The following is a 51,980-nucleotide window of genomic DNA, read 5'->3' on the forward strand; positions in this document are numbered from 1 at the left end:
GCCCTCGGGTCACAGTCCGGGTCAAGTCGCACAGATGGCAACGCTTATAAAAAAATCTAGCAAAAGACCCAGCAAAATAACTAACTCTTGCTATGCAACTTCATTACAATGGTGAAAAAATAATCGCTCCAGTCGACTCTAGCTAAAAAGGTGATATGTTATTCTACTTACAAGGCTTAGTTTACGTTCACGGGCGATTGTCACTGGTGCTCACACTTACCTTGAACCAAACAGGCGAAGCCAGTATCGACGAGAACACGATGGGGAAGCAGCTGCCGCCTAGTTTCGGAAGAGCTCCGACCGTGTAGAATGACTTCACGCATACTGACCGACGATTGGCGTCTTGGTGTCATCCCAGCAGCGATGCTCACTGCTGTGCCCGTCACCTAACTCGAATCTCCATGAGAGCACTGGCCGCTTCCCGCGTCGCCGACACATATCTCATATAAGGCGCCAAGTGGTCCTCATGTTGTCGGAAAATAGATTTACTGGCAATCTAGCTGTGGATGGGCACTCGCTGGCGAGATCAAACAGTGAACCAGCGAGTTTGATATGATTAATTTTCAGTCGTAGAGGCACAAGCCTGTTCATGGTCAGATGAAGTCAGTGGGCGGGGCGGACCGTGCCGAGCATGGGGGCATGTTAAACTTTCGCTGCCGAATTCAGCCGTGGTCGCTACCGAATTCAGCCGTGGAACTGGAGTTTCACGATCGGATTAGGGGAGGGGGGGGGGGGGAGGTGGATCTCGAACGCAAATCATCGCTTAACGTGAGCGCTGATCCCAGAAATCCCTCCAACCAAAATGTTCGGCCTTTTTTAATGATCCCGCCCGGTGACCAACACTTCTGAGTGTGTCGCTAAGAGCCCGCGATTTTCATTTTCGAAGGAAACTAAATCAAAACAAATTCATCCACCTAAAACGATATGCCCCGCATATCTGTCACCGATGGGAAACGATCCCGCCCACTCTGGCTTTCATCCTTGGTTTTTGCCGATTTGTCAATGACACTGCCTTGGGGCAGCGCCAGCACGCCGAGGCGCTTCCGCCATTTTATTCGCTGAGCGACAAGTGTCACGCATATGCCTGGCAGCACGCCGCGGATTAGGGTGTCACCTGAATCTTGTGCTACGCAAATAGCACAGGCTGACTGATGCGTTACAGAGATGCACAAGCGCGCTTGTGGTTCGTGTCGCACATTTCGTCCGACATTGCATTTGTGATAATTCCAATTGTCGTTCGTTCGCTGGTAGCAGCCGACCTGCTTGCAAAAAGCTTGGTATATACGCACACACACACACACACACATATATATATATATATATATATATATATATATATATATATATATATATCATGTATGTATGTATGCGAAGGAAGCGGCATGATTATACCATTGAAGCGTTTAGGAATCAATATATAGTTATGGAGTAAACCATGTGAGCAAAACTAATTAAAATCCAACATCAGACGACCTTCCCATTAAACCAAACCGCCGCGAGTTGAGCAACAGGTGTCGGCCAGCTCTTCTTTTGTCCATCCATTCGCTTTTCCTTGCTCGCTTGCTCGTTCACACAGAGCACGTTGTCCTGGTCGCTATCCGGATCGGACCGCCACACGCTTTGACGATCGCCTAAATCTGTCCTCGCTGCTGCCTCCTTGCAGGAGAACTTCCAAAGCCGGGTCAACTCTTCGGTATATATAATCCCACACATGTACACAATGGCCCCGACGGAGCCAATCACATTGTATCCTCCACATGCAGCTACTGATCATAGTTGCATCATCATCATCATCATCATCATCATCATCATAAAAGTGGCGGCGTATAAATAGACTAGCACTATCTCTGGGGATGACGAGGTAATATTTACGCGCGCGTGCGCTTCACAGAGACTGGCCTTGGCCAGCGGTTAGGGGACGCGTTAGACGAGACGAACACAGGACTGCTAGACGAGCAGTAACGTACGGCCTACAGCAGCCGCGCGCGCACGGACGGCTAAAGCTTGGCTGTTGGACCTCCGCCCTGGACAGGGTCGCGGTCTTCCGACCCGCCAGCCACAGCCACGGGACGAGGGTACGTGGCTCCAGGCATGTGATTTTGTTCAGGGCGGCTGTATGCGCAGCTTAGAACGAACAGTGGAAGGAAAATGAAACATAGGAGGGCGGAGACAGGTATGATCATAACGTGGCGTGAACGTATCTCTCCACGGGTATACACGAGACTGTCGCTCAAGCCTATGCGATGATGCGATGACAAGCAATTTTGTCCGTCGATTACCCTGGCCAATTACGCAAAAGCCGCCACAACTTCATCCCTTGACTGCTGTTGGATAGGACAAGTTCAGCCCTCAGCTGACCCATGCAAGAGCGGGGCCAAACCGTCCAGGGGTAGCAGCCAACTTAACACTTATAGAACGGACAAGGGGTGAAACTAAACTCAAAACGACAGCGACGCCCACAACAAATCCAAGACTAACGTCTACGAGACCCTCGGTCCGGGACGGCCGGAAGAAACGGCCGGAGATGACGGGGGGGGGGGGGGGGGGGGGCTATATCAGAGGGCATGGCTTACATGGCGTCCATGCAACGAAAGTTGGCGGTCGTTTGAATTAAATTTGCATTCTCGAAGGTCGCGAACACGAACAGGCCAACTCGAAAGGTGTCGCGGCTTTACAATAAAAAGAACGATATTCCTCGGCCACTTTGCCATCCGAAAAACTGCCCAAGAACCGGAGGCCTAAGCTAAGTTTGATGGTAAATGTATGACGCGACAGCCACCGGACAAAGCGGCCGCTGCTACCATTCGAAAAAAGTGTTTCGCGTATTCAGGACACGATTAGTGGTTTTCGGAGAAAAAAACTTTCGAGGATCAGGGAAGGAGAGCAAGGACGTTCGTGCATCTATTTTTAGCAAGCCCCGACAAAGCGACACGAAAGGCTGACAGGTAACGCGAGCTCGGCTCTGGTCAGAAAAACCCGCCCCCGCATGCTCGTCACCTCTCTCAGCCGTCCCGGCGACAAAAAGCAAACACGCTGAATGGCCGACCAAGACAAAACTCAATAAACATGACTACGTAATGTACAGACACGGCAACGAAACAACGCGCGACGTCACAGACGCGATCAGCGAAGGTGTGGCCAGAGCCAGTCAGGGCGGTGCCGCGTATCCGGGCGCGGGTCCGTGTGGACGGTCACTGGCTTCTGCTCTCCTGCCCGGAGACATCGACAGGCGGGCACGGGACACGGACGGCGGGCATTCGAGGTCACACAAGGTCACACACGCCACCTAGCCAATCTAGGGAAGAAGAGAGGAACGGTGTTAATGACACATGAGACGGAGCTGAACCAAAGGGCGGTCGCTGAGCACCAAGCCGTGGCAACAGTTAATGACGGTGAAACGAAAACGCCGACCCAGGTTAAGTGCAGTGACTGCGGCTAAGACGGATAACAATAGGCGAGCAAGCAAACAATGACACCGTTTCCCATTGAGTGACGTTGACGACAAACACATAAAGCAAACTGAGCCCTTCAAGGCCAAACCAAAGAACAAAACGTACGTCTACGACAGGGTCAGGGAAGTTGTCAATGCTTTTATACAGGGGACTGAATCTTGGGTTAATGCACAAATGCGTCCTAAAAACGGCTCCTGATTAAACAGAGGCGTGACAACAATGGCTTCGACCAGTCTTTCGAACGAGCGGGCCGGGTTATTTGAAAGTCCGCGGCTTTCTTTCAAACCAAATGTTTTTGTAATGAAATTTTTGGCACAAACACGGAGTGCAAACTTTCACCGGACAAAATACAGCATTCCACTTGACCACTGTATTGTTGTGAAAAGCGATACACAGTACAAATGACGTTATCTATGAACACTATGAACACGCACTGGCATACAACAGCACAAGACCCTCAGGCCAAGATCATTGCACCATTTCCATCATGCTCTGTGTGTATTTGGCATGAACATTTACTGCGCTCTCATTTGTCCTTACCAACTCAAACAGTACGCATCTAATCGTGAAATGAAACAGCTGCTCAGACTCGGTTTTTGTACCAATACGTCAGCCGCCGGGCTAGCGCCTAGCGTCAGATACCGTCAGATCTGCAGACCCGTCCACGCGACTCTACAGAGACACTCCCACTGTGGTACAGACTGCGTGCGCGTCCAGGACCCGCCGGCCCTGCCAGCTGGCGCCGAGGCCGGACCACAGAGGGGCGTCCGTCTCTGGCTGCCGCGGGCGGGACGGAGCGGAGCGCCCCGGCCCCGGCCCCTGAGGCGGTCGGCCGTGCCTGGAGCGCGGAGAGCGTGCGCCGGCACCCGCCCGGTGCACAGGCGCAGTATCACAGTGGTGCCGCGGGCGTCACTTACTTGAACTACGCCGCGGGCGGCCGGCTAGTACGGCTTGGCGGCGTCTTTGGAGCGCTTCAGCTGCACCTTGAGCCGCTTGGTGCCGATCTGGAAGCCGTTCATGGCCTGGATGGCGGCCTGCGAGCTGCTCGGGTTGTCGTACGACACGAACCCTGCAACGGCGCGACGCGTGACGAGGACATGCCGCGAGGGACAAGTGGAGGGACCCCATCATAGCCCAGCAGGGACACGTGGCGGAGCTCTGTTGTAACCCAGTATGGACACACGACGGGACCCGTCGTGCCTCAGCAGAGAAACGTGACTGGAACCTGTCGTACGCCGGCAGGGACAAGTGACCGGGACCTGTCGTACGCCAGAAGGGACAAGTGACCGGTACATGTCGTGCACCAGCAGGGACAAGTGACCGGGACCTGTCGTGAGCCAGCAGGGACAAGTGACCGGGACCTGTCGTACGCCAGCAGGGACAAGTGATCGGGACCTGTCGTACGCCAGCAGGGACAAGTGACCGGGACCTGTCGTACCCCAACAGGGACACACTTCGGGGGATCTATCGTGCCCACGCAGGGACACGCGCTGGGATCTGTCGTGCCCCAGCACGTGTAAGGGCTTCTCAGACGGTAGCTAGAATACCCGCTCAGTCCACATCGTCCGGGCCGCTTCAAAACGTCACTGATGCGAAACCGATTGCGTGAAGGTACCAGCGTAACAGTGCAACTTGGCCAGACATTCATACCAAAATCACAAACACACACACACACACACACAAACATCAACATGTCATCTCTTGTAAATGAAGCACGCCACTACATGCTGTGAGCCTTGCCATTGCAGATCATTGCCATTGCAGATCAGTCGGCCGTCTCAAAAGTTCAGTGAAGAAGTGTCGGTGAGGTCACTCGCTGAGGGCGTGACGTCACGCACGGCAGGCGACCCGCTCACCGGAACGCTTGGAGAAGTTGGTCTGCTCACCGGAACGCTTAGAGAGGTTGATCTGCTCAACGGAACACTTGGAGGCGTACCGCCCACCGCAACATTCGGAGAGTTGATCTGCTCACCGGAACACTTAAAGAGGTTGGTCTGCTCACCAAAACACTTGGAGAGGTTGGTCTGCTTGTCGATGAAGACCTTGGCGGAGATGACGTTGCCGAAGGGCAGGAAGGTTTGCGCCAGGTCGGAGTCGGTGAACTCCTGTGGCAGGTGGTAGATGAAGAGGTTGCAGCCATCCGGGCCCTCCATCTGACGTCCTGCCGGGTTGCTGGCCGCCGCCAGCGCCGGCTGCGTGTAGGCCGGGTACCCTGGCCAGACCAACAGCTAGGCTTAGACGAAAGTGCCACACAGCTGGTGATCTGTTACCTCAACACCCGACGCTCGAAGCTGTCCGCAGAGAGAAGTACAATGACGAACAGATACGATTCTTGCGACGCCTGGAACATGATAACGAAAGCTGACACAAGGATACGTTTAATCTTTAACTATGGCCTTTCTGGTAGTTTTCCGGGGGAGAGAGGTGAGGCCATAGAAATTCGTTAGAACGAACACGAACCACAACATAGCATTCATGCAGCACAATCACACATTGATACCATACAAGTGGAGCACAAGAGAGAGAGAGAGAGAGAGAGAGGAGGAGGAGAGGAGAGAGAGAGGAGAGAGAGAGAGAGAGAGAGAGAGAGAGAGAGAGAGAGAGAGAGAGAGAGAGAGAGAGAGAGAGAGAGAGAGAGAGAGAGAGAGAGGAGAGAGAGAGAGAGAGAGAGAGGAGGAGAGAGAGAGAGAGAGAGAGAGAGGAGGAGAGAGAGAGAGGAGAGAGAGAGAGAGAGAGAGAGAGAGAGGAAGAGAGAGGAGAGAGGGAGAGAGAGAGAGGAGAGAGAGAGAGAGGAGAGAGAGAGGAGAGAGAGAGGAGAGAAGAGAGAGAGAGAGCGGAGGAGAGAAGAGAGGAGAGAGAGAGAGGAGAGAGAGAGGAGAGAGAGAGAGAGAGAGATGGAGAGGAGGAGAGAGAGGAGAGAGAGAGAGAGAGAGAGGAGAGGAGAGAGAGAGAGAGAGGAGAGAGAGAGAGAGGTGAGAGAGAGAGAGAGAGAGGGAGAGAGAGAGAGAGAGAGAGAGGAGAGAGAGAGAGAGAGAGAGAGAGAGAGAGGAGAGAGAGAGAGAGAGAGAGAGAATCCCTTCCTTACTCTCTATGCATTTTTATACTATATCCACATGTTTGTGCATGGTTGCACACATGCGTGAGCGTTGGGTGTATCTATATCCCAAACACATCAGAATACCTCGCTCTGTCTGCTTCTGCTGACTTGGACGATCGCAAGCCTTACCTGTGTACTGCTGAAGCGCTGAGTACGAGCCGAGTGAGTCCAGCCCCGATCCGGCGCCGAGGCCGTTCAGTGACGTTACTGATCCGGCCCCGAGTCCCAGTGACGTCACCGGCAGAGAGGAGACCGGACTGGACTGTCCCAACGTGCCTGAAGTGTCAGGCACAGGCTAGCTCAGGCGGGAGCAGCGCAGGGTCCCCCCATCACGGCGTGGGTGATGACGTCAGGCGAGCAAGGGGTCCGGGAGGAGGCAGGCACTTGAGTGTTGATTACGTTCGGAGTTAGGGCATCCCGCTAACATGTCACCGACTAAACTTCAGCAATAGTGAGAGGCATACTTTTCTAAACACATGCAGCTTTTGTTAAAGCAAGTTACTAACCTTCGGGTTAGAGCAGCATGCATTTAGCTGTGTCAATTCCTCATTTTTTTTTTAGGGGCACGGGAACCGCTTTCCAGCTGCGTACTATGTGAAGCTTTTGAGCGGGTCCAAGTGCACAAGGCATTCCCGCAGTATTATAGTATTTCAAGGAATTAACACGATTTCCGTTTTTTTAGTGGCATTCATTGGTGAAATACAAATTTGCAGCAATAGAAATCGAACCGAAACTGTTACCGGAGCTCTAGTTGAACACAAGTGTAGACAAGTCTGACACAAATGGAATTACCACTAAAACTATTGTCCACGTGCATGGCGTTGCTTATCGATCACAGGCCTTCTGTTACATTGTACATCTTGATTGATATTACACGGTACGCTATTGACTACAGCATCAAATCAAAACAATACAATAGGTCGTAGATTTTGCCATATTTTCGCAAACACGCCCTTTTTTAAATGAGTATAGTTGTCGAAATTTGCATAGTTTGGAGTTCTTATGGCAAAATACTAATCAGTAAGCTTTAGCTCACCTAAAAAGTTCTGCCGAAACATGGATACTTTTATGGCTTGTCGTATACGATTCGAACTTGAGACTGAAATGGGCGGCGCAACGGCTAATGGTGTTACTGTTTGCACAATGCTTCCTCGCTAGTCCTCCTCAGCTGTCAATAGTCCTTCTTGGCTGTTAACAGTCCTCCTCTACACAGTCAACAATTCTCGGTGGTCCAGTGGTTCGATCGTCAGCTTCTAGCCAAGAGATTGCGGCTTAGAAGGTTGAAGCTACCAGGAGTTTTCGAGGCTGATATTGGTTTATGCCAAGTGTCCTCAGGTCGGCCTTCCAGACCAGATACCAACGGTCATGACCGGGGAGGTCGGCCCTCCAGACCAGATACCAGCGACCATGGCCGGAGAGGCCGGCCTTCAAGACCAGATACCAGCGACCATGGCCGGAGGGGTCGGCTTTCCAGACCAGATACCAGCGACCATGGCCGCAGAACCACGCTGCTGAAGCACTGTGTAAACAAGAACGTCCTTGACAGGGGCAATAGTACAAAAAATTCGATCTCTCCAGAACGTGTTAATCCAGATCTTATGGCGTTTCAAACATTGCGCGTAGTAAACTCCAATAAAAATAAGTAGGGACAACCAGACGCCTCGTAATTACCAACTCAACGCGGAGAACAGTCGCATGAACCGCATACTTCTACGAAGCGAGGCAACCACGTCGGCGTTTCGAAATGTCATGGTTGTTTTCAGCCCCTCCCACTGATGCACTAGACAGCAAAGCTCAGCGATGTCCCATACCAAGCGGCGTCACCACACAAAGCAATGGCAGGCCTCCTCGTTCTACCTACCACAGGACAGGCCGTGGATGCCTAAACTGTTAGAGTTCATAGCAGCCAGAGAAGCCAGGTTGACCGTAGTCAAATCTACAAACGAAGAACACGTGAGGTCAGGCGACAGAGCACCAGAGGTCACGCACATACACGCGCACGCAAACACACACGCACACAAAGGTCGGTGCATTGACGGGGTCAAAGGCCGGGTAACACGAGTTACGAAACGAGTTGTTCCAGCATGCACCAGAAAGCGTCCTCAAAATGAGCATATGCCAGTCAATGGACACGAAAACATTGCTGATGATTTACAAAAGGTCATGCCAAACAGGTATACGAAGATATTGCTCAACAGGAGGCACGTGAAGCAGCTGACCGACAAACACAACACCGCTCAGAGTGTGACTGGTGGTATTATAAAGATTTACGATGCGACGATTAACACAAACGACAAGTCAGGTGGACAGGTCGTTAACTCCAGAGTGTCAAATTGTCGTATAAATGGAATGTGCAGTAGTAATAGCTGCTAAATATTAATTTAGAAAAGAAATTAACTGACACAACCGCACCATAATGATAACCAAACGTCAGTCTCCACCGCGAGGTCCAAATCGCGCGAGTACTGACCAAAGGGAGACCAACCACAGCACACACACACACGGCGCAGGAAGCACTGCATCCACTTGCAAAACAAAACACGCCAGTCCAGGACAGACAAGCCTGGACGGTCCTGCCCGGAGCCAGGGATCGTGCAGCCCAAGCGGGGGGCGGGAGGGGCGGGAGGAGGGGCGGCGGGCACTCACTGGGCGCCGTGCCCTGCAGGCTGCTGATCAGTGACTGCAGACCTGAGCTGGACAGGTCGGGTGTCGAGCCGCCGTTGGCATGACCTAGGGTCACGCCCGAGCCCGTGTGGTGCAACCCGGTCAGCCCCTGAAGACCTGCAGCGAACGACGAAGGTTGGAAAGCTTCAGCGCAACACACAGTTAATCACAAACAGAGGATCTCCGTAGATCATTAGGGGGCGGGAGAAGGGGGGGGGGGCGGACAGACAGTGAACGCCATCGCGACATCCGCCTGGCCCACCGCCGCTATAAAAATTCAAACACAAACAGTTTTGGCAGGTGATATTTAGAACGACTACATACTTCGTCCGCGGTGTATTTGGAGGTGTGTTTGTGCAAACAAGCGCACTTGCCTCGTAAACGACAACAATCAACATGCAGATGGGTTCTTTCCAACGAGCATGCCCCCGATAACGGCGCATTTTATGCTGGCATGGTGACAGCGACCCTGTCGTGAGAAGGTGATCACTGGCGCCGGAGGGCGGCCGGGCTTCGTAAAATCAACACCAGGTGGCCCACAAACTAGCACGACCGCGCACCGGGCCGCCGCCGCCCGAACGGCCGGAGCCGCCGCCCCGCCCGCCAGAGCCACCCTCTCGACTGCAGGCACCGGCCCAGCAGCCCACCACTGTCCTGGACTGACGCTGCCGTTGCACACGTCGTTCGTACTGAATTGGTCGCCGCGCTCGCTGCCAAGTGGCTGCTCTGGGGAGGGATGAAGGCGGCCTCGGTCGGCGGCACCTGCCGGGCGAGAGCCAGAGCCGTCCGTCCTCAGGGGACGCCACGAGTGCCCGCCGACAGCCGTGCCGCGTGACACGTGTAGCACGTGGCAGCGGCGGCGGCGGCCTCGTTTGTCTTGGCTCTATTGACGGCGCTGTCTCGGCGGCAGCACAGGTGCTGTTGTTACCACAGTAAATGGCCCGCGGGGACCGCGGGAACGCCGGCGGACACGCCACACCCGTCCAAACGGGCGACATCACAAGAGGAGGGTGTCAAGCTGAGAGCGGACACGACAGCGCCGACGCACCGACGCACCCGGCACGGAGCGACGGCGAAGCGGTTGCGCGACGTCGGCCGACGAATTGCAACAGGTGGTGAGTTGTTTACGAGCGAGGCCACCTGTCCAGAGCGCAGTGCCGATGTGTTCACCGGGAGGTGAAATGGAACCTTCCGAAGGCGCCAGGCGCATCAGTCAGTTCGTGTTTAAGTAGCAGTCGCCCAAAAGGCGTCAACGGCAGCCATTCAGATAGCTTATTCAGCCACTACGCCTCAGTCAGATGGTGTGTCAGCCGACCGAGTGGCGCCCGTAGCTCACGGTGACACGCGATGGCACTGACAGCCCGCGGCGGCGTCACTGTCAGGACGGCGATGGTGTAATCCAGCTGATCCGGCACACAATACTCTGGCCTGTCCATTGTACGCTCCAAACGGCACTATCGGCGCGTCCGGCCCCGTTTAACATTCCGGGCGGCATTTTCTGGGCCGGTCCGCCCGGCGCCAGCTGTTGAATGAGAGGGCGGGCAGTGAGTCCCGAGAGGGCCATGGAACGGAAGCACAGGGAACGTAGCTGGGTGCAGGATGCTGGGGGTGCTAGGCAAGGTGTGTTTGCCATGGCCCCAAACATGAGCCAGGGGGGACATGCCGTTAGAAACGCGAGACGGAATAGGTGATGGACGGAGCATTGTCAGGTGGGAGAGAGAGGCTTTATGAAGCAGGAACTGTGGTTTTAACAAACATAAACCATCACATGATGGCAGTTGTTGTCCGGAACCATGCATCATTTGGCCCTTTCCGATATCCTGGCAGCTTGAGAGTTATTTGTTTTGGAGATAATTCCGGCACTGGATGATTACAGGGGGAGTGGCGCAAAAGTGAACGTTGACGGAAATGATGAAATAGACCATCGAGCACAAACTGCTGATATCCTCAGTTCAACTCTTGCCGACTGCGTGCCTCTACAATCATCCAATTCTGGGACTCTAACGAGAATCTGCGATGTTAATCACAAGTAGCCAACAACTGAAACTAGCCAAATGTGCCCGCCGCGCGGCCCGCCCCGTCCCCGCCCATCACGTGCCAGCCTGTGCCGTGACGTACCGTGGCCGTTCTGGAGGCCGGAGGAGAGCAGAGGTGATGAGGACAGGCCGCCCAGACCGCCCATCGGCGGCAGCGTCAGGCTGCTGCCCGCATTCAGCTGCTGCAGGAGCTGGAACGGTCGGCGGTCACCTGTCAGAGGACGGTGGGGCGCGCCACCGGCGGGACATTTGGCCAGCACCGGGGCCAGCACACACGCCCCCGCCAACTGCCGCTCGTTAATAAGCCCGCCCGGCAGCCGCGGGCCGGCACGTAAATCGCACCCCGGGCGGCGGCGGAGGCGCGGGCGCGACAAGGGCCCGCTATTTATACCGATCGCATGAAGTGCGCGTGTTGGCGCAGCCCCGCCCCGCCGGCCGCGCCCCCTGCAGTCCCCAACAGAGGCCCCGCCCTGCCGGCCACGCCCCCTGCCCTCAGCAGGAGCCCCGCCCGCCGGCCACGCCCCCAGCCCCCAGCAGGGTTACCGAGGGCTTCTCTTGAAACAGCGGCGGTGGTGGCGGCCGGCGGGAGGGCGGCTCCTATACCCGACGGTGGGTGCGGGTGGGATTAGGCAGGGAACACGGAAGAATGCTGGGCGCGGTGGAGCGATGTGTTCGTGCAATTGGATTCCTAAGCCTACGAAATGGAGAGCGCGGTGCCCAGCAGGCGTTCATGAGGAGACGGTGTCTATCTGTTAGGCCGACAGCTGGGCCATTCCCCATTAACCCGGCTTAGCCGAGCAGCGCCACCACCTGGTGCACTTAACAAAACAGCACAGCTGCGCTGACGGTGAGGGGCCACTCGGTCCGCGAAATGGAGACAAATGGCATGGCCGGCACGGCACAGGGCTGATCCCCGCCGCGGGTCAATGGGTCATTAGTGCTGTTCTTGGCCGATGGTCGCGCCTCAGAAATTTGGGAGGATTTGATTGGGTTGCAAAGAGAAAAGTATCGAGCTTGATTTCAAGAGCCCTTGTCTTCTTTGCGTTAAAACTAAGTCCATCCTCCGTCGTTCATCACACAATTCGCAGAACACATTCGGGACGTGCATCCGTCTTTTTCACATCAGCATTCCAGCGCATCGCAAGACAATCCTCCACTTGGCGTTCTTGGATGGGTGGTAACTCGCTCGCTCCACACTAGTTCTTTAGCATGGGACGCGGCACGGCGTTCCTCATGACAGCATTGCTGTCGTGGTGACTGTAAAAGGGTGAACATTTCATCGCTGACGCCCGCGACCGTCAACCAGTGACCGCTCACGGTCACCGTGTCTCGTGGTAACCGTCAGCCAGTGACGGCCGCGGTCACCGTGTCTCGCGGTAACCGTCAGCCAGTGACCGCCCGCGGCCACCATGTCTCGCGGTGACCGTGGGACCGCCCGCGGTCACCGTGTCTGGCGGAGGCGGACTGCGAGGCGCTGCGCCAGCCCAAACACCGGCTCGCCAATCATAAGTTGGCCGCATTGTCTGCCGTTCATCAGTCGGGCAAATAAACTGCTCTCACGCCTCCGGGCCGGATGTAAACAGAGCGCAGGTGGGACGGCTCGCGACCGGCGGCCCCCGGCTGCGTCGCCCCGGGCCGTGTTTACGCCCCACCCGGCAATATGCAGCCTGTTTATTTTCGGGACACGATTATCACGTCGCATGAAATCGGACGGTGCCGGAGGGCGCAGCCGGCGAGAGTGGGCGGGAGAGAGGTCATGACAATTCACCTGTTAACCACGTGCCGGTCGCGCATAACGGAGGAGGCGCCGACGTCTCATTAGGGGGCTCACATGAATGATGGGCACTTTGTCGGCGCGTGCACCCCCTGCCGGCCGACAGGTGCGCCGGCCGCGCAGCGTGTCCAGAGCTGACAGCGTGGCCCCGTGCCGGGCAGGCGCCTATTTTCGGCGCCCGGGGGCGGCCCGCGACCGCGGCGCGTCGGCGACAATGATGGCGCGGCTCGGCGCCGAGGCCCGACAGGTGATTAAGAGGCGGGACGAACACGAGACGCCTGGCGCGCCCACCATTTCGGGACATGGTGGCCGGAGATGAGACGTGGGGGTGCTGTTCGGCCTCGCAGGCAGGGGAGTGAGATTTCAGTGGTGTCCGGCGCCGAGATGGGAAGACAATTTACTGTTCCGCGCGGTAAGCTTGGTCTCAGACCTGCCATGTTTTACTGTTCGTCTGCGCGTGGGGCTACATATGAATGATTGATGACTCCGCAGCGTGCATACGGTACGGGCCCACGCGACACATTGTTGCATATGGTCCTTGACCTTGCAGCTTGCCTTACGTTCACGCCCATCATTCGCAGCGCTTCTGAGAGATCACGAGAAGCTCCCTCCTGAGCCGCGTTTCATCCCGGCGGGCTCCGTACCTCCGTCCGTGTCACAAACTGCGGCACACGGTTGATTCATACATTCCTTTGCGCATGCCGCGACCCATCCGGCCGTGCTGCACGCGTGTCTGTCGAAATCGGACTGCACCATGCAGCGATGATCTTACTTTGCTGTCATCCCTCACAGTCTGTTCTTCTGCGTGCCACGTGCAGTAGGCTGGATCCCGTGTTCGGTGCTCTCTTGTTTATCCCTTCTATGCCGTGCATGTGTCTCGGGATTCCAACAGTCCATCCCGGAACATCCCTCGCGAGTTTTGCCCCCTCTTTGCCATGCGTGTCTCCGGGATTCCAACAGTCCATCCCGGCGCGTCCCTCGCTAGCTTTGCAATCTGTCAGACTACCCCGTCCCACGCCAGCACTGCAATCTTTCCCCCCAAATTATCCGTCCGTCCCGCTACCTGTCACGTCATCTGCGAGGCCCGCAGTCTTTTCCAGAACATTCCTCGCGAGTCCCATCAGTCTCTCCCACCGCCTCCCTGGCGGGTCATCAGTCTCTCCCACCGTGTTCCTGGGGAGCCATCAGTCTCCCATCGCGACCCTGGCGTGTCATCGGTCTCTCCCACCGCCTCCCTGGCGAGTCATCAGTCTCTCCCACCGCGACCCTGGCGATCATCGGTCTCTCTCACCGCCTCCCTGGCGAGTCATCAGTCTCTCCCAACGCGACCCTGGCGATCATCGGTCTCTCCCACCGCCTCCCTGGCGAGTCACCAGTCTCTCCCACCGTGTCCCTGGGGAGTCATCAGTCTCTCCCATCGGGACCCTAGCGAGTCTTCAGTCTCTCCCACCGCCTCCCTGGCGAGTCCCGACAGTTTCCCTCACTGCCTCCCTAGCGAGTCCCGTAGTCCATTCCGCCGCGCGTCGGAGGGGCGCCGCAGTCTGTGTGCCGCCGGTGACGGCCGGCGGCGGCAGATTAGCGGCCGCGCGCCGCTGATCGCCGCGTCACCGGAAGACGGATGGCGCCCCGATTAGTTTGGCATCGGGAGACCGTCGGGCCGGCCGAGCGGCGCCGCCGGCTGGCAGCCGCAGGGGCGGGGCCCGGCCGGGCCGCCGGCCGACCGCCCAGCGCGGCGCGAACCGCCGGGTCGGCTGCCGCTGACGTGCGCCGGCGGCAGCGGCTGGCGCTGACACGCTCGGCGCCGGCGCCAGGGCCTAGCCGCGCGTCGGAGATGGGTCCTGGCCCAATTTCCACGACTGGTCGATTGAATGTGAGTTAACTAATGGCCGGTTATCACGACAAATGAGCTAGGCCCGCCGATCTGACATCTCTCTTCCGTTCATCACTGAGTTATAGTGGTAAGACACACTGTACAGGGTTGACGCCACTGGCACCAGAAGTGTCTATGACGGACCACTCGTGAGCCCAAAGCGCCAAGCTCTCCTGACCGGGCTCGTTCATCAAACTCTTGAGATCGCTGCCACCCCGTGAGCTAGCCAAAAGCATCAGCCTTTGAAATCTCTGGTCAAGGCTCTGCCCATTTGTCTTACGAACGTTTAACGGACGAAGGATGCACGGTTGTCAAGTGGCGTTCTTCTGAGCGCTGTTTCGAAGGTCGATAACGACGAGAGCGACCACAGATTAACCCAGGGTCACGCATCGAGTGCAGGACGGTATAATGGCTTGGCATGGACGATGTCAGGGCTATCGGTTAGTAAAAGGACAGATGACTCGCTCATGCCCTTTAAAGGCACGAACACACAGCACAACTTCGACGCCACGCGCACTCATTAACTCCCGCCGACCGGCCGGGGTGAGCATCGCGACCCGACCGGCCGGGGTGAGCATCCCGACCCGACCCGTCGGGGTGAGCATCTCGACCCGACCGGCCGGGGTGAGCATCCCAACCCGACCGGCCGGGGTGAGCATCCCGACCCGACCGGCCGGGGTGAGCATCCCGACCCAGCGCTCGGCGATGGCGTTCACTCACGGCCAGGTACTGCGGGTTCAGAGTCGGCGCGCTGACGCCGGATGAGCCCCAAAGGTTGGTGGCCAGGCCCTGTATCCTCTTGGCGTCCTTCTCCTTCTGCGTGTCGGCGAACTTGACCACCAGCGGCGCCGAGCAGCCCTGCGGGCACGTACAGGACGGAGTGGTGACGTCACACGCCAGGCGGACATGATCACATGCGGCCAGAGCTGCTGAGGGCTGCCACGAGACGGGGTGACCGTGAGCAGCCCGGCTGCACCGGTGGAACTTGGCGAATTGGTGGACTGCCCTAGCCGACGGGTTTATGCCGTCCGCTGGCCTGCCGAGAACGACAGGTGGCGTCGGACGATCTGTTAGAATGCGCGGCTGTCCCAGCGAGTGAGGAGCGTACCTCGTAGGTGTGAGCCGAATCGGCAATATTCAGTAGGCCTACGCCCTGGCTTCGGGACACCGAGAGCAGCATCGCAACACAAGAGCGGGGGGGGGGGCTGCGCAGGCTGGCCCAGGCCGTCTCGAGGGCGTGTGGGAGCGATTGATACAGATTGACAGAAACTGACATAACAGGGCTTCTGACAGAGTATTATTATTGGCATGGCGTCAGCATCTACGCCATCCTCCAAAGGGCAGCCCATCCACACGCCGAACGGCCATCGCTGAGCCGGTTTCTGCCGACTGACGACAGATGGCAGCACCAGCCGGACGTCCGCGCCGGCGGCAAGCCGGTAGACACATCGGCCCGTGCTCCCTGTTCGGCAGGGAGTGGCCACGCCTCATCCGCCGCCGCCGCCGCCGCCGCCCCGGTCACAACCGTGAAATGGACACACGACTGGGCAGGATGCCACCACTGGGCCATTGTCGAACATTGGAAAGCATGACCGGCCGACAAAGGGAACAAGAATCGAGTGTAAACCGTCAACACCGAGGGCGGTCACATCAACAATGTTGACCTGGTATAACATATGTTGTTTTCAAAGTGATACGGTCCGCCCAATGCAACAAACACTTCCTGTGCGAGCTCATGAAATCTCGTAAACATCTGTTTGCTTTCACAGATATCAATACAGAATGAGCTGATTGTTTTGAGAGGATGTTTATGTGTCTGAGCTGTCTCGCCACCTTTATTAATGAAGTTGAATATATATAATAAATTCATGCAGTTTAAATGATCGTTTGTCTTGCTTGACCAATACAGGCTCGCAAAAACAACTTCCTATTCACGTCGAACGACACTATGTTTCACAGCAGCTCATTGGGTCACTAAACTGAAAATAACTGAATGGTATTTCAGAGACGATCTCCAGCTGCGGTACGTCACGAACGACTATAGCAACGGACGGTGTCTGCACGCATCAACTCGATGCGACCACCGGCTGTCGTAACTAAAACTCCCAAGGATTCAGCACATGCCTCAACTTTGCGGCGGCAGTGCCGACTTAAGGACCGGTTCTCGACATTTTTAAGCCGGGATGGCCTTCAGTTCAGCCGCGCGCCAGAGGACATGTCACCGCGGCTGAATCTCATTTCCATCAGAGGTGCATCTGGAAACGTTGCAGCGTTTCCTGAGTGCGCTTCGGATGTGGAATACTGATGATGGGAACGCACCTCTGGTGTTTTGAAAAATGTACCTCGTTCACGTCTACGCAAAATCAACCGGTTGTAGGTTCAAAAATGGACATCAAACGTGAGCGTATACACATTTGCAGACCCGCTGTTGCTCGCTCATTTGACGGTGACGTGCACGACAAATGATTGCGTTTAAGTTCACCTGGTGTCTAATGGTTTCAAACAGAAGTTCATACCTGTTCGAAGCAAAATCACAAACAAATTCTTCCAAGTAAACATTAACGTTTCGCTTCCCATCCAGGGAAGAAACACAAGGTTCTTCGAGACAAAACCGTACACATGATACCTGAAATTCCGTTGATCCATACCACATCATGTTCTTTTGCTAATCATCATTCCAATCTCTTAAATTCCTTGCCGAGCCCAAATGGCTAGCAGGCTGAGACGGCTTAGCGATTTGAGCTGCCGAATAAGGACACCGCACATCGGAGCTCATCTGTCTGAATACTGGCCAGGCAAGGGGGCACACGCACAGCAACCGCTTCCCGCACCAGGGCCTCCCCCCCCCCCCCCCAGCGCGGCGGCAATGCCGCCCGGGCCAGGGCCGCGGCCCCGGCACTGGCTGTGACTCCCCTGTGACCCGCCGGGACCTCCCGCCCTTCCGCCAGGGCCTCGCTCCCAGCGCGTCGGCGCCGGAACGTCGCCACCGGGACCCCGGCCCCGGGGCGGCTCCCCCTGTGACGTCACGTGCTCAGCTCACCTCCATTGTTTGCGCCTGGTGCATGCCCTTGATGGCCGCGATGGCGTACTGGCGGGAGGCGAACGTGACGAAGGCGCAGCCTGCGGATCAGGAACGTTCAGTAGGAGAGCACGGCCTGCTCAACAATCAATCAGCCTCTGTTTTTCTTCGGGCAAAACCTTAATACTGCACTTATTCAAGAGGTTTGTATTCCAGGTCTCCTCCAGGCTCGTATTTGCCAGCTTTGGCTCACATGTGCTCGCAGGGAGGACAAACATCATTTCCAAGCGCGAGAACAGAAGTACGATGATTGCATCTCAAAGAAACAAAACTGTGACGCCTATCCAACTCGGTACCAACAACCCACGGAATCGTGTTGCTGCAAGTACGGGCGCCCACCGAAGGAAGCACACCGCACTTCGCGTGCCGTCCATGCGCCGTCACTCTCGCCAAAACGTGCCGCCCAATAATGGCGCGCGGCCTGCATAACTCGGGCCGTGCCGGACGCGCAGCAGCCGCAAGGGGGCGTGCGGTAACGGCCAGTTTCGCAGACCGGTCACCAGGCTCTGCGGCGGCGGCCGGGGCTCTGAGGACCGATCGCCTGACCCCGCGACGGCGGCGGCGGCGGCATTGAGGACCGGTCACCTGAACTCGCGGCGGCGGCGACGGCCGCTCTGAGGACCGGTCACCTGACCGCGCGGGCTCTCCCGCCCTGCAGACCGCAGCGCGCGCCGCACCGCGGCGTGCCAGACCTCGGCCCGGTCACAATAACACGCCAGCTCTGACCGCCGAGCGGGCGGGATCTCCGCCAGTGACCGCGGCCAACTGGTCTCCCTGCCCGTCCTGGTGTCCCGAGCGGTGTCGGCACGGTCCCCAGCGTGCTCTCCCCGGCGCACATCCGCCGTTTTGCGGCAATTACAATGGCGCGCCGTCGGCCACCAGATAGCGAACCGGTAACGCCGGTTTGGCGGCGTCACCAGCCGAGCGAGTGACCGGATTCCCGCCAAATACGCCGAGCCCGGCCCGCCGGAGGACGCTGGCCCCGTCTGCCGAGGAGAGACGCGGCCGGGGGAGGGGAACGCAAGGCGCTGCCCCGGCGCGACGGAGGAACAGTCCCGCTTGGGGCAGGCGTCATGCCAGGTGAGGGAAGTGAAGTCGGGGGAGGACTGTTCTGTCAGGAGATTAATTCCATGTGCGGAGTTGATTCATGCCTCATATACCATTCCCAGGCATGCCTATGGAGGAGTTACCTGCGCCTTGAGTTCACAATCAAGCAACGGGAGGCATAACCAGTCTAGGTCTCTGGCAACTGTCCTCTGGTGTAAAAAGAAACGTTGTGAACTTTTCTATCGAACCAATGGCACCGTCAGACAGGGGCAGACCGTCAAACGGGAGCGGACCGTCAGACTGGGGCGGATCATCAGACGGGGGCGGACCGTCAGACAGGGGCGGATCATCAGACAGGGGCGGACCGTCGGACAGGGGCAGACCATCGGGGGCAGACCATCAAACGGGGACGGGACGTCAGACTGGGGCGGATCATCAGACGGGGGCGGACCGTCGGACAGGGGCAGACCATCGGGGGCAGACCATCAAACGGGGACGGGACGTCAGACTGGGGCGGATCATCAGACGGGGGCGGACCGTCTGACGGGGCGGACCATCAAACGGAGGCTGACCGTCAGACGGGGGCTGATCATCAGACGGGGCGGACCGTCGGACAAGGGCGGACCATCAGACGCGGCGGACTGTCGGACGGGAACGGACCGTCAGACGGGGACGGACCGTCAGACGGGGACGGATCTTCAGACGGGGGCAGACCATCAAACGGGGCGGACCGTCAGAGGGGGCGGATCATCAGACGGGGGAGGGGGGGGGACCGTCACCGCCGGCCCGGCTGACGACGCGTCAACAGTGGCCGCCAGACGCTCACGACACGACAGTACACCGGCCACTGGAGTGACGCGCGCCGGACCCCGAGCGACCCCGCGCCAGCCGACCCTGTGCCACGCGGCTCCGTGTCACCGACCGGGCAGCGTGAATCGGCACCAGCACAGCGGCAGGACTGGACAAGTCCACGGACAGGATCGGACACAAACACAGGGACACGAACGGGGACGGACACGGAGCTGGACCTGAGCCAACACACATGTCCGGAGGGATGTGAGACACGGAGACCGGAGAGGGCCGGATGGGACACGGCATGAGACCGAACAGAAACAAGCCCCCACGCATACGAACAGGCCGGACAGGGACCGTATAAGAATGACCAGGAACATGGTACACGGGTAGGGGACAGACAAATATCGCGGATGTCTCGTTCACCGTTTTCCCGCTGGAATTCATGAAAAACCTCGGCTTGTCTTCCACAAACGGTTTTCTTTCAAGGATCAGGTCATTAGCTAAGGAGTTAAGCTATTTGAAGCCAATGGAAATATACGGTGTTCTACTGCGTCCAGCTTATGCTTCTAAGCATCGCAGCCCACGTCATATTTTCGAGATAAACTTAGGGATCCTTCCATCTACCAAGCGGAGGCAAATGCCCACATGCAATTTGGACTCCGCGGTAAAACACTGCGCATTAGTAACATAGAAGCACAACTTTCCAGCGGTATACTGCCGTCCAAGAAAATGTCACTGCGGTGCACTGTTTCTCCCGCCATCCCATTCACCTATTCTATAACCATGATAGTAAAAACGGAGGGACCGAGTCAGCCACTGGGCCGATTCGGCACGCTGGCAATCACATAATTGCATCGTAGTAAGAGCGTTGAGAGGCGTCCAGATGGCCGTGTCCCGCACGATGATGCAGCCCGGACAACCGTGTCCCGCGCGCCGACGCAGCCAAGACGGCCGTGTCCCGCGCACCGGCACAGTCGGGACGACCGTGTCCCGCGCGCCGGGGCAGTCAGGACAGCCGTGTCCCGCGCGCCGGGGCAGTCGGGACGACCGTGTCCCGCGCGCCGGGGCAGTCGGGACGACCGTGTCCCGCGCGCCGGGGCAGCCGGGACGGATCGTAGGGCAGCGCCAGCCCCGCGTCCGCCGGCGGGGATCCGATTCCGGGTCAGCACGCCCGGCGGAATATTGATCAGGCTCGAGATTCCTCCGACATGCGGAACGCCGACTGAATTTTCCTTAAGACGTTGGGAATTCCAGCCACACGGCTGACCAGGTACGGGCATATTCAGCCCAGCAGCACAGCACTGAACTAACCACCCGCTGTTATCGGTGTATGATGCTCCCGTTAGCACGCTCACCGAGACCTCCGAACACGCTCCCCTGGCCAAGCGGCAAGCTCTAAACTTACTCGCCAAATATGCATGGCCCGCGGGCACCAATAACACATCAGGCGCAAGTCACAACACCGTAAATTATGCATGATTAGCGCGTGAGGCGGCCGCACTTCATTACCCGCCGGCTCAAAACAGCTGGGGGCGCGAGGCTGCGCCGTGCGTCAAGATAACCCGACGCCGTCAGCGGAGGCTGCACATCACCTTTGCTGTGACCGTTCTGGTCCCGCAGGACGGTGCACTCCTCGATCTGGCCGTACGACTGGAACATGGTCCGCACGTCGTTCTCATTGCATTTCTTGCTCAGCATGCCGACGAACAGCTTCCGCTCTGCAATGAGAGGTGCAGAGGTGTCAGTGTTGACTGCAGCGAACGGCGAGCTGGTAAGGATAGGGGATACAAAGAGATGTGCAGTGGTGTCAGTGCTGACTGGAGCGAGCAGCCGGCTGGTACGGATAGGGGATACAAAGAGATGTGCAGTGGTGTCAGTGTTGACTGGAGCGAGCAGTCGGCTGGTACGGATAGGGGATACAAAGAGACGTGCAGTGGTGTCAGTGTTGACTGCAGCGAGCAGTCGGCTGGTACGGATAGGGGATACAAAGAGATGTGCAGTGGTGTCAGTGCTGACTGGAGCGAGCAGCCGGCTGGTACGGCACAGACCCAATACGTTTTTCTGGATTGATTTTCACGTCATATATGTCTTATTGTACACACACAAACACACAGACTATATATATATATATATATATATATATATATATATATATATATATATATGTACATTACGGTGCATTTTATAATTTACTTACAATCTACGAATTCGGTTCAAGCTTCGTAACTTTGTAAACATATATGCATAGAAATATGTAATATTGCATTTCATTGCATACACTATAATGTAAATAGATTGCTGGCTGTGTCAAGAACAGATGATGCTTTAATCCAGGGTGATATGGCAGCACTGGACGCAAGTCTTGGGGAGGGATTTGCGTCGCACGGAGCGACATGGTAATAACGGCTATAATCGTTATAGCCGTAATCGTTAGCCGAGCGACATCGTTATAACGATTATTGTTAGACGTTTGCGTTGGCTTTTATTTTCATCAGTAAGTGCACCGTGACCAAATGATATGTACATTAAAAAAGCACACAGTAACAAAAGTACCGTGTGAGAAACTGCTTTACCGATCGGCATGGTCAGAATACCAGTGACTCGAAGCCCGTGCCAACGAATTTGTTACAGTACCGTACGCCTATGGCCTGAATGAAAAGCACTTGGAATTTTACCAAGAACTGGCCCGACGTGCACAGAGGCAACGCAAACATAGTCATGACACATTTGGCACCACATACCAATGGCGGAATTTGCACGATACATATCGATAAAACACAGCTGTCTGTTTTCACGGTGCTCGGTCAGGTGCGGAGTTGCATTACCATAATGGAGCACGGAGCGCCATTAGTGGCACGCCATGGGCCAGGTGACACTTTCCTGAAGAGTGTTACTGATAGCGATACGTCGAGCCCAATGCAAAATGCCTCACGATGGCAGACAGGATTTGAGGGGTTCGCGAGATATGTTTCCGATGACCGCCTGCGCCCGCCATGCTCCGATGATCGCTTGCGCCCGCCATGCTCCGATGATCGCTTGCGCCCGCCATGCTGATGTTGACAAAAATGATCTGCATGCATCCTCCACTGTATGTCGTTCAGTGGCAATGGCTTTTCTCCATCATAGTAGTGGACCATCAGCAAGAAACAGGAAATAAGGAGCAAACGAAGAGCACGGATACTCGCGCCTGGCATCCAGGTAAAGTGCGCGTCAGACCAGGAGAGCCCACTTTAGAGCACACTTATCACCATGTGTATTAGGACATCACGCATAAACAAAACAACGTTGGTATCACTGACTCAAGTGTAGAAGTCGTTTGACAAGTGACGTTCAGCTCTGCATAGTCATACGCACTGCATTGCCGATGCCTGCGTATCGCTATAATTGTGGATTCTTAAACAGATAAACGCTTTTTAACAGGTCCGTCCGCCAACAATTTTTCATGGTTCACTGAAACTGTATCGGCTGTTAAGCGTTACCTTATGACGTCTAATGACCTTATGGCGTCTAAAACACGGATGTTAACTTTTAGTGTTACTCCCACGACATCTTAAAAATAGAGACGCCACAGTCGGATCCCATATTTCAACAATTACCAACAGAAAGAAAGTGGTCTCACTGGAAAAAATAGACAGGCAGGATCTGTGAAATTGATTTAAAAAATGACTCAATATAAAGTCAACGGGCAGAACCAGTCTCCCACACCATGACTTGCAAAGTAACCGCCATATCTGTCTGTCGGAGCGAAGTGGATCAGTTGGATGTCTACTTGATGCGATTTCTGTGGCCGCGACGGGCTAGAGGCCGTTTCAGGAAGCATGTCTTGCCGTCCGGTTGTGGAGTACTGAACGGAACGCCAGACAGAAACAAGAGACGTTTTTTCCTGACTGGCTGGAGGACAGTCCGGCGGTGCGATGGGTTTAGCAGTCTCAGACGGCTGTGCAGACCCCAGCGGACGCCCCGGCGCGGTGCGGCGAGGCCTGTGCGCTGCGTGGGTGTATCACGTGCCGAGCAGTCTTACAGTCGCATTAGCTAATTAGCCGGCTGTCAGATTGTACGGCAGTCACCGGCCGGGCGACCAGTGCCATCGAGCCGCTGGCTGCCGCGCACATGGCGACTGCGCCCCACGCGGGGTTGTGCCGCGCGCGGCGGGACGCTCCAGCGCCTCAGGTACTGCCGCACGCGACGGGACGCTCCAGCCCTTCAGGTACACTGACGGGACGCTCCAGTGCCTCAGGTACACTGACGGGACACTGCAGCCCCTCAGGTACACTGAACTTCAGACAGGCCAAGCGGCACCACGGCCCGCTTCCGTTTCTGTTCGGCACTCATCTCGCAATGTTTGAATGAAAATGATTCATGGCCCGAGTTCCGATTTCAATTAAACCTAACATGTTTACTGGATGAATACAGCATTTGTCTGGTTATCACGTTCCCCTGTTTTGTGGCATAAAAGAGGCGGAAGTTTCCGCATTGTTGTCGGCGATAAAGTTCAGCAAAATGGGCCGTTTCCTCCTATTATGTCAAGCAGCCAAGCGAATCAAGTGCATACCGCATTGTTAACGAGCCATTGACCACAGCGACACGAGTCTCTGACGCCACCTGTGGCAAGCACGTGAAACCCTATCCACTTGTAGTAAAGGCGGGTCATCCAACCAAGAAGTCCAGCTCTTCTCTCGTAGTGCGGGTTACCCACACGACAACGGGCACGGTGGCAATGCGTTGTGAGCTGCGGACCACCGAGACCGCGCTGGCTGTGAGGCGTTACCACCGAGTAAGCACACGCCCGCTGCGGAATAGCCGTGGGTGGCGAAGGCGCCGTCTCGACCGCACGGGCCGGCTGACTGATGGCGGACGCGATAGGAGACCCACCCCGTCAACACGGCCGCTATGTTGTTGGCGTGCGGTAAAAACAGGGGCCGCCGCGGCCGGCGGCGGTCGCGCGTCACGGCCTGCGTCCGCGCCGCGCCGCGCCGCACCGCGACGTGACGTGACGTGACGTGTCTCTCCTTGGCCCGTGGGGCACCCCGGACGCCGCCGGCGCTCCGCTCGGGGCGTGAGCGCACGCCGCGTCCGCGGCGGCCCAGCGGCACGGCCGGACGGAGTACGGAGGAGCGCGGGCGCGACCAGGCCGGCCGGTACGGCGGACGGGCCTCCGTTGATCCCCGGCAGCCGGCCGTCAGCGGCGACGCGTGACGTCACGCAGCCCTAACCGACGCGTGACGTCACGGTCTGCCCGACGCGGCGGCCACGTCACGCCGGCCGGCCGAATGCCGTCCAGCGTCGGCGCCTGGAGGCCGCCCTGCCGCCGCCGGGGCGCAGCGGCACCTCTGGGAAGCCGCCGCTCTCGGCGGTGGACCCGCCGCCTCGGTCAGGTGGGGCGTCGGCGGGCGGGCCGGGCTGGGCCGCGCGGGGTGGTGTTTGCGCGAGAAGGACTTCACAGCCGGAGGCGGTGGTGATGGCGGCGGCGCCTCGACAAACAGGTCTGGAATCTGGCGGCCGGCGCACGGGTCGGCCGAGGTGTTGGGCGCCGCAGCTAGCCCCCGGAGGAGGCGGCGCACACCGGCCCGGGGAAGGCAACGCACGGCGTCCCTGGGAGGCGGCACACAGAGGCCGCCTTGTCTCGGCCGACTTGGCAGCGGGGAAAGCGAGGCGAATGCCTCACGTCGGGGAGACTGGAAGTCCGGTTCCTCGATAATTATCTATTTTTGCTGCCTCAGAAACATCGGCAACCTGTTTACGGGGAATCTCCTATCCATCAGTAACAACGACCTCAGCTCCATGTCCGAAGGTGAGAGCTTCCAAATCGCGGTTATAAGGTAGATATTCGTGCAGCGATAATATTCTTTTTTTTTTGTTTTCCAACCTTTACACGGGTGGCTGCCTGACATCGTTAGCCTTGCCAATCATTCAAACAGGTATGAACAGGCACGAACAAGAGGTCTGTTGTCACGGTCCACACAAAAGCGCACAGTGCGTGGCATTTGCACACAGCTCACATGATAAGCTGAATGCAGAAACAGCGACACTTTGCCCAACCCAGTTAAAAGTGCATGATCTTGCGCATGCTTAAGCAATGGTGATAACAGCATCCACTCATCGTTGAATATAACGCATAGGCCCTCGACTATTAGGCATCGCACCCGCTTTTTATGATCACTCCGCAAGACATTCTAAAAACTGATAATTGTGGTGTAGGTTTGTGTCCATCAAAGTCGTCAATCAAAAACATCCGCCGCGCCTATCAAGCGTCAACGATGTATTTAGATGCAACGTCATCGAGCCGCGTCAGCCGCCTCGCGCCTCTCGTTACCTTGCTTCGAGTAGACTTGGTACGGCGAGAAGCCGATGGGAGATTTGAGATGGTACGGCACCACCTTCTTGGCCTTCATGGCGACTGGAGCCGGCTCGACGGACATGTCTGCGACGCGCTGGTCGCTCGGCGTCTCCCGTCCACCGGCCGTCGCTCAGCGGCGCCCCTCACGCTCCGCTCGGCGGCGGCCCGGTCCGTCCGGCAGCGGCGGCGGCTCGGCACGACTGCCGCCCGCTCCAGCGCCGGGGCCGCTCTGGGAGCGCACCGGCCGGCCACCGCGTCACGCGCGCACCTGGCCCGCCGTCCCGTCCGCCGCCCGCCGCCCGCCGCTCTAGTCGGCGCGCCAGAAAAACGGCGCGCTCGGCCGACGGCAGGACGTGACTGCGAGCACGACTCGCACCGCCGCCGCCGCCGCCACCGCCGTCTGCCAGCTCCCGGCACCGAGCGGCGCCGATCGGCAGCAAAAATTGGCGCCTGACCAGACTCCGCGGCGGCCGGGGGTCAGCAAGCCGTGACCTCACAGGGCGGCCGCGGGTCAGTATGACGGAATCTCGCAGGGCGGCCAGGGTCAGTATGGTGGCCGGGGGTCAGTATGACGTGAGTTCACAGGGCGGCCGGGGCCAGCATGATGGGACCTCGCAGGGCGGCCGGGGTCAGTGTGACGGGACCTCGCAGGGCGGCGGCAGCGGGTAGGGTCAGACCAGATGTCGACCGACGGTCAGCGTGGTCAGAACTCGCGGCAGCCGATGTTCAGGATAGACCAAGCATCGCAGTACGTCAGCTGGATCCGAACGCGCAGCGGCGGATCCAGCGGCAGGCCAAAAAGTTCGCCGATCAAAGCCCATGAGCTACAACCGAACGCTGTGATCAATGAAGCACCTGTGCACTCCCACGTTGGTAAGACTCGCGGGCGGGCCAGCATCCGTCCCCATCCCTGCCGCGCAATTTCAGTTCGCGAAAGTCATGTCCAACCGATGAAAATCCTTCTCTGCTGTCGGATGGTATTTTTAGTTTCGGCTCCGCCACCCACGTTTCCGGACGTGGCGGTACAAGATGTCTGTTTATTTTATGCACCACTTTTAATGAGCACGATCGAGCGGTGACGTCACGTGCCGCCGGCGTCGCCGCCGAGTGCGCGCAGGGGAGGGGTGATGACAACGGCGCGCTGCGGCGATTTACGGCGGCGGAGAGCGCGGCCGGCGGTGATGGCGAGAGCGTGCCGAGCGAGCGAGCCGACCATTAGCGGAGTGGCAGCGACAGGTGGCCACTCGCCGCCACCGGGGCACGTCAGCAGCATCATCAGGCGACGGCGAGCGGCCGCCGACACCGGCACTCAACAACACCCCGACCCGAACACTGCCGATCAAGGCGCTTCCAGGTGCAATGACTTCGCACGCACCATTCGCAGCGGGCAAAAAAGGTGGGTCGGCGGCGTCGACGCGACTGTGGCTGGCAAAACAAGAGCGACGGCTAAAAATGGCACCGAAAAACGACCACAACAGGGCGCTGCCGACTGCGGTGGAGAGGCGGAGGAGGTACGCGCCGTGACGTGCTGGCCGGACGTGACTGGGAGGGCGGAGGCTGGGGCGGACCGCCGACCCCGGTGCTAGTGTTTTGGGAGCACACAGCGCGTCTCCGGTGCAAGGACCCGGCGGTGCACAGGCGGCAGGAGAACACAGAGAACAAGGATATGGGACTTAGGCTGAGGACAGATCACACGGACCAAAGTTAGTGGACACGAAGAGATCAGGGGATACAGAAGAGGTAGGACGACATGGGCCTTGATACAGGTCGGCCAGAGGTCACGGATACAGAAGAGGCCGGATGACATGGGCCCTGATACAGGTCGGCCAGAGGTCACGGATCCATACAGAGGACGGAGAAAGAGCTCATAGAGTATGCACCAGGGGCAGAAAGCAAAACCGAAGACCACGAACCACGAACCGATGGCGGGCGACATGAACCGCGGTCGGAGGGCACAGGCCGAGGTTATTGTGCAGGGACCGGGGTCAGGTCGGATGTGGCCGAAACGACACTCCACGGGCCGGGATCAGAGTACAGGGACCGAGCAATAGATGCCGTTTTCTGAAAGTTCTTGTCTAAGGTCCAGTCCAAAGTCCAAGGACAGACCAGCTGCTCGTCCAAAAGGTGTCCAAAAGGTGCGCAAAAAATCAGATTGCATAAAAATGTTCAGACTTTTTAAAAATATTGAATAACTGCAACATCACAACTGAAAATTTAACCACAACAAATAACCCCAGTCACTACTCGCTTCGTCGCATTCCCTCATTCCAATCGAATGAAAAGAAAAAATGATCGTAGGCAAATGCTCGGTACCGAAGGCTTCTGTGAAAACATCCGCCATTCATAATGTACATCCATGTCCGCTAAGCTTGATTGCCCCTAACCTCGATAACGGCAGTTTAGTAGGATGGTGAGTGGTAACGTAGCAAAGTATGTAACGAGTACTACAGGCTCTCCTGAAGACATTAACATTGGTTTCATTTCCATCCATGCCCTTTCGGATATAAAACTTTTTTATCATCTTTAAAAAGTAATGCCTTCTAGTGTGATCCTTGAACAACTTCTTTAATGTTACATAATCGAATTATGTTTAAAATGAGCGGCATTAAATCACTTGAGCTGCATGCCAATTTGTGACGTCATATAATGATATCGACCGCCCAAAAATTTCAACGATATCCCATTAGTCCAATTTCCAAATTGGAGTACGGAAATTTTGATATTTCAAAAATATGGAATGCAATCGGCACCTCTACACCGATCTTAAAGTACGCGGACTGAGATTAAGACAAGTTGACCGATATCAGGAGTCTGAGGGTGAATGAAAACAGGAGATGAATCGAATAAGGTCGCGGATAAATCAAACGCCGGCAATACAATGACAGTAACATAACACGGCTATGACGTATTGCGCGACAGAACGTGAGTGAAGACAACAGAAAACCGCGGATACAATGCAAGATAGGCCGAAGAGGTGAAAACGAATGCCACTTTTTTGAGAACAGGTGTGCCATGACGCGAACCACAGTTGACTACTAAACGGACAGTTCCGGAGATTATGTAACAGAAGCGCGAGGCGAAGCCCACACAAATTTTTAAAATTTGGTCATGTTCAAAGAAACAAACCGGACATAAAAACAAAACATGGCTGGTGGTTGACATTTTCAAATAACAGGCGAATCGTTAATCAAAAGGCCGTCAAACCATTGATAGCGGAAGTAAAACAACTCACACCAGTTTCGATGTTCCGGCTATGATGCAAACTCTTTTATGATTCCTGTTCGCAACATCCCGCAATTTCGGGGCTCTGGAACCCCCCCCCCCCCCTTCAGCAGCCCCCGCATCTGATGGCCGCCACCGCACCCTGTTTATGTACTGGCAGTACCGCAGAACCACTGACAAAAATAGACCGACGGCCGTCACCGCTTCTATTCGCGGACCTCTGCAAAGAACCAACGGAGAAGTCCCGCGGGATCCGCCCACACCCCGGCAGCACCTCGGCGACCGACAGATGTCCTGTTCAACACGACGCGAACAAGCACACTGCCCAAACAATCAATCACAATCGAGACCAAACGAGCCGCGCGCTGTTGTGTCGCGGCGCGGCGCCGCCGGGCCGGCCGCGGGCCGCCGGCGCCGGCGCCGAAGGCCTCCAGGTGCGCGGCGGGGTGAGCGGCCGCAGACCGGCCAGTCACGGCCGCGCGCCGCCCGCGCCGCGACCGGCACCGCGCCACGAACGTCGCCGCGAAACGGACACCGCGCCGCGCCGACACCGGAGCCGGCGGCGGCCGAAACCGAGCCGGCGGCCGCGACAGGTGCCATGCCCGCACCGTCACGCGGCCTCGGTCGCACGGCAGGGGGCAGGTACCGTGCTGGACCGTCACACGAGTCTCAGTCATGTCTGGGTTTGGGTGACAAGTGCCGTGCCGGACCGTCACGCCGTTTCGGCGATGCCGGTCTGAGCGGTGACAGGCGCCGGGCTGGGACCGCCACCAACGCCAGCCGTGCGGCACCGTTTCGTCGCTGCCGACCGTCCGGCGGCAAAAACGTACACCGGTCACGTCGCGCCGCGTGCTCTATCACAAACGGCGACGGGCTTCAAGAGTCCGGGGTGGGTGGCAGCTACCACACAGGGGCTCTTCAGCTTAGGCCTCTCCAGCTCAGGCTCAGGCTCCATGCAGCTGCGGAGTCAGTGCGCGGCTCCTGTGTTGCTGGGGCGGCCGCCGGCGGCGGTGGCAGTGTTACAGCGGTCGCGCCACACCGCCCCGTCCGCTGGCGCCGCCGCTACCCCGTCACGCGGCGGCGGCGGCGGCGCCGCTGACTGGCGGGACCGCGCCGCCCACAGGTGTCGGTCGGGCGGCCCCTCCCGTCCCGTCAGGAAGCAGCACCACGGACCGCTGGCGCTCCATAGCCGGCAAACGGCGCCGTTTACAGCGTGATTGGTGGCGTCGAGTGCGGCGGCGGGCGGGGTTCGCACCGCCCGGCGCGTGCCCGTTGTTCCCGACGCCGCGAGGGGGGACGCGTGGCGAGAGAGGGCGCTGCCGGACCGGCGCCGCGGGGGTCAGACGGATCCGAGCTGGAGGGGCCGCCGCCTTGTATGCGGTTTGGTTGCACCGGTGTGCCAGGATTGGAGCGGAGCGTTTTTACCTCGGCCACCATTACGTCAAAAGCGGGAACAACTGTTGGATAATGGACATGGAAATAACGATGTCAGCCACGGGTTATCAACACGACCAATGTAACATTTATTGTAAGTCGTACGGTGTGTGGATTTTCTCGCCACCGACCCTGGGTAAATTCCACTTGCTTCCATCACCGGTGTGCCTATGTAGCGAGCGCATGTAACGCGACTACATCCAGCACTAGTGCGTGGTAATTTTTAGTTGAGTGGATACAACTGTGCCTGTTTATTGGGTTGCTATGTCAGTGTGTGCGGTTGCGAAACGTTTTTAGTATACATGTGGCACTCCTGGGTTCAAAAGTCAAGAATCTAAATAAATCAGTCTAGCTGTGGGGTTCAGAAACGTTTTCAGGTGAATGTGTCAGTGTCGGTGAAATGGAAGGAACCATGCATGTGCTCGTCGCGGACTTTCCACCCTAAGTGGTTGTACACTGCAAAGCATGCGTGATGTTTTGCTTTTCGAACAAGCACTACGACACTGCACCACCAGCTAACGTAGTCAAAAACGGAGTGAGATTCGTGAGTTCAGCCGGTTCGCGGCGAAAACTGGACAGGTGGCCAGTGTTTTCAGCTGGCGGGAGAGCAAAACACGCGACCTGACGCAGGGTGCCGGCATGCACCTGAGCTGGCGGCAGCGCCGCTGAAACGTCCTGACAGTGTTATTCCACTTCATCTCTCAAGAGCTCAAAATGGCAGACATGATCGATATATCTGAATTAATCAAAGTTCTGTCATCGTCGACTGGATTGCGAGTGGAAGCGGGCTGTGGTTCAGTAACTCTTCATAGACCGAGGCCATGCCAGGGGAACCTGCCACAGTGTAAAGGTATGTCACCGCTGGACAACCTCCAAACACGCTAGCCCTTCACAATTAACTAGCATTGCGATCACATACCAAACATCATTACAGAAACGAGTGGTTATTAGCTTTGTATTGCATGGAACTACAACACTTATGGATCCCTGCAAGGTTCCATGCAAACGGCAGGAAATTGCGAATGTCACGACCCGAAAAAAAACTCAAGATTAATGCTTCTCTTGCATGTTATATCAATTTTCGAGTGGAGCACATTCGTGCAAGCCAGTAATCTATAAGCCTGTTCAATACTAGATCAATAATACGGCACTTTGTCTTACGACTGCCGACGCTGCACCACCTGGCACACTGTTTCACATGTCACTGGTAACTAACGGTACCGCAAAGGAGGGACAAATGACGCTTGGTATCCGCGAGCAAGCAAATTCCGGCGCTAGTACACGCCTCAGCCGAGTTACAAAGGACCCCGGTCGCAGCAGCAGGACTTCAAGTCTTCCCTGCTGGGGGCTCCAGCCCGGCCACGTGCATGCTGGGGCTCGGAACGGCGCCATTGGCCGGCCCGGCCGATGCACCTATTTCGGCGGCGTATTTACACAGCCCAGTTGACATTAATGAATTCGGTGGCGAGCTGACCCGGTGCCAGCGATGCCGTCTGGAGAGCGTGCCAGACGGGGCAGCGGCTCCGGGGCGGCACGGCCGCCGGAACCATCCGCCATCTCTCACTGTCGTCCCCTTGCTGAATCAGTCATCATCTGTAGCCAGGCGTGCCCAGGCTGAACCGGCCTCCATTTCTCACTGTCGTCCCTTTGATGAACCAGTCATCATCTGTAGCCAGGCGTACCCAGGCTGAACCGGCCTCCATTTCTCACTGTCGTCCCCTTGATGAACCAGTCATCATCTGTAGCCAGGCGTGCCCAGGCTGAACCGCCCTTCATCTCTCACCGACGTCCTCTTGCTGAACCAGTCATCATCTGTAGCCAGGCGTGCCCAGGCTGAACCGGCCTCCATTTCTCACTGTCGTCCCCTTGATGAACCAGTCATCCATCTGTAGCCAGGCGTGCCCAGGCTGAACCGGCCTTCATCTCTCACCGACGTCCTCTTGCTGAACCAGTCATCATCTGTAGCCAGGCGTGCCCAGGCTGAACCGGCCTCCATTTCTCACTGTCGTCCCCTTGATGAACCAGTCATCATCTGTAGCCAGGCGTGCCCAGGCTGAACCGTCCTTCATCTCTCACCGACGTCCTCTTGCTGAATCAGTCATCATCTGTAGCCAGGCGTGTCCAGGCTGAACCGGCCTCCATTTCTCACTGTCGTCCCCTTGATGAACCCGTCATCATCTGTAGCCAGGCGTGTCCAGCCTGAACCGGCCTCCATCTCTCGCTGACGTCCCCTTGATGAACCAGTCAACTCCCACCAGACGTTTCCGGGTGAACCAGTCGCCGTCTCTCAGCAGACGTCACGACTGTACGATAACAAATGCCTTAGGTACATGCGTGCAAAGCACGCTAGGAACCCATAAAGCTGCATGAGAACGCATCGCCGTTGCATTATGGAAGCAATATAGTAGATCAGTTGCCAGGGAATGGAATCATTACAGCTTGGACGCCATCTGAGAATGACAACACGACAGACATGACATTACTTGTGTTAAGGAAGTGCATCTTTCGCGACAAAAATTCCAGAAAATGGCAAGCATTTCTCCAGCGGGGTTGTTTTAAGCATGCAGTAATCACTGCGGGTTGAACAAAAACCCCAGCATTTATCCGAGCGCTGCAACGCCATTTAAATCCGTCGCGAAGCCAGTTTGTAGATCGCTGATTCCGGTAATTCCGGTCCACGGCCGACACTGGACGCCGACCCCGGCAGGTTCCCGTGGCGTACAGCACAGCCAGCGGTTCTGGACGTGGCCGCAGCTCGCTCCGGCGCCAGTGCGACAGAACTCACATGATATTGTCATCTCAAGAGGTGCAGTTATAAATCATGTGTCTGACAAGCCAAGCGAAGACCCTGGCTGGGGTAGTATTACGTGGAAACGACCAACTCATGTAAGGGGACACTAGGCCATAAAAGCGCGTCTAACACAAGATTCAGCTGCGGTCATAGTGTGACTGATTGACTGGCGTGTGTATGTCTGGTAGGGGAGAGGGGAGGGTTGAGAACGTTACGTTCTCTCCAATGCTGTTGAAATTAGGTTTTGCCGTTAACCCTTGGTCGTAAAAGGCACGATATTTACATATTCTCCGTTGAAAACCATATTTCGGATCAGCACACACTCCTCAGACCCTGACTTCTCTCCAGGCTTCAATACCTGGGATGTCGTTAACCAACAGCTGTGATCACGTCTGCAGCATAGAAGACACTGTAGGCCACCCGGTGGGTTACTACTGCCACCTGGTGCACAAGTTTAGAAGTGCTAGTAATTGTTACATTCAACAGATGGCAAGCCAAGCAGTCTGTCGTAATTCATGCTACGCAGAGCATGTGCTAGTCGAATGGTACATTACTTTCCGCGTGCTAGTGAACTACGTGAGGCGTGCCCTTTTCAGTTATTTCCCTTTGTACAACACAGCTGGGTAAGTGGCTGGGGCACGACGGCGTCCACACATAATCCAACTTGGCCGCAATATCCGGTGTGCCACGTCGCCTCTAGCCAGAGATCCGCTCTTAATCCGGTGGCGATCTGGCCCGCCGCAAGTATACATATGTCACCAGACGTCCGTCCTTCCAATACCCACACTAACGGGGTAATGACGGACTGTGAGCCTTCAGGATCCCGCCGGCACAACACCGCAAAGTAATCACGCTACCCGATACCATCCATCTGACTGATCGGCATGTGATCGTACCAAACAGTGGTAATCTAAGAAATGAGCTTTAAAATCGCGATTGTCCTTCACAAATAAATGGCCTTCACCACCCAGCATAAATGCGGTGCAGGCAGCCGTGTTCCTGCCGTTAGCGCCGCGCCCACTTCCCGGTCCGCATCACATTGCGCGCTGCTCACTTCCCCGAGAGAAAAGCGCGACTCACAGTGGTGGAGGGTCCCGCTTCCCCGCCCCTGCCCCACCCGCCGGCGGCCGCCTGTCCCCCGCGAGGAGACGAGGCGCGACACCTGCGCTGCTCACTGCCGAATGCGGGCCAAGTGTGGCCGGACCGAGCCGGGCCGGGCCGGTGTCGGGGAGCGCGCCAGCCGGTGGCGCTCGCTCGGACGGAGACCACTTGGGGGCGACGCGACACGCTGCGAACGGGGACCACTTGGGGGCGTCGCGACACGCTGCACAGCCGACGGCTGATAACGGCACGTCACCGGCGTTACCAGCTGGGCGCGCACCCACCGCTCGGCGCGACGCCGCCACGGCCCGTCGGGCTGGCGCTCCGGATCAGATAGGTGGAGGTGTGGTACCACGCAGGAACACGCGCCATCGCGTGATTAAGAAAACTCCGCACGGCAGCACAGTAAAGCAAGGCTTATCACCAGCACACCGAGCAATCGGGGTTTTTGACGCGGTAGATATCTTGCCAAGTTCATTCGTAAAGAACATGGGTTATTCATAACGACGTACCGTGGTTTTACTCAGATAGCATTTGGCCGACATAGCTTCTTGCCAATGGACTCATGCATGTGATAGCATGCTGAATTCGCATGGCCGACGTGCCGCTAATGCAACATGGCTTTGACATGACACCACATGTCACGACATTGACACTGCTGGTCCAGTTCAAGATCCAGTTGCCGCCAGGTGGAGGAAGACTGACGCCCTGGCTGTTGTTGTCTCCGATCAGTTCTGAATATGTAACCAGCGGTCGCTCATGTCTCATTTCACGGATGGAGGGAGGGGGCTTTCAAGCTGCGTAACTGAAGTGCAAGAAGAGGAAGGGGAGTTCAGACAGTGGAACATTACGCTCGAGTGTGGTTATATATCACGCCAGACTTTGTCTAAATGTTCTACAGTTGGAGATATTGAAGAAAGCATCAGGTATGATGAAATAAGCTAACTTGTAACTATCAGCAGTCTTTTAAGAGGAAAACATTGCTTCTGAACGACACAATATCTGTGTTTGGTAAATATGCTCCTTAATATATCATGGCTTGATTACGTCATTTTACCTTGCACGACACTGATTGAGAGCCAGTTAATGGCCGTTACATCTGGAAATCGTGCTCGCGAACGCCAGATATGAACGACTGCACAATTACATTTATATTGGCCTTTAACGCCGCATGCCTAATGGAATGGCAGGATTTGAATGACGTAGATATGACGCCATGAGTGTCTGGGTGACCTTTGAATAGCCTCCGCCCAAAATTCACATCTTCGCGGGCGTTTAGTTCAGAAACTAGAGGGGTGTAGATCTTAAAAAGGGGAGGCTGTGAACTGCATCGAATGATCTTTAAGGTGGCTGTTGAGGTCAAAACCCCATACAAATGTGAAACACACCCTTTAACCATCACATCCTTTGTGTTGATGGTGTTTTGACCCCCTAATGTATTTTGTGGATACCTTTCTGGCATACTGTTCGTAATCGCGCCCCATTTTTTCAGTCGCCTGTGGGGTATCCATTAAGCGTGTTTTGACAACAAAAACGTGTTCCTGGCTGCTCTGGTCTCGGAGCAGCGGCGGTTTCCAGCGAGCACTGCTTGACGATCGACAGCCGACGCGGACGGCGGGCGGCAGCCGACCATGCCGCGGAAACCACGTGGCGGGTAGACATTGTTATAATAACGGAAACAAATATCAAAAATGAGGCTCAAATACATACCGATACATACCATTGTGTTAAGAATTGAACAATATCACACCCGTGTAAGTTGTGTGTTGCCATTAGGCATGCTGTCGTAGGTATGGTGCTGCAGAGCTGAAAAATTGCAATTTTCTGGATAGTTCGACCTTTGACCTGCTATAACTGGGTCAATCATTTACCTAACAGAATACAAACTAGTACCAATCACGAGATCGCATTGAGACAAATTTGCTGGCGTTTTCCGCTAAGCTCTAGCTTGATCAGTTGTAAACACCAGAGGTATGCGCATCATCCCCTTCCCTTTCAGTTCATGTTATGAAAAAGGCGAATCAGGGAGGTTAATACCTCAAAAAATTACAGCTGACCACCGTTGGGTTCTTCTCATAGCAAGCAACACGCGTTTCTTTGCTGTGCACCTCTTGTTCAACTGAGGATAAGCAAACGTTACTCTTCACACAGCGTAAGCAGGGGAGGGGAGGAGTAAAAAGCGTCCGACAATGTGTAACGTAATTCATGGACGGTCCATTGCCGCACAGCAATATGCCAAGATGAAGCTGATTATAAGGATGATTATTAAGGAGGGTATGTTTGGCCGCTCCCATGTCATTGAAACCATTGCAACAAAGAAAAAAGATTGTATGGAGTAACCGTGGCATTATGTAACAGGGAAGAAGTCCGCCAATCAGATCAGTAACGACCGCCAGATCTTCGTTGGCCGGCACGCACGTTATTGAAACAAAACGCAGGTTGATTCGCGCCGGATGGAACGATTGCATGCTGGCAACGAACGACCAGAACCAAGCAGGTTGCTATTGCAGGGCGTGTCATTTCTACGCCTCCAGGCTGCTCCAGGCTCTGCTGCGCACATAAAAACCAATGCCATTCAACGATCTTGATCTTATCACTCTAGCCCTGACGCTGAAATATCACAACAAAACGACGGCAGTGAGACGGTCTGGACTGAACTGAACTTATCAGAACTCGAACGCCTCACACTTGTGTGAACTGAGGGGTCCTGTCTGGGCTGCTGCACTGCTTTGGTCCAAACTGGGCAGCCCCGGACTAGTCTGAGCCGATACGGCATACACTTGACTGCTTGCTCTTGACTCGTCGGCAGAGGACTGGATTCCTGCGGACCGGACTGACGCTCACTGTTCCGCACAGCTCCTACATGTGCGGGGTTACACATGGTTGGACAGCTGAGGCGGGGTGCGGCGGCCGGCAGGGTTGGCTGACGCCGAGCAGACGCTAGCTGGCGTGGCCGCGCGTCAGCTCCAGTGTTAGCTGGGCCGTGGTCTGACGGTGTGCAGGCGCAGGGCCTCCCCACACCGACGGGGACGGCTGCTGGCGGGACAGGTAATCGGAGGTGGCAGACCGGCCAGAGTCGCCCCACCCCCCTCCCGGCCAAACCGCGCAGTCCGTAGTGAGACGGCAAACGGCCGGATGCATGCGAATACGGCCATGATTAGTTACCATACTCAGGTTTCATGGCCGCGACGCCAGCAGCATCTCTCCACATTCATCGATTGACAGAACGGAAATTAACACCCTGTTCTGGCTTTCTGAATCTCGTTGTGTCCTTGTCAGCCCGATGAGTGACTGACAGAGCCATCGTCCTGGACATGTTTAACTGGCCACATTGCGGGGCCATCGCTGGTGGTCCGTCAATCATAGAAAATTATGGAAATGGCGGTCAGTCATGCATTCAATACTCATGAGTCATGCCGCATTGCACTCAAACATCAATCCCAAATCAATTTTACGTCTTTTTTGCCACTGACCCTGTGATCCCAAACTGCGTAATATGGAATGGCATGTGCAGCGAAATGTGTAGCCCTTTCAGCTGGGAAATCGGACGTAGTTTTCCAATCTGATGGGATCACCGGTTAGCTCTGTCTATAAATTGAACTTCAAAGCCTAATTGTGCCTTTGGTGCGGCCCACTAGATACACCTTAATTTACAAATTAAGCAATGCAATAGCAAATGCATAATTCGCATTCCAGGTTATGGTGAAAATGTTGTCGTATGTTAAGTCCAAAGCCGGGTTATTGGATGTCGCCCTGACGCTGGGTATAGCACTTTAAGCTGAATCAGGACGATGATCGAGGTTTAGTTTTCAATACCTTTAGGAGATTGCATTCAAGATGGCTACCAACCTCCTTGGTGGTCCTTACTGGCGTGCAAAAATAGGTTATTATACACTTATAAATTGTACAACTAGCAAGGACCCGATATATCGTATGCGGATTTCAGATGCTTTTCGTTTTGACGTTTCAGGCCTCCAATTTTAGCTTCTAGCTCTAGCTTCATTTAAATAACAAATCACAGCCGGAATATTTCCGACAAAAATGTTTTTAATAAGCGGGTGAACTGCATTTTATGTATGGTAATTCATGTGTTTTGGAGTTTGACCGCTTTTTGAAATCTACCCATCCATGATTTTTCTGTCCTTCAAAGCCGAAGTCTGTAAAAATTAACGGTTAATTTGAAGTCAAGTGAATATGTCTTGTTATGTTTACGATTCGTTTGCTCTCTTACGCTTTGCGAAGGCACAGAGACGTGTGGAGTCAAAATGCCAAAATACGGAAATCTTTGTTTTGTATTTCAAGACAAAAGCATCTTCGTTTTTCAATTTCAATCGGTTTACTGCCAGCTGCACGAAGTTTCACAATACTCATAGGTCACAGTATAGACCTAAGACTATTTAGATTGGAATGGCGCATGCTCCCCAAACATATGGACCCACAACGCGTGCATCGATGGCCCGTGCTGGCAACGACACGCTGTTACGAGGCCAAGGCCCAGGACGGTGCCAGTTGCCGCCATGGTTCACCATCGTGCTCCACAGCAAACACCGGCCGTCGGCGGGCCCTGCCTCGGCCGGCTGACGCCAGGTGGCGCCGCCGCCGAGCTTCGCCAGGTGTGCGCTGCCAGCGGCCGATCCCGCCCAGGAACGGCCGGGCGCGAGCAGTAGCAGGGCCGGCCGCCGGCGTGCAGGGATTCGCCACGGGTACGATGGTGGGTCTGCGAGAATGTAACTTTGGTAGGAGCCAGGGGGTGTTCAATAAGAGGTGAAGCGATCTTGTCATGGTGCCGTGTCCAGCTGGCCAGACGAAGTAGCGCGCGACGAAAAACAAAACAAAAGGTCGACAACTCCTTAGAACCATCTGCCAAAATCCAACGTGTGTTCTAACAGGCAAAAGCACGCAAAAATGTTTCGTTTCTTCAACCAAAACTGTGACCTGTAGCGTGGCATAAGGTGTCGCTTCCTTTCTTAAACATGGCTTACACATACCGGCTCCAGCAAAACACTGCCAGCGCGGCTAGCAACCAACAATAATCACTTAAGCCTCGTTTTCGCCGTAAGGGCCGTATGGCAGTACGGCGTTATCTGACCAGGAGCACTTCGCGCCAGTAACAAGGTCTTCGGCGTGCCCATATACAGGTGTTAACTCTCAAGAGTCAGTCTCAAGGCACGTGTGGTAAACGGCTTACCAAATATACTCATAGTGAGGTGACGAAAGGCGTCACACCAGTGACCACGCCAACAAAATGACGTCAGACGAACAAATGACGTCAGACAGTGACTATATCAACAAAACGAACAAATGAGGTCAGACAGTGGCCGTACCAACAAAACGAACAAATGTCACGCGGGTGACCACACCAGCGAACCAAAAAAAGACGTCATACCAGTGACCATACCAAAGGCACGAGCAAATGACGTCAAACCAGTCACCATATCAACAACACAAACAAATGACGTCACACTGATGATCATACCAACGAAACGAAAAAAATGACAAGAAGTCATACCATTCACCCTACCAACGAAACCAACAAATGACAAGCACATCTCTTCGTATCCCACCTCTCAAGAAACACATGCTACACCACACCAGCAAATGTCCAGGACGCCCATCTACCCCTAGTGCGTACATATCCAGGCCTCCCGCCTGGAACAGCACGATATGACTGTGTCGGCGGCAATAACGCCGGGTCCCTGGGGCGCCCGTGGCCTGTGGCCGGCGGCTGCCCTGCCCCATCTGCATGATAGCGCGCCGCACCGGGCCACCGGAGCGACGGCGGCCCTGTGACCAGATTTCATTTCCTTAAAAGTCCGGCGGCGACCGGCGATCGGCCTCCCGGGAGCATAAAGCTCGGCTTTTATCGGCGGCGGCCGAGGGGCGCCGGCGCGGGGACGGATGTACACAGCACGGCCGGCGGCGGCCGCCCCTCGCCCCGACACGGCCCGGCTCACGTGTGCACGGAGTCGATGGAGCGGCCGGCAGCTACGCGCTGTGTCAGGGCACGGCTAAGGTAGCGTGTGTGCACGTAGGGTACAGCTGACGGCTACATGTCCGTGTCGGGACGGCGTCGGTCGTATGCACGGCGGACTGTGTGCTGCGGTGGCAGAATGCGCCTGATCGGTGAACTAACAGCGCAGCCGGCAGCTCCTGATCCGCATCAGCAGGACTGAGCATCGCGAGCCGCTCCGTTAAGCACATCGAAAAATAAATATTGGATTATCGACGTGCTTTAACTTTTATAACTTTACTGATAGCGTAGCAATTAAGCTGCTTGTCTGAGAAGCCAGAGGTACGGGGTTCAATTCATCGCGGTGCCCGCTATACCAGCTTGATAGTGAAGCAAGTGACGCCACGTAGCCTCAGTAGCTGCATGCGTCGTAAAGCCCCAATGACACATTTCACTTGATTCCAGAGGCTATGAACCCCCTGCTACGTGCAGAGGTGGCATGCGCTGGCATCAGGACGTGGCGTCGGCTACTTGATGAGTGCACAGAGGGCGGGCCGGTCACCGCGGGAGCACGATCCAACAGGTGCGTCACGCCTGTTAATACACAGCGGGGTTGGGGTGGCTAGAAGACTCTGCCAGGGGTGGCCAAACCCGCATACAGTGTACTGATGGCCTCAGGCTCGCACATTGTGACAGCGTAGCTAACTGCATAAACTACATAAATACACAGCGTCGCGCACTGGCAGCCAGAGGTGCGCTCAGGACAACAGAGGCGACAGTGCGTACCCAGACCGTCAGACAGCCGCAGGTCTGCTCAGAGCGGCATTGATCCACGAGCAGAGCCCCAGTCGCGTCGCTAACCGCGGGGGAGGACAGCCCCGGGGGGCAGAGGGCGGCCCAATTGCGGCCAGTTGGCATCATATTGATCCTGTTCGTTAGCGCCGGTCGCCAGTTTTTGCGAGCCGGCCGCGCCCGAGTGTTTGCGTAAGGCGGGAGCCGCCGGCGCTCTGTGCGTCGTCGGGCTCGAGGGGCACGACACGCGTGGTGTGGAGGGTCGCGGCTCGCTGGCTTTGACCGAGGCGTGGATGGCTGCAGGTTTGTTGAGGGCGTGGCTCGACGGTGCTGGCTGTGCCATGACAGCCCACGGTCCAATGCCAACAATGGCAGCGTAGCAGACCGCCGTGACTGACTGGTACGACAGCCTGTGTTTCCTCTCGCGTTGGCCCTGGTGTGGAGGACCTGAGCCCCGCGCTACCTGCAGCCGCCGCTCAGTGTCCCGCTGTAGCCGCCGTACGTGAGGGGATCACACTCCACACGAGTGGCTGTTTTTCCTCGCGGGAACGGCCGGCCATCAGCAGCGGCGGCACGTTCCCAGTCCTCTTCAGAAGCGCTGACAGGCAGAGGAAATTACGGGCTCGCTATATTTGTCAACGGCTCGCCTCTGAAGAGACCAGACCCATTGTGCTGCCGCGGCAACGGGCTTAAGGTCCGCACAGGCGATTGTCGGCTGAGGAAATTGGCGGGCCGGCATAGCCCCGTCAAGCCATGATACCACCAGCACCTCGGACCTCTATCTGGAAAAAAGGAGCGCAAGGCGGCCCACACATAGTCGCTTTTGACCTCATCTGTTACTAGTATGGTATCTTCCAAATAATGCACCGAAGGTTATCGTCAACATACCTGGACCACGCGCTGTTTTGCGGACGAAACCACCGCAGAGCACGACACAGCCCTGCAATGTTAACTGTTAGCTAATTAATACATGCAACTAAATTTCAACGTCACCTCGCCAAGTCGGCAAATTCCTGCGACTCAGCAAAGTCTTGCGTCAGCAAACCTGAAGAAATTGAACGCCGACTGTTCATCTGATGGCATGACCCACGGGCATGGAAAGCTGCAGACATCAATGAATATTGGATTGAGCTGGCAGCGAGCTTTGAGTTCGCAGTTTTCAGATTGCGCAGCGGCCGGGAATCCTCCTGCACCAGTCAGTCGCAATGCCATAACTATTCTACGTCTGCTCCGAGAGCCACGGCATTTGCTTCTTCTTTGATTCAACTGCTGTGAAAGATCTCGACCATACAGACCCTAGAGCACGACTCGTCGTTCACATACGGAGGGTATACAAGGTCGCTCATCCGTCGGCTTCTCTGGCGGCTCCCTCTCGAGTCTTTAACATCTGTCGTTGGGTGGGCTGACAGTGCTTGCCGCGCTTAGACCGAGTTGTTTCAGTACCCTTTGATGAAAGACTGTCTCGCTGGGAACGGCAGTCATGAGGCCAGCTGCACGAGGCGCCTTTCAACTTGCCTGGATTGCAGTGTCATAAACCGTGCGATATCAACTTGGAAGTGAGCCATGGACTTATACGGCCGAAGCCAGGAGTAAAGTGTAAAGAACACTACAGGCGTGTCTTTGAATACCACCGGTAACAACTGCACACACCAGCCCCACTTGGGGATGAGGAGTAAAACCCTTAACGTGAATCTAGCACGATGCCGTTGCAATGGAATGTCTTGGAGCTCACTTTTTGCTGTGCCGACCTTGCACCAACATCGAAACGGCGCACGATCACCCGCCCGTCGACGCCCCCCCCCCCCCCCCCCTCCTGCTCAGCTGACGTAGCGATGTCGATCCAGCCGCCGCTCGAGAGCGTGCTTTCAATTTCGGCCGGCAGATATTCAGCCCTAACTCAGCACAACTTGGTTAACGCGGAACATTCGTCTCGTGACATCGCGCGATCGGCGATAGCGGCCGTCGACTAGGCGGGGGCGGAGCCGACAGCACCTCCTCAGGGCGCGAGCGGTGGGTAACGGGCCGTTCAGGCTCTGATCTGAACCATCGCTGAGCGTACACGGAGGCGCCGGAGCCCGCTGTCGACGGAACCGACACATAGCGGAGCCGGGCGGGACGACGGAGCCGAGCGGGACGATTGAGCCGAGCGGGACGGCGGAGCCGAGCGGGACGGACGACGGAGCCGAGCGGGACGACTGAGCAGAGCGGGACGGACGACGGAGCTGAGCGGGACGACGGAGCCGAGCGGGACGACTGAGCCAAGCGGGACGGACGACTGAGCCGAGCGGGACGACGGAGCTGAGCGGGACGACTGAGCCGAGCAGGACGGACGACGGAGCTGAGCGGGACGACGGAGCCGAGCGGGACGGCTGAGCCGAGCGGGACGGACGACTGAGCCGAGCGGGACGACGGAGCTGAGCGGGACGACGGAGCCGAGCGGGACGACTGAGCCGAGCGGGACGGACGACTGAGCCGAGCGGGACGACGGAGCTGAGCGGGACGACGGAGCCCAGCGGGCCGTCACGGAGCGGTTGGGGCTCGGTCTGATGACTTCATTCGTGCAGTTTATACCGAGTAAGTAGATGTTAATCGGTTACCAGGAAGATCCGTTTTGCTGTTGTTGCACGGCGCGTTGGACAGGCAAATGATTCAGCATGACTTTGGGTTCTAGCCTCATTAACTATTGGCACAACAATTCACTACAGCCTCAAAGAGCACGCATAATTACAACCAGTTCTCACTTCAGTTTCTCACTTCAATGATGCATCCGCGAGGACGCATCTCTTGAGAATTTTTGCTCGAGAATGTAAATCACGAGCCTGGAGTGGGTGCTTAAGTGCGCACGCTGTTCTTAGCTTACTCGCGTCATCTTTCAAACTGCATTATCATCCATCATACTTAATGTGGAGCAAAATGATCAACATATGGCTGAGGCGTGATAAAACGAAATCTGGAGCTAACAACAGGGAGATAAATCAACGCGAGACCACTGGGTGGGAAGAAGGCATCTAGAAAGACAAACGACGTCACACAAGAATACCGGGCGGCAAGCGGCGAGGCTCTCAGCTGGCGGACAAGCGTAGGAAATCGCGACTCCCTCGCGTTCCGCCGGCAGCGAGACTCCCAGTTGGCGGAGAAGTGCAGGGACCTGCGACTCCCTCATGTCCCGCCGGCGGCGAGACTCTCAGTTGGCGCAGGGACCTGCACGCGCTGCCCGACTCCCTCGCGTCGGGCCAGCGCCCGGATCGGGTACCCGGCCGGGCACAAAGCCTCCTGACGGGGAGCCGCGGCATTCAATCACGCCGATAAGATAAGATTCGGGTCGGTAATGAGACGGCGGCGGGGCCGAGCCGGCAGGCGCCGGCCACCCGGAGCGAATGGCCGAATAAAGTAGCCGTCCCCCCGGGGGCCGAGCGTAAATTGGACTGGAAGCCCTCGATTTCACGGTAATCCGGCCGAGAGCGATCCATCATTAAGCCGTCTCATTTTGTCACCGTGAGTTCTCTTTAACGGAGCGCGCCACGACGGCGTGGCACCGGAAGTGACGCCGGGCACGGAGGGGCGGAGCGAGGTCGGATGTTGCGCACCAGGGCACTAACGGCAGTGCTGTCATGGACACTGTGGCTGTGGCAACAACATGATGTTGGTTGGTGACACGAGTTGGAATAGTGGAGGTGCCGCTATGACAACCAGCCAGCTGAAATGCAGCGGTCACCCACTCTATGCACGAAGAGAGAGATATGGAGCCATGTCAAGAGGCATAGCACAGAAAACCGGCATACTTTCAACCTTAGCGTTGCACACGTGAGCCCTTACAGGATGACCGCCGCATGGGTGCCTTTAATCGCATGGTGAAAACGGAGATCTACTGACATTCACTGGTTAACTGAAGCCGTCAACACCGTCCCATTAAGGCTGTACGGGTCATTGCCGATTGTTAGATGCGGCTGTCGATATGGAAAGGAAACATGGCCGTGTGTGCCGCATCCCGCGTGAAGCGCAGCGTCTCATCCATGCCTTTTTGTGATCTGCGATCAGCACGCAACTTCCAGCGGTTGTCGACAAAGCCCGCTTGAAGCCGACACAAAAAGCCGCACCACTTCTGCAAAACAAGACAGCCCAGCAGCATTCTTGTCAGCGAGGACAAACACTTCCGAAAAGAATGGTCGGGCGCCGATCGCCTCCTTTGATCTTGAGACGCGGCCCGAATCAAACCGACTGAAACCAATCACCGATCAGGCGGCGGCCGGCCGAGATATCAGGGATGTTGCGCGATATCAACATTCCCCGAACGCCGTCGCCGGGGAGTGATGGCAGACGTTCCACTGTCAAATGGGGCGTGCAATTGAATCCGTCGACGGGGCGGCGGGCCTGTGGCCGGCGGCGACCGCCCGATCGCCGCACCCTCGGCGTGTCTCTGCCAGCTGGTGCCGGATGTGGTCCGGTTCTGCCGACCCTCGATATTATCGACCGCGACCGCCGACCCCGGGGGTCACTGCCGACCCTCGAACCTATTGACCGCGATCCCCGGCTCCGGCACTGCTGACATCCATGGTCATCGGCCGTGACTCCCGGACCCCAACACTGCTGACCCCCAATGCCATCAGCCGACACCGCCCACCGTCGACACCGCCGACCGTCGACACTGTCACCAGCCTTTGACCTGACACTGGGCTACTACGCCGCTTGCAGCCTGGCGTTGTGGAGCTGCTTAAACCAGTGCAGACCGGTTATCTGACGAGAGACTACAGACAGCGGAGCTGAGCCAGAGCTGCTCAAACCAGTGCAGACCGGTTATCTGATGAGAGACTGCAGACAGCGGAGCCGAGCCAGAGCTGCTCAAACCAGTGCAGACCCGTCATCTGACGAGAGACTGCAGACAGCGGAGCCGAGCCAGAGCTGCTCAAACCAGTGCAGACCCGTCATCTGATGAGAGACTGCAGACAGCGGAGCCGAGCCAGAGCTGCTCAAACCAGTGCAGACCCGTCATCTGATGAGAGACTGCAGACAGCGGAGCCGAGCCAGAGCTGCTCAAACCAGTGCAGACCCGTCATCTGATGAGAGACTGCAGACAGTGGAGCCGAGCCAGAGCTGCTCAAACCAGTGCAGACTCGTCATCTGATGAGAGACTGCAGACAGCGGAGCCGAGCCAGGGCTGCTCAAACCAGTGCAGACCCGTCATCTAATGAGAGACTGCAGACAGCGGAGCCGAGCCAGAGCTGCTATCTGGCATTCCATTCCAACGTACGTCTGCGGGATACGGGATATTATCATGCAGTTCACCGCAAACCAGGGCCGCAAAGATCAAGTAAGAATTGGTCTATGATTGGCCGAGCACGAACATCAAAATCAAGCCTCGGATAATATTGGGTTCAAGAGTAAGAAAACCTCACCGCTCAACACAATTGCACGCGGGTCGATAGAGCCATTTTCGAGAGGAGACCTGCCCGGTGACAATGATTAAGTATTACAAGAGCCTGACAATCAGTGCAACATCGACATCTTTTAGATGACCTCATAAAACTTACGAGCAGGTGACCTACTACCTAATGGACGGTGTTCATAATTTGTTAAACTCTGCTTACCCGTCGGCCCTGGTGTTTAGCCCTCCTCCCAGGCATTTCGCGCGCGCACGTTGGCTTTGATGTGCATTCGACTTTCCAAGCGGCGGTAGAATATTGTAAAACCGGGAGCCACTCCACTGAAGTCAGTGACTTGTTGGCGGTCGTGTTGCCGCAATCAGCCGCATATGCTGGCGGAAGCCGTCTGCCGCGGCTTTCGGACACCGGAAACATGTGTAATATGGGCCAACCATTAGCACCCACCAAGCCCCGGACCGTGAGTGAAATTGCCCTAAAACGTTGGGGTTCGTTCGGAAGCGCAATAAGGCGCAATTTAAGGTCCTGCAGTGCCCGTCAGAAGCTCATATAGTTGTGTTCTGTCTAGGCTCTAAATAAGCGCACCAAGGAGACTTGTAAGGGCTGCAGGCTTACGGAATAGTTGTCGTACTGCAGGCTTACGGAATGTCGTACCGCAAATCGTACTGCAGGCTTACGGAATAGTTGAGAAACTATTCATAGCCTTATTTCACGCAAGATAAACAGGAGAATTGACATATATATATATATATATATATATATATATATATATATATATATATATATGACATTTCGGCTACACGCCTTCACCGAAACGAATATCTAAATTCGTTTCAATAAAGGCATGTAACCGAAATATCACATCTATCTTTCCGTTCCCCTTGTTCATTCTACGAGGAACAAAGCTATTAATGCTGCTTTGTCTATATCCTTAATGCTCCTCTCAAACGCACTTAGCAACTTATGGCGCTTACGGAAAAATCTGCAAGCATTAAGTTGGTGAGTAGAATGAAAAAGATGAAAAATACATTTTCGACACTAAAGCCGGTTTTACGATGGACACTTGCACTGAAGAGTTTAACACGCGCCCGGGTGGCCGGTTCGATGCCCTTCGCTCGTGTGGGAGGTCAGTTTGACCCCTAAGATCTCAGGAACCAAGATGCTAGAGACACCAAATTGACAGGGTGTCCTGGCCTGTAGGTGAACTCACTTAGGCCGAAGTTTGAGGTTCCCACGGCCAAGACATTCCGGTCAAAAAGATCAAAGAAGGTCAAACTCCAGGTAGGTCTCCAAAGTGCCCTCAGAACCAAGATAACTGTTTTAAAAATAATATCACGCGTGTTTTAAGGCCAGCGATATCGTTTGACCTTTTGAAGGTCATAGTCACCAAAATCGTACAAATTGCTTTGAGTTCTATAATTGAATAAGCGACAAAGATAAGGCTAGGCAGTATGTTCCTAAAACAAAATGTTGACCTGGTCATTTTAGGTAAGTGACCTATTCTAACCAGTGTCCTAGAATCACCCACTTTGGATGTAAGGCAACACCATATGAGGAGGAATTTTTAACTCCTTTTCTCCATATTTATGCGAACTTTTTCTCCTGCCTGATATTGTCTAAGCACAAGTACCAAACTCATATTTCTCTTTCAGGGGCTTTAAGATATCATCCAAAACCGAGCTCACTTGGAAGCATCAAGCGTAAACAAGGCTCCACATAACTTGGACACCAATGGCTATATACTGACTCATCTACATCTGAATCATGCCTATGTGCTGTGTGCCAGATGCAAGGTTTTCATGCATCCTCATTTTTTAGGGGTCACGCCACGCAAACACCATGCCGGCAACCAACCAGCAAAGCCCGGTAGAGAACCTTACTCCACGTATTTCTTTTGCCCAAAGAAACTTGACCACTACATTGCATCACTCCAGAAATGTGGAGTGAAAAATTCCAGAAATGTCTTCTGTTGTGTTATACTTGTGTTACATACTCTTACATAGTTACATAGTATGTAACTGTTGTGTTACATACTCTTTATCTATTTGCCTCAAATTTGTTGAAGTGGTCTGTCATATCTGCTCTAACAAGATGTTGTCCATAGTTGCCATAGTTTGGTGACTCAAATTAATTTACTGTAGATATGCACTATGTTTTTTCAACACAGAAATGACCTAGCTACATAACAATTACAATATGAGGTAGATGTTGATTATCAGCAAACAGACCATCCCATTCAAAACGTAAAGCCAAAGTCTCAAACTTAAGTCATTAAGTATGAATAACCAAACCTTAATGGATGCATTTGCTGCAGTTGAAAAGGCAAGCAGCAAAGCTGGTTTTGTGACCATCCAAAAGTTATGTTATGTTTGGAACATAAATTTTCGGGGAGCATGCCCACTATTGCCTTTGAAAGAGAGCAACCAAGACAATCAGAATCAGTTGTTCGAATTGGTTTAAATAGTTAATGGATAGTCCTGTCTTCTCAGCCGGCTCCTGGCTTTGGATTTGTGTGTTCAACTTTGGTGTCAACGAGCTGAGACGAATGAACTGAACCAAGATACAAGTTGAAATCAGCCAAAAGTGAGCTTTATCATGTTTTTTTCATAAGTGCTGCTGTAAAGAAATAGGTGAGGTGAGTTGATATGATATTCAACATATGGGCTACTCTAACTTAGGCCAAATGATTTAATTGCATGGCAAGTCGCAGTAGGAATTTTGCAATAATCAGTGACTCAAAAACGCCGCTGTGCTACAAAGAGGTTAGACAGGATGAGATAGGGTAAGGCTTCCTTAGGTTACGCTTAGTTATGTTACTTTCATGGAAATGAGCATTGGTACTGTGCAAGATACAATGACATAATATTGGTATTTTCTAACGGCTTGTTAACCGAAGCCAGAGGCACGTCTGTTATATTTGATTTTATGATGTGTCGATACGCGGAAGTCCAAGGCCTTTTGTTTGAATGTTTTATGCTTGTTGAACTTTTTGTTGTTATTTTTGTTGAATTCCTCTGCTTTGTTTTGTGTTAAAAAATCCTGCGAAAGGGAAAGGCAAAGTGCGGCATCAAACCATCGGTGTTACATAGGTTTTGATGCTAATCAAACTGCTATGAAATTACTTTTCCTTAATGTACCCTGTTTCGCTGTAATGACCTAAGATGTTAAAGACAAAATATTTTTGTGATGTTTATGCTATTGCATTCATGCCAACTTGAAAGGTATGTCTGCTCGCTGGAGGATCTCTTACTGACCCAGAAGTCCCAACTTTTGTAGCTTGAATTTTTCACTCCCGTACGGTCTTTTTGCGATGACATTTTTCACTCCCACCCTAGTTCAAAAGTGATTCTAGATCACTGATTATAACCTTTAAGAAGTCCATTGAAGATGTAAAATGCGGTCCCTGTTATCAATCAATTCAGAATGAGCACCAGGAACTACCCCATACAGCAAGCCCTAGAGCAATAAAACAGGTTGGTTTGGACCTTGGTCTGACGTTCATATCTGACCAAAGGTCAATGGAAGTTGTTGATTCTTCTTTCTTTCTTTTTTTTTTTTGCTTAAGAAAGCACCTCAGAGATGTATGGCTTCGTATGACACTCCGTTGTTGCATCAGATTGAACGATTCCCTAGATATTGACCTGGCCGAATCCATGGGCTGACTTTGACCTGCCATAGGTCAGCGACCTTACGAAGTACATTTAAATGTTTGCAACCAAACAATCCGCTATTCAATTGCCTGTAGCTATGCAAAATTTGATGCCGCTACGCCGTCCCGTTCGGAAACCATTCCGAAAAACTTTCCGGGGGTCAAAATGACCCCCAACGGAGCGCGCGTTAACATTTTCTTAAAATGCTTCTATGAAATTTAAGCATATATTTAACACTAGCATGGAAAACATTATTTTCGTACAATTCATTGGACATGCAATTGTTAAGCCATCTGTATCCAACTAAAAAAAGTTAGTTGTATAAAGCGAGACCCTTTATAGACATTTCTCCAGCCCATGCCCATAGTTTGTCCAAATTATAGGAAAAGATTAGGCCTGGCAAAACGCAATGTCAGTTGGTTGAGGGTGTTGGATACAAGCCGCGCCATTACTGTTTACATCGCTGCTGTGTAGAGCAAGGCGGGCTTTGAGGATCATTACATTCAAGGTTGTCTTCTTTCCAAGATTTCATCGTGGATCACGTTAAGCTATATAAGCCTTGTAAGCTCTGCAAGTACATTAATCAAGCTCATTAAGCACCGTAAGTAAGCTCTATAAGTACTGCATGCTTATTAACAGCGACGATACTGAGATATAAGAATTTGTGTTGTCGGGTCTGCGTCAGAAACGCCAGCGATTTTTTTTTTTAAAGTTGTGAACAATTTTGGTAGGAAGAGATCTGGCATTACACGTGTTCATAAAAACATAACCTTGCTTATGGCTAACCAATCGCAATTCTTTGAAATCACGCTTATTAACAAACATGCTTTTAAAAATGTGCAGAACAATTATAGGCGAAAACTGCTGATAAAAGCCATGTGATCAGAAAACAAACGCTGAAAGCTTTTTAAAAGTTTAAAGATTTGCACCATTATTCATGATAAGAACGGCTTATGTCTATATTTCTTAAGCCATCAGTTTGCGCTAAGCATGCACATCCGAGGTTGCGTGGCCCAATATGTGCCACCCACCCTTCCCCATCATTAACTGCTCTATCCTATATCTTCGCGACATTTTGTCTCGCAGCGGGTATGGTGTGGTGTGCCCGTCTGTCATGAGCCGACTCCACTACCCCCGAGCACATGCGCTACTCTCGAAAACCCTCACAACGCAAATAAGCCTCGTTGGGTCCGTTGTGAGGGTCGTTTTCGCCGGGATTATGCAGGGCAGCCGGGCTATTGTACCGCTATTCTCTCTCTCTCTCTCTCTCTCTCTCTCTCCTCTCTCTCTCTCTCTCTCTCTCTCTCTCTCTCTCTCTCTCTCTCTCTCTCTCTCTCTCTCTCTCTCTCTCTCTCTCTCTCTCTCTCTCTCTCTCCTCTCTCTCTCCTCTCTCTCTCTCTCTCTCTCTCTTCTCTCTCTCTCTCCTCTCTCTCTCTCTCTCTCTCTCTCTCTCTCTCTATCTCTCCTCTCTCTCTCTCTCTCTCTCTCTCTCTCTCTCTCTCTCTCTCTCT

At 55.0% G+C, this 51,980-nt stretch overlaps 1 protein-coding gene across 2 annotated transcripts; it reads right to left on the reverse strand.

The window, feature by feature from the left end:
* Positions 1-1,682: 1,682 nt before the first annotated feature.
* Positions 1,683-26,336, reverse strand: LOC119107107 (CUGBP Elav-like family member 1). Of its 2 annotated transcripts, XM_037230478.1 has the most exons (11): positions 26,128-26,336; positions 21,407-21,532; positions 17,934-18,013; positions 15,614-15,751; positions 11,332-11,440; positions 9,196-9,330; positions 8,411-8,485; positions 6,679-6,825; positions 5,455-5,664; positions 4,370-4,521; positions 1,683-3,295 (listed from the first exon to the last, which is right to left on the reverse strand). In XM_037230478.1, exons 1-10 carry the CDS (start codon positions 26,231-26,233, stop codon positions 4,394-4,396), a joined length of 1,254 nt encoding a protein of 417 aa, XP_037086373.1. In that variant the 5' UTR covers positions 26,234-26,336; the 3' UTR covers positions 1,683-3,295; positions 4,370-4,393. The 2 variants fall into 2 exon arrangements, with proteins under 2 accessions (XP_037086373.1, XP_037086374.1); XM_037230479.1 differs by lacking the exon at positions 8,411-8,485.
* Positions 26,337-51,980: the final 25,644 nt, after the last annotated feature.

Source organism: Pollicipes pollicipes, unplaced genomic scaffold (genome assembly GCF_011947565.3).
Source record: "Pollicipes pollicipes isolate AB1234 unplaced genomic scaffold, Ppol_2.1 Scaffold_6686;HRSCAF=7923_pilon_pilon_pilon, whole genome shotgun sequence".
NCBI classification, from domain to species: domain Eukaryota; kingdom Metazoa; phylum Arthropoda; class Thecostraca; order Pollicipedomorpha; family Pollicipedidae; genus Pollicipes; species Pollicipes pollicipes.

Coding starts and splice junctions, on each gene's coding strand:
- LOC119107107 (XM_037230478.1), bottom strand. CDS start 26,233: ATGTCCGTCGAGCCGGCTCCAGTCGCCATGAAGGCCAAGAAGGTGGTG. Junction 21,533..26,127: donor CCAAGTCTACTCGAAGCAAG/GTAACGAGAGGC, acceptor CTCTCATTGCAG/AGCGGAAGCTGTTCGTCGGC. Junction 11,441..15,613: donor TGAACCCGCAGTACCTGGCC/GTGAGTGAACGC, acceptor CGACCGTTCCAG/CTCCTGCAGCAGCTGAATGC.